Consider the following 72,089-nt stretch of genomic DNA (forward strand, 5'->3'; position numbering starts at 1 on the left):
TTCATGTGTCTGCACAAACAGTTAGAAACTGACTCCATGAGGATGGTCTGAGGGCCCGACGTCCACAGATGGGGGTTGTGCTCACAGCCCAACACCGTACAGGATGCTTGGCATTTGCCACAGAACACCAGGATTGGCAAATTCACCACTGGCGCCCTGTGCTCTTCACAGATGGAAGCAGGTTCACACTGAGCACGTGACAGACGTGACAGAGTCTGGAGACGCCGTGGAGAGCGATTTGCTGCCTGCAACACCCTTCAGCATGACCGGTTTGGCAGTGGGTCAGTAATGGTGTGGGGTGGCATTTCTTTGGAGGGCCACACGATGTTTGGCTGTGAGCACAACCCCCATGGAGACACAATTGTGCCTTTACCTGTAGATAAATTCCCAGTGGGGGCAATTTCCAAAATGCAATAACTTAAGTGGGGAATTTATCCCTGTCAGTCCCTGTTATCTTGGCTGACCCTGGTCCCCAAAGACTCCTGCCCTACAAGGGCAGTCCACAGCTGACCCTTAATGTCTAGCCAGCCCTGGACTGACCCTGGGTGCCTTACGATGCGTTTCTTCAAAGGTATAATTCATCAGGGGAATGGCACCTATCAGGAGAAAACTTGGGCAGCATGTCCTTCCATATGAAGCAAGAGGCAGTGGTAGATATCAGGGAAGAAAACTAAACCCTGTAAAATAATAAATCTCCTCATATGTTTCCCTTATTATCTCCAGTAATTGTATTATTACACAGGATTCTTATGATGTTACATCGGATCATCTTCTTCTCATTCAGGTCTCTACAATATCGGATCCTCTCAGTGAAGATCTTCTACAGAAGAGAATTTTCCTGATTTACCCATCAAGGATGGATATGGACAGAGACAAGATGGCGGAGAGGATAATACACCTCACCCTAGAGATCCTCTTCCGTCTCACTGGAGAGGTGAGAGATTCTGATGACGTCACATTACATCATTCTTATCTATGGGAATAACAGACAGTACTGGAGAGGTGAGGACTCTGGGAATGTCTGTAGTGAGATTTATTAATGTGTCTCTCCATAACCAGGATTACACAGTGGTGAAGAAGACCTCAAGTGATTGCTGTCAGGACCCTGTGTCTGAAGGATTTGGAAGAACCCTGAGCCCAATCACGGGGCCTCCACCTCACCCCCTGATCCATGAGGACATCAATGACCAGAAGATCCTAGAACTCATCTACAAGATGATTGAGCTGCTGACTGGAGAGGTGACACTGCTGGGAATGCTGGGACATTATACAGTAACACTATGAAGGGATCGGGGGATGACGGTATCACTGTATGTGTCAGGTTCCTATAAGGTGTCAGGATGTCGCTGTCTATTTCTCCATGGAGGAGTGGGAGTATTTTGAAGGACACAAAGATCAGTACAAGAACGTCATAATGGAGGTTCCCCAGCCCCTAACATCTCCAGGTAATAGGACTAAATACACACGGCCTATAATTATCTGTATGTAGAGAATGAATTCAGTCCCTGTATGTGTTTCCTCCAGATCTATCCAGTAAGAGGACAACACCAGAGAGATGTCCCTGTCCTCTTCTTCCACAGGACTGTAACCAAGAATATCCCAGTGCTCCTCAGGATCATCAGGTAGATGGAGAGAAGGTGTCAGGAGATCTCCCCTATGATGTGTGGACGGCTGTGAAAGTCTTGTGCTCAGTCTTGTTTTACCTCACCATCCTCGTAGCTCTTCTCTGAACTTGCTCTCGCTTGTCAATGTTTTTTTTTAACTTTAGTGCCCAGAACTGGACACAGTGTTCCAGAAGAGATCTGACCCACAAGGAGAAGATGAGAATAATTATTTGACGTGATGTAGACTATACTTCTCTTAATACATCACAGAACTAGTGTTGGCAGCGGATTACTCACGATTCTCTCCAAGCGTGTGACAACAGAACTTGCTTATTCAGGAACAATCAGGAACAATATATGATAAGCTTAATAGATCAGGAATAAATCATTTGCGTGTCTCTATCTGTACATCATCTACAGCAGGCTGCTTCTCTCATACACAGACTCAACAGGAAATACAGTCACATGCTCTCCCTGTGTGAGCCTCTGAGAGGTTTTTTTAAACTTTATAAACAGCATACAAAACTAGCAACTAAACACTCATACACCCCCACTCAACAACTACTTATCCTGTTTTTCCCATTGCGGTGCTGAAGTCCACAAACTTGGCTCTTGATAATGGCTTTGTCATACCATCAGCTATCATCTTGTCAGACTCGCAGTAAACAAACTGGAGTACACCACGTTCTACTAAGTCACGTAAGTGGTGATGTTTTACATCAATGTGCTTAGTCCTTGCACTAATCTTCTTACTGCTGGCAAGGTAACTGTTGGTTGAGCTAATGGCTTGCCAAAATCTTCCAAAAGTTGTTTCAACCAAATTACATAAGCATAGGCAGCAGACATATATTCTGCTTCTGTAGAAGATAATGCGGCTGGCACTTGTTTTCTGCTGGACTAAGAAATTGAATTTTCTCCTAACTTGAACATGTAACCACATGTTGATTTCTGATCACTTGAATCTCCAGCCCAATCTGCATCGACATAACCTCTGAGAGTGAGATCTCCTGATGCAGAAATCTTAACATTAACCTTTGAGTTTCTTTAAGATATTGAAGAATTCTCTTAATTGCATTCCAGTCTCTCTGGCGTGGCTTGCTTACACGTCGACAGAGAATTCCGACTGTGGCTGTGATATCCGGACAAGTTGTTGTTGTTATGTACAGAAGCGCCCCCACTGCTTGTCTGTAACTCTCAGCCTTTGGCTTCTGATATTCCAAACTAGTTTACGATTGTGGAAATTTTAGAGCTTTGGTTAAGAAGAAAACTCCCATCTTCCTCTCTGTGGATTTGGATTCCCAAATAATATGTCACATTTCCAAGGTCCTTAGTCTCAAAGTGCTGGTTGAGAATTTCACCTAGCTTTGCAAATTCTTTTTCATCTTGATGAGACATGATTACATCGTCTACATATAGGAGAAGATACATCCACTCCTTCGCTACATTTTTCTTAAACAAACATGGATCAGCTTGAGAGCTTTTAAATCTTTCATCCATCAAGACTTTGTTCATTTTCGAGTTCCAAGCTCTTGCCGACTGCTTAAGTCCATAGAGAGATTTTTGCATTTTACAAACAAGGTGCTCTTAAACATAATAACATAGTTAGTAAGGCCAAAAAAAGCCATGTGTCCATCCAGTTCAGCCTATATTCCATCAGAATAAATCTCCAGATCTACGTCCTTCTAAAGCACCTATTAACTGTAAGATACAATATTGTTATGCTCCAGGAAGACTTCCAGGCCTCTCTTGAACCCCTGGACTGAGATCGCCATCACCACCTCATTAGGCAAGGAATTCTTCACCCTTTTTAATATACTCCTTGGGTTGGCTCATGTACAACTCTTCTTCAATGTCACCATGTATTTTTTGGGGAAAAAATGGTATGTGGTCAGTTTGAGGAGCGCTATGGCAATAGAGCACACTGCAATAAGTAGATAGTGAAGAGCCTTTTATTAGACCTCTACGCGTTTCAGCAGCGGATCGCTGCCTTCCTCAGGTGGATTTGTCAATGTCACCATGTAGGAAGGCTGTTTTGATGTCAAAATGTCTCACTGTCATCTGTTGAACTGCAGCTACGGACATTAAAGTTCTGAATGTGGTTTGCTTCACAACTGGAGAAAATGTTGCATCATAATCTTCACCATACTTTTGCGAGTACCCTTTTGCGACCAATCTTGCCTTAAACCGGTGAACGTTACCTTCTGAGTCATATTTGTTTTTGAAGACCCACTTACATCCGATAGCTCTTTTTCCTTGTGGTAGCTCAGTAAGCTCCCATGTCTGGAGTTGGTGAAGGGATGCCATCTCTTCATTAGCAGCATTTATCCACTTCTGCTTCTCGTGGACAGGCAGTTTTTGCATCACTTGCCATGACTGTGGCTCTGGTTCAGGAAGTGTTCTGACCATATAAGAAAAGTGTCTAGCTGGGATACCTTTGTTTGGCCTTTCTGATCTCCTGACTGGAGGTTGACTTGGTTTTTCTGTGTCTTCCTTGGTGGCTTCAGAGCTTATCTACACTTCAGTGTTTTCCATTACGTCATCTGGGTTTGGTGATTAAGATTCTTGTTCTTGCTTCTTAGGTTCAACAACTGGTGTAACTTCATGGAATTTGAGCAATTCAGAGTTTTCATCAGTCACTACATCTCTGCTGATTGTTGCTGTGTTGGTCTCTGGGTGTAGGATTCTGTATCCCTTTTGAGTTTCCCTAGAGCCCACCAGGACTCCTTGCTTTGCGTGTGCTTCCCACTTGGAAGTTTTTCTTTGGAAACATACACAAATGTTTTGCTTCCAAATATCCTGAGGTGCTTCAGGTTAGGCTTCTCGCAGTTCCACAGCTCATATGGAGTTTTATTTGTGGCTTTGCCTGGCACTCTGTTTTAAAGATGGTAAGCTGTCATGATGGCTTTTACCCAATACATTGTAGGTAGATTCGCATCAAACAACATACTTCTTCCACTTTCACAGAGAGTTCTCTCTGCAATTATTATTATTATACATTTTTATAGCGCCATTTATTCCATGGCACTTTACATGTGAAAAGGGGCAAATATAGACAAGTACAATAAACATGAGCAAAACAAGGTGCACACAAGTACAGAAGGAGAGAGGATCCTGCCCGCAAGGGCTCACAGTTTACAGGGGATGGGTGAGGATACACTAGGAGAGGGTAGAGCTGGTCGTGCGGCGGTTCAGTAGACTGAAGATCATTGCAGGTTGTAGGCTTGTCGGAAGTGGTGAGTCTTCAGGTTCTTTTTGAAGGTTTCCATGGTAGGCGAGAGTCTGATGTGATGGAGTAGAGTTCCAGAGTATGGGGGAAGCACGGGAGAAGTCTTGTACGTGGTTGTGAGAAGAAGAGATAAGAGGGGAGTGGAGAAGGAGATCTTGAGAGGATCGAAGGTTGCATGTGGGTAAGAACCGGGAGACCATGTCACAGATGTATGGAGGAGACAGGTTGTGGATGGCTTTGTATGTCATAGTTAGGGTTTTGAACTGGAGCCTGTGGATGATAGGAAGCCAATGAAGGACTTGGCAGAGAGGAGAGGCTGGGGAATAATGGGGACACAGGTGGATTAGTCGGGAAGCAGAGTATAGGATGGATTGGAGTGGTGCCAGAGGGGAGGCCAGAGAGTTGGAGGTTGCAGTAGTCGAGGCGGGAGATGATAAGAGCATGCACAAGTGTTTTTGTGGTTTCATGGTCAAGGAATGCACGGATTTGGGAAATATTTTTGAGTTTGAGATGGCAGGAGGAGGCAAGGATATGTGGCTTGAAAGAGAGGGCAGAGTCAAGAATCACCCAGAGGCACCGAGCATGCGGGACTGTGGAAAGTGAGCAGCCATTGACATTAATGGATAGGTCTGGTGGAGGGGTAGAGTGAGATGGGGGGAAAGATTATGAATTCTGTTTTGTCCATGTTCAGTTTTAGAAAGCGAGTGGAGTAGAAAGTTGAAATAGCAGAAAGACATTGTGGGATTTTGGTCAGTAAGGAGGTGAGGTCAGGTCCAGATAGGTAGATCTGCGTGTCATCGGCATAGAGATGATACTGCAAACCATGGGATTCTATGAGCTGTCCCAGGCGGAAGGTGTAGATGGAGAAGAGTAGGGGTCCTAGAACTGAGCCTTGAGGATCACCGACAGGGGGCAAGGTGAGGGGGTGGTGTGGAGAGGGAGACACCGAATGTTCGGTCTGTTAGATATGATGAGATACAGGTTAGAGCCAAGCCTGTGATGCCAAGGAGGCAGTGAGCGATAAAAGTTTAGAGGCAGCTAGGGTGGAAGTGTCAATGGGGATGTTGAAGTCACCCATGATGATAGTGGGGATGTCAGCAGAGAGGAAATGAAGTAGCCAGGTGGTGAAGTGGTCGAGAAAGGTGGAGATGGCTAGTTCTGGGGGGGCAGTAGATGACAGCCAGTTGGAGGGGGAGTAGATGCAGATGGAGTGCACCTCAAACGAGGGAAGCGTAGCGGAGAGTGGTAGCGAAATTGGGGTAAAGGAGCAGGTATCGGAGAGGAGCAAGCCAACTCCTCCACTACGTTTGTGGCTGAGGCGAGGGGTGTGAGAGAGATGGAATCCGCCGTAAAAAAGTGCAGCTGGAGAGGCTGAGTCAGAGGGGTGAACCAGGTTTCGGTGATGCCAAGGAAGGAGAGTTTGTTGGTGAAGAAGAGGTCATGGATAAACGACAGTTTATTGCAAACCGAGCGTGCACTCAATAGTGCTCCAGGTAGAGGGATCGGGGGAGTGGGAGCTGGATGAATGGATATGAGGTTATCATCATTACGAAAATGTGTAGAGGATCATGGCAGGGTGTTAGAAGTGAGTGTGGGGAAGTGTTTAGGAGGGCCAGGATTTGGGGATACGTCACCAGCAGTGAGGAGTAACAGACAGAGCGTTAGAATATGGGAGCAGGATAGGACATGATGTTGCCGTGTATGTCTAGAGAAAAAAGGATTGTATGTGGAGCAACAGTTCTGAAGACGAGGTGAGATGGCTGGGGAGGATGAAGGGGGAAATGACTAGTTCCTTACTAGGTGGGGGGATTACAGGAGTTAGAAAAAAATAGAATAGTATGGGGGTGAAAGTGGAAAGAAACCAAAGCATTGTAGTGGTTATCTATTACATCACCTTAAAGTCAAATTCCAGTCCAATTCTATTCTAATTCAGAGTAGTGCAATTAGAAATCTGTAATTTGAAATATGGAATTTGAAATATGCCTGCTCGGACTACGTCAGACGCATGGCCCTGAATATATATGTGACTGAGAGGGATCAGTTGTGCGAGGGTATATGGGCGTGTGTGGGCAGACCACATGTTTCGTGTTAACCAAAGGTGATAAAAAGGGGGGAGGGACTGCTGTTGTGAATTCTCTTTCTGGGCTCCCTCTGGTGGTTACTGAAGGTAGTGGAACTTGTCAGATTGACAAAGGTGTTGCAAATTCTCTTTCTGGGCTCCCTCTGGTGGTTACTGGAGGTAGTGGAGCTGGTCAGATTGACAGAGTCTTGCCACCTGATAATGATGACAATTGGAGATCTGGGATTTCTGACTGGTGTATTTAATACAGCTGACTTCCTTCCATCCCTGCTGGTGATTTTCTTCCTGTGCCTTCTAAGGTCTGATGTCTGACGTCTCTTGCTCTGTTCCTGCATGGTTCAGCTAAGTGGTTCATTTGCTAATCTTTTTGCATTTGATCTGGTTTTGTCTATCTCTGCTTTGTGCAGGTCAGCTTGCTCCTGCTGGGGCTGTGCTGGATCACCGCCCATATGTTACTGCTTGTGTCAGTTTGTTCTGGCCCCTGTTGTGTTGGTCTCTTTTTGCCTTGCTTTCAGTATATACCAGAGTGCTGATATAGTGGGGGCGAAGTCGTGTGACTTCAGTGTTTTTGTGCATCAGACGTGTTGGATTTTTCAGGGTTTTTGCGTGATTGCAAACAGTGTCTTTCCTTTCCTGTCCTGTCTAGTCAGTTTGGGCCCCATCATTTGCTCAGTTTATTTTCCTGCCTGCGTTTGTGTTTTCATCTTGTCTCACCGACAATATATGTTTGGGGGCAGTCTATTCCTTTGGTGTCTGCTCCGGGGCAGTTTAGATTTTACCTTTCTTGCTTTAGGCTTAGTTAGCTCTCCGGCTGTGCCGAGGCATCTAGGGCTTCGTAGGTACGCCCCACGGCTACTGCTAGTTGTGTGGATAGGATCAGGGGTCTGCAATCCGCTTAGTTACCAACCTCTCTGGTTTTCTAGTGGCTTAGCCTGGTCCTGCTATCCTCCTCGGTGACCCATTCATAACAGACTGCCCACTCAGAGACATGCATGGAAGCCACAAGAGGAATGAAGTACATTATGGATACAAAAAGTAGGGTAAGCAGTGCATACCAGGGATAGTAAATGCAATTCACAAACACAGTCAGGAGCTGGGAAAAGTTGGGGACATTCAGTGCATACCAGGGATATGCCATTTTGTTCTGGGTTGTATGGAATGGTAGTCTGGAACACAATTCCATCCTTTTTCAAAATGGTTTGCACCTTACCACTTGTATATTCGGTTCCATTATCTGCACACAGGGCTTTTGGCATTCTTCCAAATTTGTTAAACACTACAGCAAGATATTCTTCAAGTTTCTGTGGAACTTCATCCTTACTGTGAAGCAGGTAGGCGACTGTATATCTGGAGTAGTCATCAATAAATGTGAGAAAATATCTCATTTTGCTAGGAGTTTGAACACTCATTGGACCACATACATCTGTATCAGATCCAGAGGCTGTGCAGATCTAGTGGTGCTTATTTTAGGAAAGAATTTTCTGGACATTTTCCCTGTAAGACAGCTAGTGCATGTCATCATTTGACTGCACTGGTTGATTTCAATACCATTTGCAAGATGAGCTAGCTTCCTTACTGCTTCTGGGTCTCTGTGCCTAAATCTGGAGTCACACATAGCGACTTCACCGATCTCAAGGTGTCAGGATCGCTGGTAAGTCGCTATGTGATCGCTGGTGAGCTGTCACACAGAGCGCTTCACCAGCGATCAGCACAGCGATGCCGAGCGCCCAGCATCGCTTGCCATCCCTGTAAAAAATAGAATTAAAATAAAAAATATTGTTATTCTCACCTTCCGACGTCCCGCGCAGCCTTCCTCTCTCCACGCTCCGGTCCCAGTAATCCTTTGCGAGAATGACCGCGAGAGTCACAGTCTCGCAGGAGCGCGAAGTCTCACGGTCATTCGTGCAAAGGATTACTGGGACCGGGAGCGTGGAGAGAGGCGGGAATGCTGCGCGGGACGTCGGAAGGTGAGAATAACAATTTTTTTTATTTTAATTCTATTTTTTACAGCTGATCGCTGGTCTCCCGCTGTCACACACAGCGATGCGTGCTGGCCAGCGGGAGACCAGCGACCAAAAAAATGTCCAGAGGTTTCTTACAGCGATCAGCGATACCGGCAGGGGGGCCGTTCGCTGATCGCTGTGACATACAGCGATCTCGCTGGTGAGATCGCTGTTACGTCACAAAAGTTGTGACTCAGCAGCGATCTCGCTAGCGAGATTGCTATGTGTGACTCCAGCTTAAGACGTCTGTGCCATACATGGATACAGTTCATATGCAGATCTTGTCTAGCACCGTAAACTCATTCTTTTCATTTTATCTGATAAAGTTCTTGTGGGATTTTTCCTACTGTGACCCTTCTTTTAGATGATGCAGCTGTTATCTCTAAAAGTAACTAGATTCCTGTTTTGCGTGAGCTTCTTTACTGACAGAAGATTGCTTTCAAGGCTGGGAACATAGAGAACATCCTTTTGTCATGATCCAGGTCAGGGTTTGTTTCTTGTTATTCTCTCCCTGGCCTGGTCATGTGAGGATTAACTTTCTCTGCCTCGTTTTGGGATCTGTTTGGCTATTTCGGTCTGCTGCTGCCTGCAGGCAGCGTCAGTAATAGTTCTAGTGTTTGCTCCCCGTGCTGTGACCCTTTGGTATTTGACCCGGCTTGATCTCTGACCTGTTTGACTGTCTCATGTCTCTGGCATCTCTGCTCCTGACCAGCTCTGACTTCTCTGGCTTGGATCTGATCACATGTATTGTTTCCTCTGGTACTGCATTCCCTGTCCATTACCGACCTGGCTGCTGCACTGTGGTGCTATGCTGTGAGTGCATCCTTTTTTCCCTCACCTGCACCCCCTGATGGAGGTTGCGCGCTACTGCTTTGCAGCAGCATTACACCTTTATTGGGATCTTTCTGCTTTGTGCTGAGGAAACTGGACAGTGGAGGTAGCAGTATCCTATTCCTTCTGAAGTCATATAGTAACCATTCGCTAAGATGACCTTTTCTGATTAGCTTTCATTAAGGTCAGTGAAGAAATCCTTATTATTTGTCATATTGCTACTTGCACCAGAATCTATGCACCATATAGACTTTGCAGATGGGCTTGTTCTGGCATTAAATGCAGCTTCAGGACATGCAGAATCTTCCTTTACAGCTGTTTTAACCCTTTGATGACTGTTCTGCTTTTTAAGCTGATTCATTCTTACTTTCCAAATTCTGCAGTCTACTTTAAGGTGGCCGGGCTTTTTACAGACAAAACATTCACGAGTTTCTCTTAGATTGCTTTTATATTTAGGCAAATCCTGTGTCTTTAATGCTGTTTCTGCTCTGGATTCATTACTGCTGCTTACATGCTGCGTTTTTCTCTTGAATTCATCCAAAAGTTTGCCTTTAACATACTCTAGTGTCAGCTCATCATCTGGCCGTGCATCTAGTGCAGTCACAAGTCTGTCATAACTCTCTGGAAGACCACTTATTAGAAATGCAGCAGCATGAAAATCTTTAATTTCTTCTCCAAAACCCCTGAGATGCGGGGGGCGTGGCTATGCCGTGAGAGGGAGAGGAAGCTGGTGAGGAGAGCTCCGCAGAATCCTGACTGATCCTGGTCCCTAGACCCTTTCCTAACAGCTCACCTGCTGCTGACTGGATCCTCCTTGGACGCTGGGACCCCCTGGGCACTCCATGGCAGGTCGGGAGATGGCTTCTGGGAGCGGGCGACGGAGGAGATAGGGGCGGGCGGCTGGTTCCCCCTTGAGGCGTCGGCCATCTTGGGTGCGCAGCTCAGCTGCTGAGAGCTGCAGCGCCGGCTTCCCACTGCTGCACCGCCGCCGGGCAGAGAAGAAAAACAGCGGACAATCTGGGGGAGTGCACGGTGAGTGCCCTGGAAAAACGGGCCCCGTGTGATATCTCTCTTCTCCTATCCGTTCACTGTGCCGGCTGGCACCATCATTAAGGGAGGCTCTGTGCGCCCTCCCCCACTGCAGCTGCCACTGCGGGACCCCCCCTCCCTCCCCGGGCCATAAAGGTCATCTGGACTGTGCCTGGCTACCGTCCTTGCAATCCTTCAGGCATCCCCCTGTAGCCTGATCTATACTTAACTGTTACCAGCCCGCTGTGATCCCTCTGTGTAGTGGATAATACCTGGATCGCGCGCCTCATTTATTTCATTGGAAGCACTGCAGACAATCATGAGCCGACTTAAAGGGTCGGGAGCGGCGGCGGAAAGATAAAAGGAGTTTGCAAGACCTGACCCCGCTAAAAGTGCGCGGCATAATAGGAGCACATCCTCTCAAGTTCAGTGCAAAAATCGCCATTCTGGGGGTGAGGAGGAGATGGAACAGGAAGAATTGACCCTTAAACAAGCATCTGAGCAGTTGATGCAGGCTATCTCATTGACCAGGACATCCCTGACGGAGAAAATTGAGGATATTTATACGGAGGTGGGGAGACTCCGTCAGGATATGCAGGCCATGAAAGGACGCATTACGGAGGTGGAGACGAGGATGTCCAGGGTGGAAGACACCATTACACCTATGGAGGCTAAATTAACGAAGGTGGCGGGCTCCATAAATGCCTGGAAGCAGAAGGCGGATGATTTAGAAAACAGAACGCGCCGGAATAATATCCGTATTGTTGGGCTGCCTGAGCACTCGGAAGGTCAACATCCTGAGCAATTTCTGGAGGATTGGCTTAAGACCTCCCTGGGGGATGAATTCTCCTCAATGTTCACCGTTGAAAGAGCCCACAGGGTCCCTACAAGACCCCTGCCTCCGGGGGCCCCGCCTCGATCATTCCTGGCACGCCAGCTTAACTGCAAGGACAGAGATACCATTTTGCGTCTTGCACGCCTGAAAAGTCCTATTAAATTCAACAATGCTGTTGTTTCCATCTTTCCGGATTTCTCCGTGGAGCTGCAGAGGCAGCGGGCACAGCTCTTCGAGGTCAAGAAGCAACTGAGAAACAGGAACGTTGTGTATTCGATGATGTATCCGGCCCGGCTCCGAGTTGTCCATGAGGGTTCCTCCGTGTTTTTTGCGGATCCATTGGAGGCAACTGAGTGGATACGGTCCCATGGGGGATTCCCGGCGAAGGAATCCTAATGTGACGGTTGTTACATCAGATTTTCTCAATTAATGGTCTAATTGGAGCTCTCCCGGCGAGTTCCCAAATTCCAGCTATACCGGACGTTGGATTCAGTGATGGTATCCCCTTGTTCATTTTTTGATGGGGGCGTAAGACTGTACGTCTATGTTACTAGGTTCCTGTTTTGCTTTTTCTTTTTCAAAAGTTTTAATTTTTATAGTTGTTTAGATAGAGGCCGCAGCTGACGCCAAATTCTGTTATCTGTGTGGGGTCTATGCACTGGGATCGGGCACCATTATGCATCATATACAGATAGACGGGAATAGGTTCTAAGCTGATTTGTATGACCTGGAATGTAAGAGGCATAAAAACCCCTCAAAAGAAAATTAAGGTGTTCTCACAGATCAGACATTACTGTCCTCACATTGTGGCCTTGGTAGTGACACACCTGACTAGAGAAACAGTTCGGTGGGTACAGAAACCGTGGGTGCAATGGTTCATACATGCTTTTCACACCAGCTACTCAAGGGGAGTTTCTCTGTTAATCCATAAGAATGTTCGGTGGGAGGTCAGGGAGGCCCGGAGAGACCCCGAGGGACGATTTTGTTTGTGCACGCAATGATTAACTCTCAGAAATATGTCATTCTTTGTATTTATAACCCCCCTCTGGCCAATATATCAATCCTTCTGTCCTGTGTCACATCATCAATAAACACCAGTGACCCAGTGCCACTGGCAGCCATGCATGCCCAAGCCATCACACTGCCTCCGCCGTGTTTTTTACAGATGATGTGGTATGCTTTGGATCTTGAGCTGTACCACGCCTTCGCCATACTTTTCTCTTTCCATCATTCTGGTAGAGGTTGATCTTGGTTTCATCTGTCCAAAGAATGTTCTTCCAGAACTGTGCTGGCTTTTTTAGATTTTTTTTTAGCAAAGTCCAGTCTAGCCTTTTTATTTTGGATGCTTATGAGTGGCTTGCACCGTGCAGTGACCCCTCTGTGTTTACTTTCATGCAGTCTTCTCTTTATGGTAGATTTGGATATTGATACGCCTGCCTCCTAGAGAGTGTTGTTCACTTGGTTGGCTGTTGTGAAGGGATTTCTCTTCACCATGGAGATTATTCTGCGATCATCCACCACTGTTGTCTTCCGTGGGCACCCAGGTCTTTTTGCATTGATGAGTTCACCAGTGCTTTCTTTCTTTCTCAGGATGTACCAAACTGTAGATTTTGCCACTCCTAATGTTGTAGCAATTTCTCAGATGGTTTTTTTTCTGTTTTTGCAGCTTAAGGATGGCTTGTTTCACCTGCATGGAGAGCTCCTTTGACGGCATGTTTCCTTAACAGCAAAACCTTCCAAATGCAAGCACCACACCTCAAATCAACTCCAGGCCTTTTATCTGCTTAATTGAGAATGACATAACGAAGGGATTGCCCACACCTGTCCATGAAATAGCCTTGGAGTCAATTGTCCAATTACTTTTGGTCCCTTTAAAAACAGGGTGGCACATGTTAAGGAGCTGAAACTCCTAAACCCTTCATCCAATTTTAATGTGGATACCCTCAAATGAAAGCTGAAAGTCTGAACTTCAACTGCATCTGAATTGTTTTGTTTAAAATTCATTGTGGTAATGTTTAGAACCAAAATTAGAAAAATGTTGTCTCTGTCCAAATATATATGGACCTAACTGTATGATAAGCTTAATAGATCAGGGATAAATCATTTGTGTTTCTCTATCTGTGCAGCATCTACAGCAGGCTGCTTCTCTCATACACAGACACAGCAGGAAAACAGGAAATACAGTCACATGCTCCCCCTGTGTGAGCCTCTGTGAGTTTTTTTTAAGCTTTATAAATAGTTTACAAATTTAGCAACTAAACACTCATAGACATAAATGAGTTTTTGCACCAAACATATTCCAACAACTTGTGTAATGAGAACAGTGGAGATGGCAGGATTAGAGCTGATCATAGATGGGACTTCTCCATCTGTCTGTGACTTTTACAATATTTGTTTCAGGGTGAAGATCTGACCCATATTAATACTACAGAGACATATGTGAGAGATGATGAGCGGTGTAAAGAGGAGATTCCCACATATGACTACCCAGGTGAGTAGTAACCACTGAATGCAGAGAAGTCACAGATTCCTCTCAGTCACCGGCTGTGGCTGCTTTATCGGTGGTGTAGTCCGGCCATATTACCATGATCACCATTTTGCCTCTAGACCACAACATTCTCCTCCACTCAAAACTGTTCAAATGACTTTGGGCATTGAAAGCCCTTTTCTATAGAACTTCCAACCTGGAGGATCCACCTACCCCCTGGGATTAGGAGACGCTAACCGTTACCTGCCCAGATCTGTAAACTATAAAGCCAAATGACAGCGTACGTAGAATGTGCTGACAGGTTAGAAAATCACTTGAAGAAAAATCTTATGATGGGCCTGTAAGAGAAAGTGGAGGGTAATGATGCTGTTGGCTTCCTAGAGTCCTGAGATGTAATTCAGGGCTGAAATCTAATATCCCGAGATCTTGATACAGAGATCTCCATCTGTGCATGCGCTGCCCCCCGGTGGCCATGTTTACAGAGTCCACCGCACAGGACATGTGAGGGCTCTGGCATTTCACGAAATGTTGACAGAGTCCCCCCACAGCGGCGGACACCCCGGGCAGCAGCAATGGTGGCAACCCCGGGCAGCGACAGCAGCAGCACCCCACTCCTGCCTCCTCCAGCAGCGACACTATGACCCCACTTCACCACAGCAATAAGACGCATGGATTATAAGAAGCACCACCATGTTATTAAAAAAAAAATTCCTATTTTTCTCCTCAAAATTTGGGGTGCGTCTTATAATCCGGAATGTATTATAATCCATAAAATACGGTAACATGTTTTTTATTTTAGCTCTTTTTGTACAGGTTCATTTTGTATGGCAGTTTGATGATGGTGGGATCGGCCTGCCTCACTTATGTGAGTCTGCAACTACCTGGTAGCCTTTAAAATAAGGTCTCCATTACCTCTGCCATATGCCTGAGATCTAAATTTAAGACACATCACCTCTGCACTATTATAAAAAGTTCTCTATGAATATCTAATCTTTCTTCTTGAAACTCATCTGACAGAAAATATTGGCCCTTACGATAGTTTAGATTGCCAAGAGCCACCGAGCCCCATACTCTAATTACCCAGAGAGTTTTCACCAGGATAATAGGAAACAAATGGACCTTACAAATTATTTCCCAATGTCTCTTCAATCCAACAATCCCCTATATATGGTTGTACACTACTTTCTGGGCACATGGTAGGGTTAAGAAAGGAAGGAGCGCCATTTAGCTATTCGTACACAGATCTTGATGGAATAGTTTGCAGACACGATGTATTGGGAGCACTGTTAGTGATCACCTGGCAGATGAAAAGATGGCCACCACGAGAAGGCTTGGCTCTATCTACTCTATTTTCCAGATCCCAGTGATTGCCTTGCTCATCATCCTTTAACCCCTCTACATGGATCTGGACTTACACAGAGACCCCTAGGCTTGGGCCATGGTGTTACCTGCTACTCTATGGAGTGAGATGGCAAGAAGAATAGTCAGGTAGTTGGCCATAACCAGGAGGGCAGAGAAAGTAGAAAATCAGAAGACACAAGTGTAGTCAGTAAGCGGGCTGGGATTACACCAGGAAACAAATACACCAGCTGAGCACAGAGGACTGAATCAGAGGAGAACAAGGCTGTATCTGGCAGATTCCGAGAATAGGCTTCAAGCTTTAGGAGGGTTTGGTGCTTTCTAATTGGCTTAAGCAGGTAGCAGATTGCTACCAGATTGCTGGACAGCACACAAACCCATACTGCCAGGCTGGATGAAACTACTGGTCTCAGGCACCCTAATCTTAGCGGCTGGACAGAGCCAGCGCCACCCAGAGCTTCTGGTTTCGATGTCTCTTCTATTACCAGCAACGTCTGCACAATAAATAAGGCGCTGCTTGGTGATGGAACCAAACATCGCAGGAGCAGATTCCAGTGGAGAGGGGACACACCATCTGCAGATGCCCTAATATAACAAAATTACAGGAAACTAAAGCAGTAGAAATCCCCATAAAGTGGCTCCATTATGGAAAATATAACCCTCAGTGAATTATTCTATGGGAGTAGTGACACTTTCCGGAAATTAGCTCGCACTGGATGTTGCAACATGAAAATTGCACATTTGTCATTTTATTATCCAACACATAATGCCCAGATTGTGCTCCAGGAAACACACACCGTAAATTAAGTGGGTTCATCTCACTATAGTAATGCCAAATATATGGATGCTAAATATGGTTTGGGCGCACTACAAGGCTCAGAAGAGAGTGAATATTTGACTTTGGGAGAGCGGATATTGCTGGATTGGTTTATGGAAGCCATGTTGCTTTTCAAGAGCTTTTGAGCCACAAATATTGTGGAAACCTTTTGGTTTTCCTCTGTCAGATGATGGACCTTAGTGGTGTCTTGTGTTTCCGTGAGATGAGTAGAAGTTTTATTGGTATAATTTTCACATATATAACATTGTTGGCTTTTTGTTCCATGTTTGGGAGGCAGAATGAACAAACCATTGAACACCATGATGCGCTGGTTCATGCTATGAGGCTTTCGATTAGACTGTGAACTCTCATTGTCTTGGTGAAAACTTAAATATTTTTAAAAAGCTTGTATTTTTTTATGGACAGCTTAAGTAGAAATGTCCAAAAGTATAAAATTTTAGGATATTTTATTCAAAATTATTAATTGGTTTTATTTTTAGCAGATGACTGTACCTGGAGATCAGAGGGAACGCTGACATCTTCAATTTTTAAATCTGATGATCTTGAGATCTCACAGGATACAATTGAAGTTAATGCCGTTACTCCACATATACCATCATCCCTTCATAGCAAAGATCTGTCATCTGATCCTGTGAAACAGGTCCCATCTTTTGGTTCATTACCAACTACTAAGGAAAATCAAAGTCACAATACAAGCTTTAAAAAATTAATTGATTCTAAAGGAAAGGAGCCATTTTCAGATTCAGAATATGGAAATAGTTTTCTTGAAAAGACTTTTCTTAAACATGAAAAAATTCACATAACAGAGAATAGATTTTCCTGTTCACAATGTGGGAAATGTTGTACAAAGAAATCAGATTTGCTTAAGCACCAAAGAACTCACACAGGGGAGAAACCTTTTTCCTGTTCAGAATGTGGGAAATGTTTTAACCAGAAATCAGATTTGGTTAATCACCATAGAACTCACACAGGGGAGAAGCCTTTTTCCTGTTCAGAATGTGGGAAATGTTTTAACTGGAAATCAGATTTGGTTAGGCACCAAAGAACTCACACAGGGGAGAAACCTTTTTCCTGTTCAGAATGTGGGAAATGTTTTAACCAGAAATCAGATTTGGTTAATCACCATAGAACTCACACAGGGGAGAAGCCTTTTTCCTGTTCAGAATGTGGGAAATGTTTTAACTGGAAATCAGATTTGGTTAGGCACCAAAGAACTCACACAGGGGAGAAACCTTTTTCCTGTTCAGAATGTGGGAAATGTTTTAACTGGAAATCATATTTGTTTAAGCACCAAAGAACTCACACAGGGGAGAAACCTTTTTCCTATTTAGAATGTGGGAAACATTTTGTGAGGAAATCATCTCTTCTTAGTCACCAAAAAACTCACACAGGGGAGAAACCTTTTTCATGTTCAGAATGTGGGAAATGTTTTAACAAGAAATCTAATTTTGTTGCACACCAGAAAACTCACACAGGGGAGAAGCCTTTTTCCTGTTCAGAATGTTGGAAATGTTTTAGCCAGAAATCAGATTTGGTTAAGCACCATAGAACTCACACAGGGGAGAAGCCTTTTTCCTGTTCAGAATGTGGGAAATGTTTTATCCAGAAATCAGATTTGTTTAAGCACCAAAGAACTCACACAAGGGAGAAGCCTTTTTCCTGTTCAGAATGTGGGAAATGTTTTACAAAGAAATCAGATTTGGTTAAGCACCAAATAACTCACACAGGTGAGAAGCCTTTTTCCTGTTCAGAATGTGGGAAATGTATTGCACATAAATCACATATTGTTACTCACCATAGAACTCACACAGGCGAGAAGCCTTTTTCCTGTTTAGAATGTTGGAAATGTTTTACAAAAAACTCAGATTTGGTTAAGCACCAAAGAACTCACACAGGGGAGAAGCCTTTTTCCTGTTCAGAATGCAGGAAATGCTTTACCCAGAAATCAAATTTGATTAAGCACCAAAGAACGCACACAGGAGAGAAGCCTTTTTCCTGTTCAGAATGTGAGAAATGTTTTACAAAGAAATCAGATTTGGTTAAGCACCAAAGAACCCACACAGGGGAGAAGCCTTTTTCCTGTTCAGAATGCGAGAAGTGTTTTAACTGGAAATCAGATTTGTTTAAGCATCAAAGAACTCACGCGGGGGAGAATCCTTTCTCCTCTTCAGAATGTGGGAAATGTTTTGTGAGGAAATCATCTCTTCTTAGTCACCAAAAAACTCACACAGGGGAGAAACCTTTTTCATGTTCTTAATGTGGGAAATGTTTTCTACCGAAATCAACTCTTAATAAACATCAGGGAAGTCATACGGGGAGAAGCTTTTTTCATGTTCAAAATGTTGGAAATATTTTAACTAAAAATTGTATCTTCTTAAAGGTGTTGACCACTACTAGGACAACCCCTTGTCATTCCTCATGATTGGCCATGTTACAATAAAAACATTCATTGTACGAGAATGATCAGTACTAAATATATCTCTTTGATAACTCTCTTCTCGACCCTCTCCAATCCGGTTTCCGCTCTTTACACTCTACTGAAACTGCCCTCACTAAAGTCTCTAGTGATCTACTAACAGCTAAATGAAATGGTCATTACTCCATGCTAATTCTCTTGGATCTCTCTGCAGCATTTGACACTGTGGATCATCAGCTCCTCCTCACTATGCTCCGTTCCATTGGCCTCAAGAACACCGTTCTCTCCTGGTTCTCCTCCTATCTCTCTGACTGCTCCTTTACTGTATCTTTTGCCGGTTCATCCTCCTCTCGCCTTCCCCTTACTGTTGGGGTTCCTCAAGGATCGGTTCTAGGCCCCCTCCTCTTCTCCTTATACACTGCCCCTATTGGTCAAACAATCAGTAGATTTGGTTTCCAGTACCATCTCTATGCTGATGACACCCAATTATATGCTTCTTCTCTTGACATCACGCCCGCCTTTCTAGAAAACACCGGCGATTGTCTAAACGCTGTGTCTTACATCATGTCCTCACTATATCTGAAACTGAACCTGTCAAAGACTGAACTCCTTGTGTTTCCTCCCTCTACTAATGTACCTATACCCGACATTGCCATTTCTGTGTGTGGTTCCACTATTACTCCCCAGCAACATGCTCGCTGTCTTGGTGCCATACTTGACTCCAAGCTTTCCTTTGCCCCCTACATTCGATCACTGGCTCACTCTTGTCATCTGCACCTCAAAAACATTTCTAGAATTCAACCTTTTCTTATTTTTGACTCTGCAAAAACTCTTACTGTTTCTCTTATTCATTCTCGTCTCGACTATTGTAACTCCCTTCTAATCGGTCTCCCTCTTACCAAACTCTCCTCTCTCCAATCTGTCTTGAATGCTGCAGCCAGGATCATATTCCTCACCAATCGTTACACCGATGCCTCTACCTTGTGCCAGTCATTACACTGGCTACCCATTCTCTCCAGAATTCAGTATAAACTTATTACCCTCACCCACAAAGCCCTCCATGGCTCAGCACTACCCTACATCTCCTCCCTTGTTTCAGTATACCACCCTACCCGTGCCCTCCGTTCTGCTGATGACCTGATGTTAGCATCCTCAATAATCAGAACCTCCCACTCCCGTCTCCAAGACTTTACACGTGCTGCGCCAATTCTTTGGAATGCACTTCCCAGGTCAATACGATTAGTCCCCAATCCCCACAATTTTAAGCGTGCCCTGAAAACGCATTTATTCAGACTGGCCTATTGCCTCAACACATTAACCTAATCTATCCCTGTGTGGCACAGCCAAAAGTTTTACCATAACCAGGTTCCCCGCATCATGTTCCCACATGCTTTATGCATCCATTAGCCCTCTGTGTCTGTACTGTTACACACTTAACATTATGGCTGGTCCATTCAATCAGGGCAACTGTTACCACCCACCTTTCGTGTCTACCTTTTTTCTTTTCCTCATAGATTATAAGCTTGCGAGCAGGGCCCTCATTCCTCTTGGTATTTGTAATGGTCTATTTGATTATTGTTATGCTGTAATGTCTATTGTCTGTACAAGTCCCCTCTGAAATGTAAAGTTCTGCGGAATATGTCAGCGATATAGAAATATAATTTATTATTATTATAAATACATTGAACAGCCATGTCGGACTGAGCTGCCATCTTAGAAAAACTTTCACTAACTAACTTTGCAGCTAGTGAGATGACCTTATGGGAGCTCTAGCCAGAATGGAGACATAAAATGACATCAGAGCCATTAGCAGGTATGGTTGGCATACACAAAGGTTAATAGGAGTAGCTGCAGGGCATCGTGAGAGTAAATAATGGTGTCATATGGTAGTAAGTAGGGATGAGCGACTTTGCCTTTTTTCGGGTAGAGTCAGGTTTCATGAAACCCGACTTTCTCAAAAGTCGGGTCGAACGAAATCGGCCGATTATTGCAAAAAGTCGAAGGCCGACTGAAACACGAAACCCAATGCAAGTCAATGGGGAACCAAGGTCGGCAGGGAGTGGAGGACAGGAAACACACCTACAGTGCCCATTTTAATGCCAAAAACATCAATTCTTATTACTTAAGCTTGTCAACCTTAATTTACTTTATAATAATAGTTAGGCATTGAACACTGGGGGTTATTTGGCTAAAGTTGTGTGGGGGGGGTAGGGCTGGCTCCAGATTTTCATGGGCCCAGGGCCAAAGAGTGTCAATTGGCTCCTTTAACACATGCCACAATTCATGATCCTCTAATATGGCAGAGAAATAGCGGTATAGTACAATGAAAAATACTTCACTTCTTACATCTCATGACTGATATCCATTTTAAATTCTCCAATAGCTCCAAAAACGGACAGTATATAACTCCGTACAGTATTATGTCCACCGCATAGTGCGCTGTACAGAGTAATGAGGCCCATATATTTCTCCATACAGAATCATTGGTCCCATATAATGTTTGAAACAGTATATGATGAGCTCCACATAATGCTACAGTATATGATGGGCCCCATGGATGAAGCTCCACTGTGTTATGGGCCCAAATAATGCTCCATATATAATGGGCCCCATTTCTAATGCTCCAGTGCATAATGGGCCCTGTAAATGCTGCTCCAGTGTCTGATGTCCACCTTTGGAATGCTCCAGTGTATGGTGGGCCCCATCTATCATTCTCCAGCGTATAGTGCTCCCCAAAAATAGCTGTTCCAACATTGAAAACAATTAAATAAGTCTCCTCGCTAGGGAATCCCTGTACTAGTCTGGACTCCTCGTCGTCCCCATTTTCCATCTCACTGCACTTGGACTGTTTAGGCAGAGGGCGTACAGACGTGATGTCATCGCGCTCTCTGACCAGAATGTCACTGTCAGGAAACGCGGAAGACGTCACCGCAGTGGAGCAGGGAGAGGTAAGTATTTCAACTTTGCAAGTGCTGTGATCCTGAGCAAGCAGGGGGGGCCCATTCATTGGCGACGGCACTGGCGCAGGGCCCCTCATAGTACGCCGGTGTGTCTGACGGCGGGTGTGCAACCCCACCGTCAGAGACACTTGATTCTACTATGAGGGACCTTGTGCCAGTGCCATTGCCAAAGAGTGTTCCCACCCACCTGTCCAGGGCAACGGCACTCGCACGGGTGCATGTGCCAGGTGGTGACCCCGACCGTGTGGGAGGAGGCAGCCCAGTTAGGGAGGTGGAAAAATTGGCATATGTTGATGTTGGACATTCAGCAGCTGCAAATGGAGTAATTGGAGAAGTCCGCAGAAGAGGAGGACAAAAGCAAGCCATTTTTCTGGCAGGGGAAGGTGGGTCAAAATCCTTTGAAACCCATGCATGGTTCATTTTAATGAAGGTTAGATCATCAACATTTTGGGTCGACAGACGGGTCCTTTTTTCTGTCGGGATTGATCCAGCAGCACTGAAGACTCGCTCAGATAACACACTAGCAGCAGGGCAAGCGAGCTCCTGTAAGGCATATTGTGCCAATTCAGGCCAGGTGTCAAGTTTACTGGCCCAATAGTCAAAGGGGAATGACCGGTGAGGGAGAACATCGATATGGGAGGAGAAGTAGTTTGTTACCATAGTTGACAACTGCTGTCTCCTGTCACTTTCCATCGATGCTGTATTACCAGTCGTGTGAGCAGTACTTGAAAAATCAGTCCACAACATGGTCATTAAACCCCTGTGTCCAACGCCACTTCGGCTGTGTGCACCACGAACACCTCTTCCATGTTGCCCCCTACGGCTCGTTGGAAAAACATCACCGCCGCTGTGTGCTGGGAATGCCTCAAACAAACGGTTTACCATAGTTGCTTGTTTTTTAGCCATTATTAGCTCTAGGTTCTCCTGTGGCATGATGTTTTGGAATTTGCCTTTATAGCATGGATCCAGGATGCTGGGCAACCAGTAGTCGTCATCGTTCATCATTTTGGCAATGCGGAGGTCCCTTTTTAGGATCTGCGAGGCATAATCAGACATGTGGGCCAATGTTCCAGGTGTCAATGATGCACTGCGATTGCTGGGAGGAGGAGCACTTTCTGGCAAATCAACATCCCTCCAGTCACGCACAAACCCTGTACCTGACCTTGCCACGCCAACATTTTCTCTTGTCCCCTGAAAAGCATCCTCCTGCCCAAAATAATCATCCCCATCATCCTCCTCCTCTTCCTCTTCTTCCTCCACCTTGCCCACGAGACTTCCCTGACCAGACAATGGCTGACTGTTGTAAAATATCAGTATTTCTATAATAAAAAAATATATTGACTACGTAGCGTATGCAGAGTCTAGTCCTGCTAACAAGCTCTGTTTAGCTTAGAGAGTGACTGAGCTATTCTGAGTTCTTTTGCTCATACATTTGTTCCTGCGTGTCAGACGTATAGGTCACTTGTTAGAATTGTCAATATGTGACTATTTAGAGGTTATGTATGGTTCTAAAGATTGCAGGTTTTAGGTTTAAGTTACTCTGGCTAAGGTAAATGCATTAATAACTATATGCATATTGTAAAATAACTAGGGTTCACTTAATATGGAAGAAGTTATGAACATAGAGGAAAGCCACCATATGTGGTTGTAGTTTAAAGGTCAAAATAGTATATAAGCCGACCTAACTCTTGTTCAGTCAGATCTCATATCCCTTGAGATTCTCGAACACACACACAGAACAGCTGCTCAAGACCATATGTAAGAACCAAAATGCTTCTTTTTCTTCTTTTAAAGTAACATTTATATTTTGTGTGCTATGAACTTACTTTTCTTCATTTTTGTAATAATTTTTTGAATGAACAATTAAACAAGATTTATTTTATCCACAATTCAACATTGCTTTTCATTTTTATCCTCACCGAGCTCTTACTCAAAAGTGAGAATGGGAGTTATATTTTTCTTCATTTTGGCGAGCCTTGGCCAGGCTGACCTTTTGTGCTAACTTTGGCTGGCATTCCATCATCGGTTGTACAAGGGGGAGAACTAGAACTCTGCTAAAAACACCTATTGTACAAGCCTCCTCAGGAATTCCACTATTTCACGGCACAAGGATCAGACTGAACCTAAAGTAGACGAGTGAGGATCGTACAGAGCTGCAAGCATCCCATCCAGACGGAGATCTGAGGATTGCATAAGGACACAGAGGACCATCCATTGGATCAAAGCTCCATAGGTGAGAAAATGGATTTTATACATGATTATTTTAAGAAAAGTAACATAGAGTTTAAGTTTGATCATAGTTATACAGACGCACAATTATGGTCTAGTTTGTATAATCAATGTGAAGCAGAAAATGTTAAAATTGACAAGCGTTTTTTCCCAGTAAGGAAATTACAAAGAAAGCTTCAAAATGTCATGCAGCTGGTCCACGTGTATAATAGCCTAGTCTTTGAGAAAACTGAACCCAACACTTATAAAACATGCATTGTCACACAGGAAACTGATCACACTGACACACCAGGTGACACACAAGAGTCTGACGAGGATTATTTTGATTGTCCAAATTGTTTGATATTGTCAGAACACATAGAACAATTGGAGGATCAGATTGATACCAGGACAGAGTTATTGTCCAAATTACGACAAGATATAAAAAAGATTTCAGTTAACACAAGATCAACAGGTAAACAGGAGGACAGTGCTGCTGCCTCATCATTTGTACCAGACACACAAGATCCAGATGCTTCAGTAGAGGAATTAGAGGCAGTAGAATTACAACGGAAAAAATTACATGACAGAGCAGCACGCATTAATCTGAAAATACACGATCAGCTAATGAAAATTGTAAAAGACATTCCAAATTACAACGATAAGATGGACGCCTTTTATAATGCAGACATTTTTTAATCAAACACAGACAAATTCAATCTTAATGATGAGCAAAAGAATAAGATATTCAAAGTATGGCTACCTTCACATATGGGAAAAAGATTACTGACCACACCCAGACTAAATGATGATCATGAAATGACACATAGTACAAAAGAAGACAGACTTAGACAATTGGTATTGTTTACAACTGGAGAAGACATGCCTACAGTTGATATTTTAGGGAATTTACAAACAAATATTTCCAATGATCCATTCTCTTTTTTGGTAAAATTTGAACAGGCCTACCGAATGGTAATGGATCTCGGGCCTCACGAAGAGCCGGCATCCATGATCAAATTTTTTGTAAAAAAGTTCAAGTACTTGGATCCTGCCTCAGTGCAATTGGCTAACACTCAGCCATCATTGCAAGAAGCAACAGTTTTTATAGACAGAATAAGGAGATCCATGAAACAAAACCAGGTCAAGGCTAAAATAGCTGTAGTTCATGAGAAAGAAGCCAGTCAGCTGAAACCTAGATCCACAGTATTCTCCAAGAACAGGGATCACATTGAGCATAGAGGTAAAAATACTACACAAAGGAACAATATCCATTGTTATTTTTGTGGTATACCTGGACATTTGAAGTGGCAGTGCAGGAAATTTTTCAGAACAGAATCAGAGATAGGTACACAAGGAACAGGTAAGCTTGGAAAGGAAAACGGACTCATGCCAAAATCATACACCACACCTTCCGCACCTCCATTACAATCTTCTGCACCTGCTCATACTGCCAACAGACAAACACAGTCACCATATGCACCATTAATCAGACAGATCAGAGAGATGACAGTGAAGGAAACAGAGTCAAGGGATAGAATTCCAAGGTCTTTTAAGAGGGACACTGGTCTTCTCCCATCTCCTTCATCTTTCTGACAATCACAGACTATTCCTGTACCACATCCATTGGAATTTGTGACTTGAGTTACATTGGATGACTGTGGAAGACCATTTAACAAAGGAAGTTTAGCAGGACAGAATGTTGTATTCCTCATTGACACAGGAGCTCAGTTAAGTGTTACTAATCTTGATTTGAAGCTAAACCCAGATTCACCAGTTTGTACAATCGTCGGTTTTAGTGGAAAGGGTGGAACTAAAGCAACCTTAGTTCCCAATGTGATTTTGGAAATACCTAGTTCTTTCAAAACAGAAATTGACATTTGGTATTGTCGTGATTCTGAAAATATACTTGGCACAGATTTTATGCAGAAATTCAGATGGGTAGTTGATCTAGGAAATCAAGTGATCTGGAAAGATTCCAATGGTTGTAAACCGGTAGTCATTGACCCTAATGATTATAGCCATGGTGGAAGTATTTGCTTAAATGATGTGGTGTCATCAGACCATTTGTGGCCTGAAACTGATGGTGATGAGGTATTGACAGAAATTGTACAGCTTTTTCCTTCTCTTTGGGCTCAGTTCAGGAATGAGGTGGGTACAATGAAAATGTGGTGGTAAATGTGGAAGGATGAGATCCTCCACCACAGCGTCAGTATAAATTGCCTCCAGAATCAATTGATGCAGACTGAGGTCAGATTTTTAGGAGTGTTGTTGAGTCCAGGAAAAAGGCAGCCACTGCAGGAAAGGATTGAGGCAATTGCTTCCCTACCAATTCCGACATCACACAAGGCATTGAGACATTTCTTAGGTCTTATGAACTATTCATGGGATTTCATTGAGAATTTTGCAGACAAGGCCAGACCTTTATATGATCTTTTGAAAGGTGAAAACAGTGATTACTTTGGTCCTTGGGGTGATGAACAGCAAACCTCATTTGAACAATTAAAAATTAATTTACAAAATGCACCTGCTTTGTCCACAGTAGATCCTTCGGCTCCATTTGCTTTGCAAGTGCACACATCAGAGGCATCAGTGTCTGCTGTGCTGTTACAGTTGCAGGGAGAAGAGTGGAGAATTTTGGGCTATTTTTCTAAGCTTCTCTCACCTGTTGAAAGAAGTTTTGAGACCTGTGCAAGACACCTGGTAGGTGTGTACTTTACAGTCAATTTCTATTCAGATGGGCACTATTATTCAGGATATGCCATTTTTTATCCCAAAAGAGGACAGGTTGTGAAGCACAAATTACCGAGTCATTTTTCAGCTCAAAGAGCAGAGCTAGAAGCAGTAAAAATGGTACTACAGCTGAATGAAGCAGATGATCAGTGTCCCATTGCGATCTACAGTGATAGCTCTTATGTTGTTAGATCACTGACAGATTACTTGTCAGTTTGGGAAAAAAGAGGTTATGTAGATTCATCTAATAAGACTCTTGTTCACAGTGACACACTGAAGACAATTTTCAGGATAGCATCAAAAAACCCTAATGGTTTTGCTATTGTCAAGGTTCCGGCCCATAAAACATCTGATTATGAATTATCTGTTGGAAATGCAACCGCAGATATGCTAGCCAAAGAGGCAGCCCTGACAGGAGAAGAGGTGTTTGAACCTGAACCTCTCGAGGTTTCAGCAGTTCAAAGAACAGACACGCATATCCCTTCTTTTGCGGAAGAACAAGAAAAAGACTCATCTCTTGTTGCTTCCCGGGTTGATCCAAAACCTCCCTTTGTTTGTGAAAACGGGGTTTTGTGTCATGACTTAAACGGGGAGTTGCGTCCTGTTGTCCCAAGACATCTACTGGTTGAGTTCACAAAATATAATCATGAAAGTTTGGGTCATTTGGGCCAACAGAAATTGTTGTGTTTGAAACTGTTCAACTGTAAAGCGCTGCGGAATATGTTGGCGCTATATAAATAAAGATTATTATTATTATTATTATTAGGCATTCTCAGAGAGAAATTTTACTGGGAAAAGATGGAAGAGACAGTGCAAAGTATTGTTCAATCATGTCTCATTTGTGCCCAAATTAATCCAAGACCAAAAGGACAGAAACCACCACTACTCTGAATCGCACCTGCAGATGGTCCATGGTCTACGTTACAAATCGACTACATTGGACCGTTACCATCAGGTAAAAATGGTCTCAGGTATGCATTGGTTGTAGTAGATGTTTTTTCTAAGTGGGTTGAAATTTTACCTGTCAGGAAAGATGATGCTTTGTCTACAGCTAGAGCATTAGTGAATCATGTCTTTTGCACTTGGGGGATCCCAAGAATGATCACCTCCGATCGAGGAAGTCACTTTACAGGAAAAATCATGCAAGCCGTTTGTGCTATTCTAGGGGTACGACAACAGTTTCATGTACCCTACCATCCACAGTCTGCTGGTATTGTGGAAAGGATGAATAGAACAATAAAATCCAGAATTGCCAAGATGTTATTGGACAAAGGAAATACTTGGGTTGATGCAGTACCTTTTGTACTGTTGAGTGTAAGGGTATGTTCACACGATCCGTTTTTTTTGCGTTTCCGCGGCGTTATTTCACGCGCGTTTCTGCCGCAAAATCACTAAAAATAAGCATCCCATGCAAGCCTTTGGGATTCCGCTCTGCTGTGCTAATGCTGCGTTTTTTTCCGCGGCGGAATCTTACCGCGGAAAAAACCACAGCATGCTCATTAATTTTGCGGATCAGCGGCAATTCCGGCTCCATAGGGTTGTATGGGATCGCATGTAAACCGCATTTTTTAATACATTCGGCATATTTCTCACGGTAAATACCGCATGCGGCCAGGAAATGACATGTAGCCCTTCCCATCATGCCCCATCATGCCATGCAAGGACCATCCCATACAGGAAGAAGGACATCCCAATCCTTTCCTTCTTCCTGTATCATGGCTGGTGCTACAGGCATGGAGTGGTAGACAGGATGGAGCTAGATGTCCCCTTCATGATAAGCGTGGTGAGTGTGTGTGCGTGGTGTCTGTGTGTGGTGTATATGGCGTGGATGTGGTGTATGGGGCGTCTGTGTCTACTGCTGCTATCTGGCATAGGCCGATAGGACTACTAGGCCCATCGGCCTATGTCTGTTCCCATACAGTAGTGCCAGCAGGCTCAGTGCGATGGGAGCAGTATTCCCATTGAGCTGTTCCTGCTGTGAATAAAAAAATTTTTTTTTTGCCCCATTCCCCCCGCCAATATGAGTTTTGGGCCCCCACTAAAATGTGCCTTTTTAATTCCCGCTTCCCCCCCTCTTCCACATATATCACTTTTTCCCCCAACAGCCTTTCCTTAAAATTTCCTTTTTTTTTTTTTTTCTTTTAAGTGTCCAATAATTTTTTTTCATTGGTGGCCAGTGGTTACCTGTGGAAAAAAATAATAATTACTTGTCCCCGACGTCGCCACCTAAAAAAAATTAAAATAAAAAACCCGTACTCACCTATTCTGCTAATTCCCCGAAGACCATGCTCAACCTAAATAAAAATATAAAAAAACAAACCACAAAAAATACCTACCCTCCGCAGAATCCCATAAAAATGAGTGTCCCACGAAGATCTAAAGTTTAGAGCAGCCACATAACATGTGGCCGCTCTAAACTCCCGACGCCGCTACAATGAATGGGGCCGTAAAGCTCCCCAGTTCATTGTTTACCGACTTCACCCGAAGTCAGCTCGCGCTACGCGGGTGGTCCGGTCTGCGCATGCGCGGACTAACATGTTGTCCTGAGATGAACTCAGGAGCGTGGGAAAATTTCTCACACTCCTGTGCAGATCTCAGATCAGCAATGGAGGTGGATTTTTTTTTTTTTAAACCCTTCAAATCTTGGATTGGGCGTTCAATAAAACATGGTCAAAAACAAGTTGTATTTATTTAAATAAAAACATTTCAAAATAATGTCTGTTTATTTTTTTAACCCTTTCAAGATATATGGTTAACAATGGATCGGCGGCTGATTGACGCCTATCTGTTATTAACCCGGCTTAATGTCACATTCCAATTGCAATGTGACATTAACTCCTTATTACCCCATATGCCATTGCACGATGGCTGTGGGATGAGAGAGGGTTAAGTTCCATAAAAGGCGCATCTCACAGATGTGCCATTTATGGGGTGTCTGGGGGCAGATTTTTTTAGCTGGGGAGGGGCCAAAAAAAATGGTCCCTTATTAGGCTATATAAATCTGCTGTCACTCACCTGCTTTCCCTCTCTGGTGGAAAAAATTGCGCGGGAGCCCACGCCATTTTTTTTCCAGATTATTTACAGAAATTGACACCCAAACTTCTAAATAAAAAAAATAAAAACGAATAATATATAAAACTAGCTGAAGAGCCCGGCGCTGCCTGGGCATAGTAACTAACTGTGGTTAGTTATAGCAAATTATAATTATCCTCCATCCCATAGTCCCGTGCCCATATACCCATCATACATATCCACGATCCCATAGGCCCGTGCCCATATACCCATCATACATATCCTCCATCCCATAGTCCCATGCCCATATACCCATCATACATATCCACGATCCCATAGGCCCGTGCCCATATACCCATCATACATATCCTCCATCCCATAGTCGAGTGCCCATATACCCATCACACATCTTCCATCCCATAGTCCCATGCCCATATAACCATCATACATATTCTTCATCCCATAGTCCCATGCCCATATACCCATCATACATATTCGCCATCCCATAGTCGAGTGCCCATATACCCATCACACATCCTTCATCTCATAGTCCCATGCCCATATATCCATCATACATATCCTCCATCCCATAGTCCCGTGTCCATATACCCATAATACATATCCTCCATCCCATAGTCCCGTGCCCATATACATATCCACCATCCCATAGTCCCGTGCCCATATACCCATCATACACATCCTCCATCCCATAGTCCCGTGTCCATATACCCATCACACATCCTCCATCCCATAGTCCCATGCCCATATACCCATCATACATATCCGACATCCCATAGTCCCATGCCCATATACCCGTCATACATATCCTCCATCCCATAGTCCAGTGCCCATATACCCATCACACACCCTCCATCCCATAGTCCCGTGCCCATATACCCATCATACATATCCTCCATCCCATAGTCCAGTGCCCATATAACCATCATACATATCCGCCATCCCATAGTCCAGTGCCCATATACCCATCACACATCCTCCATCCCATAGTCCCGTGTCCATATAACCATCATACATATCCTCCATCCCATAGTCCCATGACCATATACCCATCACACATCCTCCATCCCATAGTCCCATGCCCATATACCCATCATACATATCCTCCATCCCATAGTCCAGTGCCCATATACCCATCATACATATCCTCCATCCCATAGTCCCGTGCCCATATACCCATCATACATATCCGCCATCCCATAGTCCCATGCCCATATACCCATCATACATATCCTCCATCCCATAGTCCAGTGCCCATATAACCATCATACATATCCTCCATCCCATAGTCCAGTGCCCATATACCCATCACACATCCTCCATCCCATAGTCCCGTGCCCATATAACCATCATACATATCCTCCATCCCATAGTCCCATGACCATATACCCATCACACATCCTCCATCCCATAGTCCCATGCCCATATACCCATCATACATATCCTCCATCCCATAGTCCAGTGCCCATATACCCATCATACATATCCTCCATCCCATAGTCCCGTGCCCATATACCCATCATACATATCCGCCATCCCATAGTCCCATGCCCATATATCCATCATACATATCCTCCATCCCATAGTCCTGTGCCCATGTAACCATCATACATATCCGCCATCCCATAGTCCCATGCCCATATACCCATCATACATATCCTCCATCCCATAGTCCAGTGCCCATATACCCATCATACATATTCTCCATCCCATAGTCCCATGCCCATATACCCATCATACATATCCTCCATCCCATAGTCCCATGCCCATATAACCATCATACATATCCGCCATCCCATAGTCCCATGCCCATATACCCATCATACATATCCGCCATCCCATAGTCCTGTGCCCATATAACCATCATACATATCCGCCATCCCATAGTCCCATGCCCATATACCCATCATACATATCCTCCATCCCATAGTACCATCCCCATATACCCATCATACATATCCACCATCCCATAGTCCCGTGCCCATATACCCATCATACATATCCACCATCCCACAGTCCCATGCCCATATACCCATTACACATCCTCCATCCCATAGTCCCGTGCCCATATACCCATTACACATCCTCCATCCCATAGTACCATCCCCATATACCCATCATACATATCCTCCATCCCATAGTACCATCCCCATATACCCATCATACATATCCACCATCCCATAGTCCCATGCCCATATACCCATCACACATCCTCCATCCCATAGTACCATCCCCATATACCCATCATACATATCCTCCATCCCATAGTACCATCCCCATATACCCATCATACATATCCGCCATCCCATAGTCCCATGCCCATATACCCATCATACATATCCACCATCCCATAGTCCCATGCCCATATACCCATCATACATATCCTCCATCCCATAGTCCCATGCCCATATACCCATCACACATCCTCCATCCTATAGTCCCGTGCCCATATACCCATCATACATATCCGCCATCTCATAGTCCCGTGCCCATATACCCATCACACATCCTCCATCCCATAGTCCCGTGTCCATATACATATCCGCCATCCCATAGTCCTGTATTATTTTTCCTCCATGTGACCTGTGATAAACAAAACAAATGCGCCTTTATGCGCCAAATACACGCAGTAGCATGGATGGCCATGTGTACTTCTGCTTTTGAAATAGCATGCATGAACATGGCTATAGAATGGCATAAACTCATGCATCTAGAACCCAAAATGGAAGAGCGTATGCAGCATTATTATATATTCTATTGCGCATGAACCCCAGCGATACAAGGCGCTAGTGTGAAAATAGCCTTAGGCATGTGCATAGGGTTATGTATATTGTTAGGCCTATTATAATGTTGATGGTTATGTTTAGGACTAGGAATTGGGGTGGTGTTAGGGAAAGCGTAGGCCAAGGTTTACCCTTGGCGTATGCCTTGTTAGGCCAGGGGACATGAAGAGGGTGTGGGGTTTGGCATTGTGTTAGGCCTAGGTTCATGTCGAGGACGGTTGGTTATAATGTGAGGAAAAAGGGATAGCCCAAGGCTTCACGTATAGTGACATAAGATGAGAATTGAAACATGCTTCTTGCTCTGAATCCCAGCTCATTTGCGTTCAAATGGTTACACGTGGTTCGAGTGGTGACGGACATTATGTTGAAAGAGCCGTATAGGGTTGCTTTTGGTTTTTTGGGTGAAGGTCTAGCAGGATTCAAACATATCGACATTGGTTTGGTGTGTGAGTTTCAGTGTGGATATATCTCTACATGTGTTGACCAAATTATAGAGACAAAACAGACTTTTTGTTTTTAAATTCTTTTTAAATAACAGTTATTAACATGGATTATTCATTTTTTAGATAGAGAAACATCCTGAAGTGTGGGACCGTGCCAGTGCGGCATACAAGGGATCCTACAATAAAAGGGATGCTTGGCCAGCAATTGTCACCGAAATATATCCGCGGTGGCCGGACCTTCCAAGAGCGGGACAAAAACAGATTAGTAAGTTTGTGTTATGAGTTCTATTTAAAATTTGGCCTGTAATTTGTGAAAACACATTAATGTTTTTCTTTGATTTTATTGCAGTGGATGATGTGAAAAATCGATGGCGCTCAATAACGGACAGGCTGGTCAAGTCAATGAAGACACCAAGTGGAAGTTCACCTCCTAGAAAGAAGGTTCCATATGCTGATCAGCTGCAGTTCATTTTAACCAGCAGGAATGTGCAGAGGTAATTAGCGCTTTGATTACTGGGGTAGTGTCTGGCTAACGTCACGATAATTGGATGACGACTGGACATTGTTTGATATTCGGGATAGTATGCTGTTATGTTTGTGAGATGTGATGATGTTTAATAATTTTATTATTAAGCATATTGCATATCAATATTAATTCTGGATCCACATATAACGCAACATACACTTCAAGAGGTGAACATAACATGCTCCATACCAAAAATAGGCCATATATTTCAGCACAAAGTTTAAAAATGGCCCCATAAGATGGTAAAGATAATAATATGCCCCATGTAATGATCCTTGTTATGGCTCCATAACATGCTCCATAGATTATTCCCCAATATGCTAGGCCATAGACTATGTCCCCATATGCTGCAAACTATGTTAGATCACTTTTTTATAAGCCGAGAGGTGGACTTTAAGCTCAAAAAAATTTCCATAAAATCTCATGTCATACCCGAGTTCAGCTTTTTACATATTATATATATTTTATTTTTACCTAGTTATAAACTTTGACTTTTTAGTTTTGGTATAATTTTGTGTTTCTTCCTTCAACAGAATGGATGGAAATATAAGTTCCGGCCCGTCAACAGCCCCTGGACAGAAAAGCCCGGAAACTGGTCTGGCCGAGGAGGTCCAGGACTTTGACATGTCTTCCTCTCCAGCTCCTCAGGATGACAGGCCCTCTTCAGTGATATCCTCCATGGCAGCTGAAGCAGCTGGTTGTGATTCTTTATTGGACACCAGTGTGTCCTCTGACGGGACTTTGGCGTCTGCTGCTCCTGCACCTGTCACTACCAGTAGCTCAGCTGGTGGTGTGTCAAGGCGCACTTGGATGTGGGCAGGTTCTGGCCGTTCCGTGGCATCGACTAGGGCGGCAACAAAAAAAGGGACAACAACTGAGACTGAGTGCAATTGAACTCACTAGCCGAACCCTCAGTCTTATTGATAATGTAAGACATCAGGATGACATAGACACTTTTGGTTTAAACATAGCCAGCCGCCTGAGGTCCATGCCACGGGACTGACGGAATCTTATAATGTCTGCTGTAAATGTACTTATAATGTCTGTTGACACACCATCAAATCTACCACCGGCAAATGACATAATCAGTGGGATTATGAACCTTTTTAATCCCCGCTGTGTGCCTCCACCACCACCTGCATCAACTGCTTCGCAGCGGTTTGGTCAGGTGCCATCCTTACGTCCTGACCATCCTGATTCATTTGTTTTTGGCCACCAAAATTCATCACAAAGTAGTGGTCAACATGGAAACTCTCCAATGAGTCAGGTGTTGTCTCAAAACTTATATCCATCGTATAGCTATGATCCAGACTATCATCAATTTTGAGGTTTGGTTAATCACCGACCAAGTTGTCTGGTCAAAAAAACCCCGTTGCCACCAGACAACTTGCCTGTCCTGTTGACAGGATAAAATTTATTCCGACAATGTTTGTCGTTCATTTTAAGTATGTTTCATACAGTGTTTTTATATGTGCTTTCGACACTTTAGATACCAGCCAAGTTGTCTGGTCAAAAAACCTCCGTAGCCACCAGACACCTTGCCTGTCCTGTTGACAGGGTAAAATTTATTCCGACAATGTTTGTCGTTCTGTTGAAGTATGTTTCATACAGTGTTTTTATATGTGTTTTTCACAATTTAGATACTGTTTATATAAAAAAAAACAGTTTCAAGACTCAGTGTGTGTGTGAATATTTTTTGGTGCCAAAGACTAAACACACTGTAATCAATGTACAAAACAGAAACAGATAAACACTGCTCACTACACGCTGCCTCTTCACCACTATTGGAGCTCCCAGCTCAACCAACCAATGTGCTGCTGTGACACCCCAAACAACTGCCTCCTTTGTGTACTGTAGTGATATTTGGTATGTTACCTTTTGGAAAGTAGCGCACCATGGGCTATATGTTAAAAGTTTTAACAAATAATAGTAGATATGTTGTGAAAATTGAGTGTAGTGGGTAATGGTGGTGTGTAAAGAATAGATGTTCGCAGAGACCCGATTTATTGTTGACCAGCCAAAAAATTTATTAATTTTTAGCATTTTGTCCAAAAGTTTTTATCAGCACGCTACTTGCTTGCTTGGGATTACTTATCATTTCTTCTCAGCTGTTCAGGCTGCTCAACACTGACACTGGAGTATTGCCAGTGCACGGCACCTTCAGGACTCATGAAGTAGTCAGTGAATGTTTCTCGCACACGCACACCCGAGTTTGAAAGCCTTCCCTGACCCGAGGTTTCAACTGCAACTAATTCAGACAGCTGTGACTCCTCATCTACCTCTTTTCTGTATTCTCGAAAGTAGTTGTGGAGTACACAGCACGCATTAATTACAGTGTCAACAGTGTCAGTCTCTAACTGGATGGCAGTGTGAAAGATCCGCCACTGACTACACAGGATCCCAAAGGTGCATTCCACATATCTTCGTGCACGGCTCAGCCGATAATTAAAAATCCTCCGCCGGTCATCCAGTGTCCTTCGTGGGTATGGGCGCAGCAGGTTGATCTTTAAGGGAAACGCCTCATCCGATACCATCACAAAGGGCACTGGAAGTGTGGAACCCGGCAAAGGTCTTGGGGGTGGAAGCGTTCCGCCACCTTGAAGAATTTGCATTCCGATCTGAGATGATCGCAACACCCGAGAATCCCCAGTACTACCATAGGCACCAACGTCGATGACAACAAATTTGTAATGTGCATCAGCCACCGCCATCAGAACCACTGAGAAATACTTCTAATAATTAAAGAAGCGTGATCCTGATCGTGGTGGCTTCAGCACTCTCACATGTTTTCTGTCAACTGCACCTATGCAGTTTGGGAAATTGGCCACAGACTGAAAGCCAGCTGCGACCTGCAGCCAAGTCTCCTCGGTCGGCGATGGCATGACGATGGGCTGCAACTTCTGCCAGATGACGGCACATGTACACCTCACAATTTGAGAGATGGTGGATTTACCAACCCTAAATTGTAGGTGCAGTGATGTGTAGCTCTCTCCTGTGGCCAAAAACCTGTAAAAAAAGGAAAGGAAAATGTAAGTAAAGCATCGAAATACAAATAAAGGATAATATGCATGCAGGACGTTATTGGAATGGCCTTTTTGCTTTGTATCACTTCTACCTGTCCTTTACCCGTGGAAGTGAGTTTAATCGAGTAGAAACACCCGTTGTCCAGCACCTCCCTCCCCTAGCATTCCTCTAACGTCCTGCATGTCTACATATGTATTGATGAAATACATGTAAAATAAAGACACTCTATTTTTCCCCTGTAGTGTGTAGTGCTGTTTTTATTTTTTTGCCACTTTGAAACCTTCCTTGGTTTGGATGCAAGCACCTCGATGTTTTAACCGAAAAGTAGACGGCAATACTTCAGATACATTGCCATGTCTGAATTTTTTTTTTAATTTTTTGTTTTGGGAAAATCTTTTGCGTTCATCTGCTTGATGTTTGATGGGATCTTTAGAGGGGTTATGTGAAAAAAAATTACGGCAAGGTGATGAGCAGCCTTTCCTCAGCAGAGATGGGTCTTCGCATGACTGTTTCTTGATAATTTAACTCGGGTGAAAGAAGGTCGAGTAGGCGATCAAATGCTGGTATTGTCAGCCGGCAGAAGTGGACACATTTCTCAGGATACCTGAAACAAGAATAAAAAAAAAAATTAACACAGGTAAAGTATTGAACATGATTACAATAAACAACAAAACAAATTTAAACAAAATTTGTTGCTCACTGAGTCACAAAGAACATAATTTGCCCTACTATATCTTACTTCCTTAAATCCTGGTAAAGAAGATTGAAGTGGCCCTTGTCCACACGCTCTTGAAGAATTGGGTGCACCCACATTCTTTTGGAAGCTGTACTCCTCTTCCTCGTACGACATCGCTCCTATGGGATAATTAAATATGAGTCCCAAATACATCAAAATAATAAACCATTAAGAAATATGCGGACATTATGTTACGGTACTGTAACATTAGCATTATTTCTGAAGCCGCATTGTGTGACCAAAAATCCTATGTAATATAAAGCTAGTTGCGCGCGCTTGCATTTATGCGCCCTAGCAATCGAGTGGTAAAATATAGTATGTACAAATCTGTACGCAAAGATTGCATGCACACAGTAACGCAATCAAACACATGTTCATGCGAACGCTGATTTTCCATTGACCATTGTGCTTTACTTTGTAAAATTCAAACATAAAACCTTGGCCATTTTTGTTTTAAAGTCTTTTGTCAGACACAAAACTATGAGCAATGCAGGCCTAAGGCTCGGTTAACATGGCGTTAAAGCAAACATTTTGTATGCAGTACAGCAGATGTCATTATTGTCATCATTATTAACGCAGCGATTGCGCAAAAATATGGTAGCGCCCAGGTAACACGCGCTACCTAGCATTTGCACATGCAACAAGTGTGTTCACCAACGCAACCAAAAAATGGCAAGCAGCGTTCAAGGGTGCATCATTAACGCCTGCTTGATAGCACATTGCGATGTGGACATGCCTTATGATGCATTATTTTCATTGCCGGCAATGGTGGACTCATCAGAAAATTGTCCCCTAACGCAATGTGAACCCTGTCAATGCACACAAAAGACACATGTGCATAAATGCACATTAAACACAGGACAATCCAAGACCATGTGCACGCCATGCATGCGCATAGACGCGCACAATGAGATGATGCAAAAAACGATAGATGCTGTGTCCAGCATTACCTGCTCGTGGTGGTGCAGCAAAATCAATGTTGTAAGATGCAAAATAAGCATCAGTTCTGGGCTCAAACACAGGCTCTGCAATGGACGCATCTTCACTGTCTTGCCATTTGCAAAAAAAACATGGAGAATAGAGGTTGTAACAGGAAATGACTTCATAAACTTTTTTTTTTCTTTTTTCAATTAACTTTGTGTGAATGTAAAAACGCTTGCAAACCGCATAAAAACCCGCATAGAAAACCGCATGAAAAACGCACAACAAACGCTTTAAAAACCGCAAAAAAACGCATGCGGCTTCTGGGAGCGGTGACATGCGATTTTTGTCAGGAAAATTCTGCTTAAAATATGCAACGTGTGCACTTAGCCTAAGAGGAACAACCTCTGCCACAACTCAGTTTACTCCTTTTGAACTAATGACAGGAAGAAAAATGCCATTGATTTTTCCTCATGAACCATTTTTGTCCACACCACAAAAAGATGCTGTTGCAAGGTCCAAATGGTTGCAATTGTTGCAGGAAAATTTGAAAACGATTCTTCCACATGCTGCATCAAGAATGCAGAGAATGGAGCCACCATACGTATCCAAATTCAAGAAAGGGGCTCTAGTGATGATTAAAACTTTCAGGAAGAATGGACCTTGGGAAAGTAATTGGGAAGGTCCCTTTGAAATTATCGAAACCATGGGTCAAGTGATGATTCTTGTGCAACGAGCATCTAAGGTGGTTAAAAATACCCGCAGACAACAAAAATTGTGGGTACATGTTGATCAATGCAAACTGTATATTGCAAAATAATGATACTGCATTTCTTTTAGGAAGAAATGGATTCCAATAAGAACTGGAATATGAAACTCCACGTCCTTGATGGAAGGGATTCAACACCAATCCTTCAGGAGAAAAAGACATTTCCCAGGAAAAGCTACTATCTGATGGGAATCACATTTCTGCTGTTTTGTACTATTTCAACTGTGATCTACGCTGAAGATATTTCACACCATGGAACAAATACTAGTGAAGTGAATGAACCTTTCAAAGGAACTTTACATCCAAGGAAACCAAGAGGAACGAATCTACAAAACTTAATAGATGAAGACATACCGGGCGATTCAGTAGATATTACTGGAAAGATTTGCATGGGTTTTGGTGCAAAATGCTGTATTGAGCTACACTTCATACATGACACTGACATAATATTACATGCAGCCACAGGACCTAAGACGAAGTTCACACAGTTACAAGGAGATTATATACACAATAATAAGACAGGCACATGGGAATGTAGTCCTACAGATGTGTTTTTCTGGAATATAGAGATAAGAGGTGAAGAGAAAGCTGAGTGGTCAGGAGATATTACAAATGATATGATCACAAAAGGGAAAGTTGGAACATCCAAAACAGATGCTTGGTTAAAGACACAACTTTTTGGGAAAGTTTTGGATCCTTCATTTCTTTCTATTACAGAAGGGGACGAGGATTGGGTAAAAACATGGAATTTTCAGATAACCAGAGAACCAGTACAAGTACAGGTATCTGTAGTTTTTACAGCATCAAATACTATAGCTCCAGAAGTAAGGGTTACACCACAAGCAGTATATAGTCAAGAAAATATGTCTCCTTTATTATTAAAATGCAGCACGAGGTTAGAGCTACCTTCAGAATCTCTGTTATCATGGACCAAAGATAAATCATTTTTGGGAAGTTTTTCAAATGGTCCAACAAATGTTATCCACAGAGGTCAATCCAGTAATGTGAGATGGTTGGATAAGGATTTTATTTTTTCTGTAGATAATCCATCTCCTAAAGATTCTGGACTTTACCAATGTTGTAACGAAAAATAACTACAAACAATGAAAAGGTGTAAATGTAAATATATGATCAGCAGTGGATAATGTATGCACACAGACAAGATTTCAACCATCTACTCCTTTCCAAATCAATCAATTCCAATCTAAACCTCTGTTATGAGATGGAGTGTTTCTGACCATGGTATGGACCTTTAACATGTCTAACTGGAAAATCTCTTCTAGATATCCCCAGTGTCAGTCACATCTCACTAACATGGAGATGGGAATAGAACAATGGTTTGGGAAAAGAACTTCAACACAGGTTAGGAGTAAGAGGGGAATGTTAGAAGGTATTTTGGGGGGATTAGGAACAGTAGGAAGTTTAATTAACACTATGGACATTCATACACTTAAATCAGATCTGGAAAATATTGGGTATATGGGAGGAAAAGGGGTAAAGATTCAGAAAAGCTTGAATCAAGTCCTTGAAAAGATGGTTTTGAACACTGCTGCTGTATTGGGATCTTCTGTATCACATCTACAAGATGCTACTTTAGCTTTAATGGAAAGTGAACAGGAATCTCAAGTGGCCAAAACATGTCTAGAAATTCAGATTGAACATTCCACCAATCTGACAATGATTGCACAAGCCTTACAAAGTGGAATTACACCTCTAGGACTAATGAGAGATTTGCCTATAGAATATAACTTTGCGTTAAACCATACAGATTTGTGGGTAAATAAGTGGATAGAATGTGAACAGAACATTTGTGTAGGAACATCACTGATCCCAGTGTCAGGAAGAGAAGAAACCCTGGTTCCTATAGGTGTTCTGGGAATTCCTGTCAGCCCTACCCAATTGCTATATTATCAATTACACTACACAGAGTTTGCATTTGATGGTATCAACACTGAACAATTAGACATTTCGTCATGCTTAAATTTTGTTTCCAAGGTAATGTGTCTACCTGGACAGGATAAAGTCATTTATCATTCATGTTTCCATAATCATACCTCATGTCATGCCAGAGTTGAGACTGTCCACACGATACATGACCCGGTGACACCAGTAAGCGCTAACAGGATTTGTTTCCAAGTCATGTCAGGAAGAGAAGTGGTTTCTGCATTCTTCTCATCTTGTGTACATGCCGAAAATCTGACAGTAGGTTTACATTGTATTGAGGGAAATGTTAAAGCTCTCACAAAGAAGGAAGGAAGTACAGGTAGTCCTCGACTTATGACGTTGATCCGTTCTTACGCGGCGTCGTAAACCGAATTTCAACATAAGTCAGACCATACGTTCATACAGTACTGTACCATAGTAACAGTACAGTACTGCAAACACTTAGCCTATCCTAACACAGTACCTTACATAATTATCAATAAACATAGGTACAGTAAAATATTGTGCAGTACAGTACGTTTAATGAAATACTGTACTGTAAGTGCTGTAACAGTAATCAACAGTGTACAGTACTGTAATAAACAAAAATAGCATTGGGAGGAAGCTGCAGAAGGTGCTGGAGGTACAGGATCTGTTGCAGGATCTATTGCAGGCCTCTCTACCTTCTTGAAGTACTGCTGCAGGTTAGTTTGGAAGGAGACCATCTTCTTCTCCAGGATCTCCTTGTAACACCTAAGGGAATCCATGACTCCTCTGGCAACCCTAGTGTACCTTTCCATGTTGGGATCCTCAGCCTCAAACCTTGACAACCCTTCCTCTATCAGGGCAAAACCTCCTGCCAAGCCCTGCCTTGTAAATCTCTTAGGTTCTGGGGTTGGTATGTCTTCCTCTTCCTCTATCATCTGCTTCTCCAGTTGAATAAGGTTCTCAGCAGATAACTCCTCTCCATGAGATGCCAGTAGCTCTGTGACATCCTCCTCCTCCACCTCCAGATTCATTGTCTTACTCATATCAACAACGTTTTTTATGACACTAGTCACTGACTCTTGGACCTCTGTGACATCATTCAAAAACTGGGGACACAGTTTTTTTCCACACACCATTCATACTGGTGTGCTTAACCTCATCCCAGGAATCAGCAATGTTATTCACAGCATCAAGGATGTATGTTTTCCAAAAGTCCTTTAGAGTCAAGTCCTTATTCTTTTCATTTGCTGCTAAAGCATTACCAATGACCCTTCGGAAGTAGTAGGCCTTGAATGTAGCAATGACTCCTTGGTCCATAGGCTGTATTAGGGCAGTGGTATTAGGTGGAAGATAAACCACCTTGACATTAGGGTTAAAGTCATCCTGATGGGCAGGGTGTCCAGGGGCATTGTCCAGAATTAGCAACACCTTAAAGAGGATATCCTTGGAGGTACAATACCGCTCCATGCCTGGCACAAAATGGTTGGTGAACCAGTCATCAAACACTGCAAGTGTCACCCATGCCTTCCTATTAGACTTCCAGATGACTGGTAGTTGACCCTTCAAAATGCCCTTGAGTGCCCTTGGATTCTCAGCCTGATACACCAGCATGGGCTTCAGTTTGTAGTCGCCAACAGCATTGCCCCCAAGAAGCAAAGTCAGTCTCTCCTTGCCGACTTTATGACCTGGTGCTGACTTCTCCTCCTTGGTGATGTACGTACGGTTAGGCAAACGTTTCCAAAACAAGCCTGTCTCATCCACGTTGAACACTTGTTGAGCACAGTAACCACCCTCCTCAATTATCTCAGCCAATGCTTTAGGAAACTCAGTTGCTGCTTTCTCATCAGCACTAGCAGCTTCACCTTGCACTTTAATGTTATGGAAATTGGCACGATCCTTAAACCTCAAAAACCAACGCCTACTCGCCACAAATTCTTCACTTTCACTTCCTTCCCCCATTTCTCTTTTCAACGCCTCAAACAGTCGCCTAGCCTTCTCCTGAATAACCATAGCTCACAGGGATACGGCGTTGATTTTGGTCTTCCAACCAAAGCACCAATAATCTTTCCATCTCAAGAATAAGCCCACTACGCTGCTTTGTTATCACTGTCGCTTTCATAGGAGCAGATCCTTTCACATGTTCAAGGATTCAATCTTTATCCTTGATAATCGTAGCGACAGTCGAACGACTAAGTCCTAATGACCTGACAATTTCTGTTGGTGTTTCCCCCTTATCAGATCGCCTTATGATATCCACTTTCACCTCCATGGTGATGGCCTTCCTTTTCTTTGATGCACTGGCATCAGAAGAGTCTGGCTTATGTTTGGGAGCCATAATGAAGGGCGTTATGGCATGCAGGAGACTCGTCTTCCTCGTGTAACCGGGTACAGTGTGCAGTACTGGACTGTATTCTTCCGCTGCTGCACGTAGTTTGACTTACGACGCAAAACCGCGTAAGTCAGAATAAGGTGTCGTATAAAGCGTCGTAACCACGAAACGACGTAACGCGCGACCGTCGTAAACCGAGGACTAACTGTATTAATACTACATCAATAGGCTCAAGAAATCTGAAAATCCTTCCGATCCAGTTCAATTTGTCACAAGTCAATAAATTTCCTTGGGATTTGTGGACAAATGAGATAAAGAAAGACAAGGGTTTATTAAATCTGCTGACAAAACAATTAAAAGAAGCTGAAATTGTATTCAGACATGAGCAAGGTAATTTACATGATATTGACCATGAATGGACGAGTATGTCAGGGTCATCTTGGTGGAGGAATTTAGGAAAATCCATAGCGAGTTGGTCACAGTCTTCAGCGAAAATGGCAGCAGGGAATGTATTATCTAATCCGATTGTTATCATATTTATTATAGTTTTGTTGTGTATAATATATCAAATAGTTATTATGTGTAAAATTAAGAGAATTTATAAGAATATAAAGATAGAAATGAAAAAGGAAGAGGATATTTTAAGAGAGATGTTAAAATGAAAAAATATAAACTCTCTGACGTAATTTTTGTTTTATACAATAGGTTTGAGAATTCAGATGACATTCAGGGCAGATGGTGACACAAGGTTTTCAGAATAAAGAATGAATGTGATACGAATGGTGAGAGAATGAGTTTAGGATTATGATATTTCTAAAAATCATAATCAGGGGGGACTGTAAAATATCAGTATTTCTATAATAAAAAATAATATAGATTACTTCACATATGCAGAGTCTAACTAGCTAGCAGAAACTCTGGTCAGTGGATGAGTGAGCTAGTCTGAGGATTTTGGCTGATACATCTGTTCCCTGCTTGTCAAACCTATAGGTCACTTGTCAGAACTGTCAGTATGTGACTATTTAGAGATAATGAATGGTTCTCCATAGGCTTAAGTTTCTAAAGGCCCTTTTACATTTAGCGATGCACCAGCGATCCGACCAGCGATACCGACCCGGTCAGGATCGTTGGTGCATCGCTAAATGATCGTTAGTGAGCTTTCACACAGAAAGATCTCACAGCGATGCAGCAGCGATGCAGCGCACGATACTCACCTTTCACACACAGCGATCCAGACGTCCTCCCGCCCGCGTCCAGTGTCGCTCGTCTCACACAGCAGGAAGCCCAGCAGAAAGCAGACAACGAGAAATGGAGCCGCCCGATCTCGTGCGATCAGCAATGGACAGCGGGGGAGCCGGTCGGAGGTAAGTATCACACATAGCGATATCGCTAGCAATATCGCTATAACATCACAAAATCGGTGATGTTTTAGCGATATTGCTAGCGATATCGCTATGTGTAAAACCCCATTTAGGCTAAGGTAATGCATAGCTAATTATATGCATATTGCAAAAAATAACTATATGTGTATTCCATAAGCTTCTAATATGGAAGAGGCTACGAATATAGCGGCAAATCACTGTATGTGGTTATAGGACAGACACTAATGCAAGTCTATGGGTCAAAATAGTATAAAAGCCAGCCTAACTCTTGTTCAGGAGATCTCCCATAGCTGGAGACTCTCAAATACACGGACCAGCTGCTCAACTCAAGGCCATATGTAAGAATCATAGAATCGTAGAGTTGGAAGGGACCTCCTGGGCCATCTGGTCCAACCCCCTGCTCAAAGCAGGATTCGCTAAATCATCCCAGTCAGATGTCTGTCCAGCCTCTGTTTGAAGACTTCCATTGAAGGAGAACTCACCACTTCTCGTGGCAGCCTGTTCCACTCATTGATCACTCTAACTGTCAAAAAGTTTTTTCTAATATCTAATCTGTGTCTCCTCCCATTCAGTTTCATCCCATTGCTTCTAGTCTTTCCTTGTGCAAATGAGAATAAAGTTGATCCTTCTACAATGTGACAGCCCTTTAGATATTTGTAGACAGCAATTAAGTCTCCTCTCAGTCTTCTCTTTTGCAAACTAAACATTCCCAAATCCTGCAACCTTTCCTCATAAGACAGGGTTTGCAGACCGGTCACCATTCTGGTCGCTCTTTTCTGAACTTGCTCCAGTTTGTTGATGTCTTTTTTAAAATGTGGTGCCCAAAACTGGACACAATATTCCAGATGAGGTCTGACCAAAGAGGAGTAGAGGGAAATAATGACTTCACGTGATCTAGACTGTATGCTTCTGTTAATACATCCTAGAATTGCATTTGCCTTTTTTGCTGCTGCATCACACTGTTGACTCATATTCAGTCTGTGATCTATTAGTATGCCCAAGTCTTTTTCACATGTGCTGTTGCTTAGCCCTATTCCTCCCATTCTGTATATGCGTTTTTCATTTTTATTGCCCAGATGTAGTACTTTGCATTTTTCCCTGTTAAAAACCATTCTGTTAGTTGCTACCCACTTCTCCAGTTTATTTAAATCTTTTTGAATCCTCTCTCTCTCTTCTCTAGTATTAGCTATCCCTCCTAGCTTTGTGTCATCAGCAAATTTAATCAGTTTACCCTCAATTCCTTCATCTAAATCGTTGATAAAGATGTTGAACAATACAGGGCCCAGGACAGAGACCTGTGGTACCCCACTTGAGACTTTCTTCCAACTGGATGTGCAGCCATTTACGACCACTCTTTGGGTCCGATCACTAAGCCAGTTATGAATCCACCTAACAGTTGCCTTGTCCATTCCATACTTAGACATTTTTTCAATAAGGATTGTATGAGATACTTTGTCAAATGCTTTGCTGAAGTCACGATATACTATATCTACAGCATTTCCTTGATCCACCCAATCAGTGATTCCATCATAGAAGGAAATTAAGTTAGTCTGACATGACTTATTAGTTACAAACCCATGCTGACTCTGTTTAATCACTTCATTCTTATCCCGGTACTGACATACATGTTGTTTAATAATTTGTTCAAAGATCTTTCCTGGTATAGAAGTCAGACTCACCGGCCTATAGTTGCCTGGGTCCACCTTCTTCCCCTTTTTGAAGATAGGAACAACATTTGCTCTTCTCCAGTCTTCTGGGACTTCTCCTGTTCTCCAAGAATTTTCAAAGATTATGGAGAGGGGTTCAGAAATTTCTTCTGCTATCTCCTTCAGTACTCTGGGGTGTAATTCATCTGGTCCTGGTGACTTGAATTCATTTAGGTTAGCTAAGTGTTTCCTCACTATCTTTCTGTTTATAGATATCCTGGATTCTTCTATTCCCTTAATAGGACAGTGAAGAACAGTTGATGTTACATTTCCTTTCTGAGAGAAAACAGATGCAAAATAGGAATTTAAAAGTTCGGCCTTCTCAACATCCTGTCTTACCATTTCATCATTTTCATCCTGTAAAAATCCTATAGCATCTTTGACTTTTCTTTTACTTTTGACATATCCCCAAAATCCTTTATTATTGCTTTTGACATCTCTTGCAAGCCTCAATTCATTGTCAGCTTTAGCTAATCTGATTTGTTCCCTGCAGGTTCTGCAGACAGCATTATATTCTTCTCTAGATATGCCTCCCTCTTTCCATTTTATAAACATTTTTTTCTTCCTTTTTAGCATGTGCTTAAGTTCTGTGTTCATCCATCCTGGCTTCCTTAAATGCTTCCTATTCTTCCCTCTTTTTGGAATTGTTAACAATTGTGCTTTGAGAATTTCATTTTTCAAGATTTCCCATCCTTCCTGGACATTTTTGTCTTTAAGGATATCCAGCCATTGGATCCCTCCAATTCTCTTTCTGAATCCCTTAAAATCTGCCTTTCTGAAATCTAACCTTGATGTCTGAGTCTTCACAGGTCTTCCGCCTCTAGTTATCCAAAATTCTAAAATAGCATGGTCGCTACCTCCTAGGGTCCCAGCCACTTTTACCTCCTCAACCATTTCCTCCCTGTTTATAAGGATTAGATCCAAGGTAGCAGTTCCCCTTGTTTTCTCCCCTACCTTTTGGAAGATAAAGTTGTCAGCAAGAGAGGATAAGAATTTCCTTGACCTGTTAGTTTTGCCTGAGAGAGATTCCCAACAAAAGTCTGGATAGTTGAAATCTCCCATGACAACTGTGTCATATTTTTTGGAGAACTTGGCCATTTGATGCATAAAGAGTTCATCCATATCTTCAGCTTGCACAGGCGGCCTGTAGTAAATGCCTACAATGGTGTCCTTTCCATTGTTCTGTCCTTGTATTCTTACCCAAACAGTTTCCACAGTACTCCCAGTCTCTGAAGCTTCAATCTCTGTGCAGATATACGCGTTTCTAACATACAATGCGACACCTCCTCCTCGTTTATCAAGTCTGTTTCTTGAAAATAAGTTGTGTCCTTCTAGTCTTGTATTCCAATCATGTGTATTGTCCCACCAGGTTTCAGTGATTCCAATGACATCATATTTCTTTTCCTGTGTTAGTAGTTCCAATTCTCCTTGTTTGTTGCCCATGCTTTGTGCATTAGTATAGAAACATTTTAGTTTGTGATTGGTTTCTCTTTCTCCAATATTTTTATTATTTAGATTCTCTTGTCTTTGTTCTTCCTTTCCACTTCTAATAGCAGAGTTCTCAATAGCATTTGTTAGATGTATAGCTTTTTCTGGTCTTTTGCTTCCCTTCCCATGTTGTTCTAGTTTAAAGCTCTCCTTAAAAGTGTAGCAAGGCGACTTCCAAATACATGTTTTCCAGTCTTCATAAGGTGCACCCCATCTCTAGCAAGTAGTCCATCGTAAAAGTAATTCACTCCGTGATCCAGAAATCCAAATCGTTGCTGACGGCACCATCGACGTAGCCAGTTGTTCACCTGCAGAATCTTATTCCACCTCCTTGTTCCATGGCCATCCACTGGGAGGATGGAAGAGAAGACCACCTGCGCTCCCAGTTCTTTCACTTTCTTGCCTAAGTCTTCAAAGTCTCTGCAAATGGTTTCCAGGTCGCTTCTTGCGGTGTCATTTGTCCCCACATGTAGTTGCAGGAATGGGTAGTCATCTGTAGGTCTGAAGAGTCCTGATATCCTGTCAGTCACATCTTTAATTTTTGCACCTGGAAGACGGCACATTTCTCTTGAAGTTATATCCGGTCGGCAGATAGTGGCCTCTGTTCCTCTCAACAGGTAATCCCCCATGACCACCACTCTCCGTTTCTTCTTCACAACATTTTTCTTTCTCCATCCAGGAGGACTCTGAAGGCGTACAAGGTTGCTGTTTGTGGGCAAAGTCTTATCCTGATGTATTTCTTCATCACTCTCCTGTGTAAGAGCCTGGTACTGGTTACTGAGCAGTATGGGTGCTGACTGCCTCCCGATCCTCCTGCTTCTCTGGGTCACATGTCTCCATTCCTCTGTTTCTTCAGGTGTACTTCGAATTTCTTCTCTTCCTGTAACATGAAGAGATAATTCTGCTCTGTCTAAGAACTCTTCACCTTCCTTAATGGTCTTCAACGTAGCTAACCTCTCTTCGAGATTTTGCAACTTTTCCTCCAACAGGGAAACAAGCTTGCATTTGTGGCATGTGAAGTTTGGCTTTTCCACTGGTAAGTCTGTGAACATGTAGCAAGAAATGCAGCTCACCAAATGGCTCCTGGCCTCTTCCATATTGAGATTTCTTAAAAACGATGAAAGATGAGCCAAAATTCGCGCGCCTAGCGGCGCGCGGTTTTCCGATGTCCTCTTTTCAGCTGCAACGGCCAAAACCCAGTGATCAAGGAGCTCGCGGAGACTCTTCACTTACCCCAGAAGGCACTGGGAATATGCAAATGATCTCCTCAAGACTCTTCCCCTGGTTTTTAAGAATAATTGAATGCTTGTTTATCCTTCAATATTTATTGCATGTCATGAACTTACTTTTCTTCATTTTTGTAATCACTTTTTGAATGAACAATTAAACAAGATTTATTTTATCCACAATTCAACATTGCTTTTCCTTTTTATCCTCACCGTGCTCTTACTTAAAAAAAGTAAGAAAGAGATATTTTTTTCTTCACTACCCCAGCTGTGGCATGCACACAGAGAGGAGGTAATGACAAGCGTAGGAAGATGACAGTCCATACAACACCAGTTGATCCGAGGATCACAACCTGGCTTTGTCAAGGGTTAATACTAAAATCAGAGCTTAAGTTTCACTTCTCCATTTCTTTGTAAGGTTTTGTTTCTTAGTTTTGTTGTTGTAAGATAAATTTTTGTAATTGGCATGGGCTGTCATGAAACCAGATTGTTCTCATCAGGTGCAAAGATAAGGGAGGTGGGAATGTTAAACTCTGAAGAATATGCCATTATACTACTTTCTACGCTATCTAGGTACGGACATATATGTAGTTTCCGGTTTTCTTGCAATATTATTGGCTTATAAAGTGAAATGATGCTATTGGTACTTGAGAACCTTGCATAATTAAGCAAAAGATTATAAAAGATGTGACTAAAATAAAGGGGCTTAGTGATCTGCCTCGATCCTCCCGTACAGAGACCCCAGTCTCCGTGTGGTCATTTGAGTTGCTAGCAACACTGGAATAATTTGGAAATCACTGGCTCAACCATGAAGGGTTAATTTAGCCCTCCCATAATAGCTACCTCGACAGTGGCGCGCAACGTGGGGCCCCCGAACAGGGACGCCTCTGCCCCCGGAGGACAACAAGACAAAGGACCCTCGGAGCAGACACAGGTGCTGGAAAATTGGGACTGATCACCCCCCCACGACCACGGTAAGTTGGCAGTTATACTGTTCAGACTGACTGTTGGTGTGGTTTTCCTGTGCTTGTTGCTGCAAAGAGGATCTGAGGTTTGTCCCCTGGTGGGGTGATTCATGGGTGGAATCACATAGAGGTGTAGTCCCGTTGGGGGCCCAGTGCTCGAACCGTACCTCATAAGGGACGGACACCCCGGATTGACCAGTGATTGGGACTCTCTTTATAGTCAAAATATCCTGAACTTCCCGATCATTATTAGTATTGGGCGTGGTCATGTGATCGAAGACTGGTTAGGATACGTAACTCAGGTATATATAGAAAGATATATATAACCAGAGGTGTCCGGAGGGATAGTCTGAGACGCCCTCCTCCTTTCACTGAGTACCGTGAATTTTGGGCTTCCCAGAGGGGGTTGACCCTGTGGAACAAACGGAGACGGCTGCTCCAGTATTGTGCACAACTGAAGGATATTTAGCTCTAAAGGAGAGAATTATGTTTCTGTGGAAGAAAAAGAAAAGTTTGGAATTGTGTGAAGGATCAGATACTGTTAGTCTTATGATTCAAAGACGAGGAAAGAAATGTGTCAGGAATGCAGGAAAAATATTTTCGATTCTGGGATTTCCTAAGGGCAGGAGGCTACAGCCTACGCTATGGGATGAAGGAGTTAAAAGGTTGACTGATGATGGATTACTTAAAGGCGCTGAGGAATTCCGAGGCTTGGCACATGAATTGTATAATGAAGGTTATGTGGACATTGAACAGCAAGTGAGTCCTGATTGTTTCTGTTACTGCTATGTTGAAGAAGGAAAAATTGTCTATTATTATGGCAAAGACGGGATGTTTTATGGTTCAAGAAAGTGACTGTGCTGTGAGAATGTGATTGGTTACGAAGGATCTAAGATTGATATTAATGTGTCAGGGAAATAGTTAAAAGTAATGATTTGAAACAAGAGGTCTCCCTGCTAGATGACAATTGTACAAGAAGACCGAGAATTGCAGCCCCCACCTTTGCTGAAGGCACCTATTATCATCCGCTGCTAGCCTTAGTCCCCGTTATTGCTAGTGGTTATGAGTAGCCACCCCTTGCATTTACCAGCTCCAGAGAAAAAAAAAAAAGTTTTCAGACTTTAACCTGCTCTGTTCAGGAGAGAGAGAGAGAGAGAGAGAGAGAGAAAGAGAGAGAAAAAAAAGAGCAAACAGCAGCCTCTAGCCCCCACCGCAGCTGCGAGCACACAGTGTGCCCTTCAGCCCACACAGCAAACTCTGCCCCCCCAGACTTCAGCTAGTGGGAATCTTGCTCCTCAGCCCCTCCCTGCTAATTCTCGTTACTGCTCAGTTTGTAATCTCTCTCATATGTCCTGTAAGTTTACTAGGGGCAGATTCATTATCACAGTTCCGCTCCGGAATACAATTCCAAGATGATGGTCAGATGTTTTTTTTTTTTTTGTTATATAATCCCTATGTAGATGAAGACAGTGAGGAAATCTGTATTTTGCATGCCCTTCCTACAGTTATGATGGCCCTGATAGGCTCAGATCCATCCCCAATATTGCCTGAGGATCAACGCCTCACCCCATACCTCTCAGAGATACTATCTAAACTCCTGTAAAAAGGGTCAAATGATATAGGGAAAATGCCCGTAGAACCAGTAAAAGTGTTTCTCAAACCTGGTGCCCCTTTTCCCAAAGTCCATCAATATCCTTTGAAACATGATCAGGAGCGGGGCCTCCAGGAACAAATACAAACGTTACTTGATAACGGTGCTCTGGTACCCTGTGTTTCTCCGTGTAATACGCCCTTGTTTCCCGTTAAGAAAAAGACCCCACCTGGCCAGCCCCCTGTGTACCGGCTGGTACAAGACCTACGGGCAGTTAATGCAGCCACTATTCTGGAAACTCCAGTGGTACCTAATCCTCATACTCTTTTGTCCCGAATACCCCAGGATGCTGCTTGGTTTACAGTTATTGATCTTACCAATGCCTTCTTTAGCATTCCGTTACACCGAGATTGCCAGTTTCTATTTGTATTCACTTAGCAGGGACGACAGTTAACATGGACAGTTATGCCACAAGGGGCCCAAAACAGTCCCAACCAGTTTGCAAAAAAGATATGAGCAGGTGTCTTTTGCCATTGCTGCCATTGTTAGCCTCCTTAAAGCATCTGGCAGCACTGAACTGTCGGGTTTCGGCCTCGGGACTTCAGTTCTGCCATGGTCAAGTGATATTCTTGGGACACTGTCTCCTTCAGGGTGCCAGACACCTCGCAGAAGAAAGAAAAATAGCTGTCAGCTCCCTTCCTTTCCCAAAAGATGAATCTGAACTCCAGCGTTTTCTTATGTACTTATTGTTGTCAGTGGATACCGGATGCATCCCGCATAATGCAACCCCTTTACAATGCCTTGAAAGACGGCATAATGAGCTATAAGGGAAGATGGCAGTGATGAGGATTACCTCCAATATGATTGTTCCCGACTTCTGACTGAAGAAACAGCTACTCCACCAAATGCCAGTGAGAATCCACTCCCAAATCCTGATCTGGTGTTATACACGGATGGTTCAAGATATGCTGACGAGTTTGGTAGATTCACACGGGATACGCTGCTGCCACAGAGGACACTGTAGTGCACGCAGCTGCGCTCCTGCCCTCACAGTCAGCACAAGAAGCAGAACTCCAGGCTCTGTCTACTGCATGTACTTTGGCCAAGAACAGACGGGCTAATATATACACGGACTCACGGTATGCATTTGGTATTGCTCACGATTTTGGAGCTCTATGGGCCAATCGAGGGTTTATTACTACTGCCGGAACCCCAGTGAAAAATGCTGAAGCTGTTAAAACCCTCATGGGCTCGATCACATTACCTACTCAGGTGGCCATTATCAAAGTTAAGGCGCACGGTCCTAGGAACAGTCCACAGACTGTTGGCAACACATTTGCGGATATGCAAGCAAAAGCCGCCGCTCTCTTACCCGTTGAACCAACCATACCAACTGTGGTGACCACACGCTCTCAGTGTAAACAGTTACAAGAAGCACTGACCCTACAAGAACCTGATGATCGACAACAGACTGAAGTTTGCTGTCGGACCCCGCGAGACTGCTTAATGACGATGCAGAGAATGTCTCCAAAGGAAGCGGTGAAGCAATGGAAGACTGATGGGGCACGTATGGATAATGGTCTCTGGAAAAAGGACAAACTTGTGTGTCTCCCTAAGCGGATGTACCCTGCTATTGCCACATGGGCACATGGGCCTACACATCGAGGAAAAAAATCAGGCCCTCGCACTGGTGCAAAAATTCTACTGGGCCCCGGTTCTCCAGTTGGAAGCATTCCCTGTTACCAACATGACTGCAAAGACCACAGCGAAGAAACTGGTGATGGAAGTCATATGCAGATATGGGGTTCCAGAAGTTGTTGAAAGTGATCAAGGTCCGGCCTTTTCTTCTCATGTGTACTAAGAAGTTCTGACAATGCTTGGATCCACTGTAGCCCTCCATAATCCGTACCACCCACAATCCAGTGGTGAAGTTGAGAGGCTGAGGGGACACTGAAGGGATAATTGACCAAAATGATGCAGGAGACTACGGCTCCATGGCCAGAGCTCCTACCCATTGTACTCTACCACATCCGTACTACCCCTATTGCAAAATATGGCCTGTTCCCATATGAGATATTGTTTGGTACTAGGCCCCCAGCTGCAAATTTCCAGCCTCAGCTGTTATCAGAAGAGACTGACCGTGTTGTTCAATATGTTATTCTGCTTAGTAAAAATCTTGCTAACACCCATGTTCTAGTTTTCTCTTCTTTTCCAGATTCAGCAGAAACCGACACCTTCTATAACCTGAAGCCTGGTGATTTGGTAGTCGTGGAGAGGCATGTCAGGAAGCACGGACTAGAACCATTGTATGACGGTCCCTATCAAGTTCTTCTCATCACCCAACAAGCCAATAGCAAATGAAGGGACATAATGTTCTGGTTTTTCGCATTTTCCATATTATTATTGGTAGAAGTTAAAAGTTAAAGTTAGAAGATATTCAAAGACTCAGAGATTAATACGATAAAGACAATGATTGTAATAAGGACAGTTGGGGTCAGACACCTTCTCCTTTCTCAATCCAGCCAATTGGCTTAAGGGCATTGGGGGCTGGATAGCTGGGATCTTACAGAGCTTGTTGCACATTGCTGCCTGTATCCTTGTTGTATATGTGATACTAAAACTTGTTCTTTGGCGTATTTCTGTATGTATTAGGAAATTCTGCACTAAGCCAGCTAATGAGGATACCAAAGGTGTCGTTGCCCCTGCTCTTCTCTGCACCGATCTCAAAAGGCTACTTGATGAAGATGTTGAAGCCAAGCACATGGCTACCTACAAAAGATCCCCACCACCATCATCAAAAATTGTTATTCGTGAACTGCAGTATACAGGGGGGATGGGTGCGCCGCGACAGCCATGACTGGTAACACGGCATCAGTCATGTGAAGACCAGTACCCCTCAAGCTGTTAGCTTGGGATAGCACCTCTGATGCTGCATATGTGTTAAAAAAATTTATCTAGGGGGGAATGTCAAGGGTTAATACTAAAATCAGAGCTTAAGTTTCACTTCTCCATTTCTTTGTAAGGTTTCGTTTCTTAGTTTTGTTGTTGTAAGATAAATTTTTGTAATTGGCATGGGCTGTCATGAAACCAGATTGTTCTCATCTGGTGCAAAGATAAGGGAGGTGGGAATGTTAAACTCTGAAGAATATGCCATTATACTACTTTCTACGCTTATTAGGTACGGACATATATGTAGTTTCCGGTTTTCTTGCAATATTATTGGCTTATAAAGTGAAATGATGCTATTGGTACTTGAGAACCTTGCATAATTAAGCAAAAGATTATAAAAGATGTGACTAAAATAAAGGGGCTTAGTGATCTGCCTCGATCCTCCCGTACAGAGACCCCAGTCTCCGTGTGGTCATTTGAGTTGCTAGCAACACTGGAATAATTTGGAAATCACTAGCTCAACCGTGAAGGGTTAATTTAGCCCTCCCAAAATAGCTACCTCGACAGCTTCATCTTCTAGGGTCGACTACTCCACCTGTGGCACGCACACAGAGATGAGGTAGCAATAGGTGTAGGAAGATGACAATCCATTGAGTCCATGCAAGGTACAAGGCCAGTGGATCTGAGCATCACAACCTGGCTTCTCCAAACGTATCCACGGTTCAGTGATGAACAGATCTGTATTCTTCCTACCAAGGCTGAAAATCCCTAGATTGCTTCCAGAATGATACATCCGTGTATCTTGTGATGATGCTGTGGCTTCTGTCCTGTCTCTTGTCCTTTGGATGTATAGATGTCCTGGCAGAATCTCTCTGGCTGTTTCTCTCTCTCAGTCTCTATACAGAGACATACAAAACCTACAAAAGGCAAAATGAAAAAACCCTGCTTTAATTAAATAAGTAAAAAGCAAAAGTGCATTTAAATCATACAGAGTTCTTAGTAATACTGTATTTGATCAAACCAGGGGAAGAGTCTTGAGGAGATCATTTGCATATTCCCAGTGCCTTCTGGGATAAGTGAAGAGCCTCCGCGAGCTCAACGATCACTGGGTTTTGGCCGTTGCAGCTGAAAAGAGGAAATCGGAAAACCAGGGGAAGAGTCTTGAGGAGATCATTTGCATATTCCCAGTGCCTTCTGGGATAAGTGAAGAGCCTCCGCGAGCTCAACGATCACTGGGTTTTGGCCGTTGCAGCTGAAAAGAGGAAATCGGAAAACCAGGGGAAGAGTCTTGAGGAGATCATTTGCATATTCCCAGTGCCTTCTGGGATAAGTGAAGAGCCTCCGCGAGCTCAACGATCACTGGGTTTTGGCCGTTGCAGCTGAAAAGAGGAAATCGGAAAACCAGGGGAAGAGTCTTGAGGAGATCATTTGCATATTCCCAGTGCCTTCTGGGATAAGTGAAGAGTCTCCGCGAGCTCAACGATCACTGGGTTTTGGCCGTTGCAGCTGAAAAGAGGAAATCGGAAAAACCGCGCGCCGAATTTTGGCTCATCTTTCATCGTTTTTAAGAAATCTCAAGATGGAAGAGGCCAGGAGCCATTTGGTGAGCTGCATTTCTTGCTACATGTTCACAGACTTACCAGTGGAAAAGCCAAACTTCACATGCCACAAATGCAAGCTTGTGTCCCTGTTGGAGGAAAAGTTGCAAAATCTCGAAGAGAGGTTGGCTACGTTGAAGATCATTAAGGAAGGTGAAGAGTTCTTGGACAGAGCAGAATTATCTCTTCATGTTACAGAAAGAGAAGAAATTCGAAGTGCACCTGAAGAAACAGAGGAATGGAGACATGTGACCCAGAGAAGCAGGTGGATCAGGAGGCAGTCAGCACCCATACTGCTCAGAAACCAGTACCAGGCTCTCACGCAGGAAAATGATGAAGAAATACATCAGGATAAGACTTTGCCAACAAACAGCAACCTTGTACGCCTTCAGAGTCCTCCTGGATGGAGAAAGAAAAATGTTGTGAAGAAGAAACGGAGAGTGGTGGTCATGGGGGATTCCCTGTTGAGAGGAACAGAGGCCGCTATCTGCAGACCGGATATAACGTCAAGAGAAATGTGCTGTCTTCCAGGTGCAAAAATTAAAGATGTGTCTGACAGGATATCAGGACTCTTCAGACCTACAGATGACTACCCATTCCTGCTACTACATGTGGGGACAAATGACACCGCAAGAAACGACCTGGAAACCATCTGCAGAGACTTTGAAGACTTAGGCAAGAAAGTGAAAGAACTGGGAGCGCAGGTGGTCTTCTCTTCCATCCTTCCAGTGGATGGCCATGGAACAAGGAGGTGGAATAAGATTCTGCAGGTGAACAACTGGCTACGTCGATGGTGCCGTCAGCAACGATTTGGATTTCTGGATCACGGAGTGAACTACTTATACGATGGACTACTTGCTAGAGATGGGGTGCACCTTACGAAGACTGGAAAGCATGTATTTGGAAGTCGCCTTGCTACACTTGTAAGGAGAGCTTTAAACTAGAACAACATGGGAAGGGAAGCAAAAGACCAGAAAAAGCCATACACCTGACAAATGCTATTGAGAACTCTGCTAATAGAAGTGGAAAGGAAGAACAAAGACGAAAGAATCTAATTAATAACAATATTGGAGAAAGAGAAACCAATCACAAACTAAAATGTTTCTATACTAATGCACAAAGCATGGGCAACAAACAAGGAGAATTGGAACTACTAACACAGGAAAAGAAATATGATGTCATTGGAATCACTGAAACTTGGTGGGACGATACACATGATTGGAATACAAGACTAGAAGGATACAACTTATTTGCAAGAAACAGACTTGATAAACGAGGAGGGGGTGTTGCATTGTATATTAGAAACGCATATATCTTCACAGAGATTGAAGCTTCAGAGACTGGGAGTTCTGTGGAAACTGTTTGGGTAAGAATACAAGGACAGAACAATGGAAAGGACACCATTGTAGGCATTTACTACAGGCCGCCTGTGCAAGCTGAAGATATGGATGAACTCTTTATGCATCAAATGACCAAGTTCTCCAAAAAATATGACATAGTTGTCATGGGAGATTTCAACTATCCAGACATTTGTTGGGAATCTCTCTCAGGCAAAACTAACAGGTCAAGGAAATTCTTATCCTCTCTTGCTGACAACTTTATCTTCCAAAAGGTAGGGGAGAAAACAAGGGGAACTGCTACCTTGGATCTAATCCTTATAAACAGGGAGGAAATGGTTGAGGAGGTAAAAGTGGCTGGAACCCTAGGAGGTAGCGACCATGCTATTTTAGAATTTTGGATAACTAGAGGCGGAAGACCTGTGAAGACTCAGACGTCAAGGTTAGATTTCAGAAAGGCAGATTTTAAGGGATTCAGAAAGATAATTGGAGGGATCCAATGGCTGGATATCCTTAAAGACAAAAATGTCCAGGAAGGATGGGAAATCTTGAAAAATGAAATTCTCAAAGCACAGTTGTTAACAATTCCGAAAAGAGGGAAGAATAGGAAGCATTTAAGGAAACCAGGATGGGTGAACACAGAACTTAAGCACATGCTAAAAAGGAAGAAAAAAATGTTTATAAAATGGAAAGAGGGAGGCATATCTAAAGAAGAATATAATGCTGTCTGCAGAATCTGCAGGGCACAAATCAGATTAGCTAAAGCTGAAAATGAATTGAGGCTTGCAAGAGATGTCAAAAGCAATAATAAAGGATTTTGGGGATATGTCAAAAGTAAAAGAAAAGTCAAAGATGCTATAGGATTTTTACAGGATGAAAATGATGAAATGGTAAGACAGGATGTTGAGAAGGCTGAACTTTTAAATTCCTATTTTGCATCTGTTTTCTCTCAGAAAGGAAATGTAACACCAACTGTTATTCACTGTCCTATTAAGGGAATAGAAGAATCCAGGATATCTATAAACAGAAAGATAGTGAGGAAACACTTAGCTAACCTAAATGAATTCAAGTCTCCAGGTCCAGATGAATTACACCCCAGAGTACTGAAGGAGATAGCAGAAGAAATTTCTGAACCACTCTCCATAATCTTTGAAAATTCTTGGAGAACAGGAGAAGTGCCAGAAGACTGGAGAAGAGCAAATGTTGTTCCTATCTTCAAAAAGGGGAAGAAGGTGGACCCAGGCAACTATAGGCCGGTGAGTCTGACTTCTATACCAGGAAAGATCTTTGAACAAATTATTAAACAACATGTAAGTCAATACCTGGATAAGAATGAAGTGATCAAACAGAGTCAGCATGGGTTTGTAACTAATAAGTCATGTCAGACTAACTTAATTTCCTTCTATGACGGTATCACTGATTGGGTGGATCAAGGAAATGCTGTAGATATAGTATATCTTGACTTCAGCAAAGCATTTGACAAAGTCTCTCATACAATCCTTATTGAAAAAATGACTAAGTATGGAATGGACAAGGCAACTGTTAGGTGGATTCATAGCTGGCTTAGTGATCGGACCCAAAGAGTGGTCGTAAATGGCTGCACATCCAGTTGGAAGAATGTCTCAAGTGGGGTACCACAGGGCTCTGTCCTGGGCCCTGTATTGTTCAACATCTTTATCAACGATTTAGATGAAGGAATTGAGGGTAAACTGATTAAATTTGCTGATGACACAAAGCTAGGAGGGATAGCTAATACTAGAGAAGAGAGAGAGAGGATTCAAAAAGATTTAAATAAACTGGAGAAGTGGGCAGTAACTAACAGAATGGTTTTTAACAGGGAGAAATGCAAAGTACTACATCTGGGCAATAAAAATGAAAAAAGCATATATAGAATGGGAGGAATAGGGCTAAGTGACAGCACATGTGAAAAAGACTTGGGTATACTAATAGATCACAGACTGAATATGAGTCAACAGTGTGATGCAGCAGCAAAAAAGGCAAATGCAGTTCTAGGATGTATTAACAGAAGCATACAGTCTAGATCACGTGAAGTCATTATTTCCCTCTACTCCTCTTTGGTCAGACCTCATCTGGAATATTGTGTCCAGTTTTGGGCACCACATTTTAAAAAAGACATCAACAAACTGGAGCAAGTTCAGAAAAGAGCGACCAGAATGGTGACCGGTCTGCAAACCCTGTCTTATGAGGAAAGGTTGCAGGATTTGGGAATGTTTAGTTTGCAAAAGAGAAGACTGAGAGGAGACTTAATTGCTGTCTACAAATATCTAAAGGGCTGTCACATTGTAGAAGGATCAACTTTATTCTCATTTGCACAAGGAAAGACTAGAAGCAATGGGATGAAACTGAATGGGAGGAGACACAGATTAGATATTAGAAAAAACTTTTTGACAGTTAGAGTGATCAATGAGTGGAACAGGCTGCCACGAGAAGTGGTGAGTTCTCCTTCAATGGAAGTCTTCAAACAGAGGCTGGACAGACATCTGACTGGGATGATTTAGCGAATCCTGCTTTGAGCAGGGGGTTGGACCAGATGGCCCAGGAGGTCCCTTCCAACTCTACGATTCTATGATTCTATGATAGCATAAAAGCCGTCCCACCATCGACAAGGTGACTCTGTGGTCGGGGCGGTCCTACACTGTCTAATATTAAAAACCTTATCATGTGTCAAAGTTGACGTCTGTGTGAATAAGGGCAGACAAGGACCGGGTCCCAACCACCGGACACCAGTCAGGGGAAGCCTTTAAATACAATTTCCAGCTCAGGAGAGGAAGGCCACTCCCCAGCTTGCACAGAATGCAAAAATACAAAGAAAAAAAAGCGGCTTTTATGCTATGTTTGATCAAATACAGTATTACTAAGAACTCTGTATGATTTAAATGCACTTTTGCTTTTTAATTTTTTAATTACAGCAGGGTTTTTTCATTTTGTCTTTTGTAGGTTTTGTCTGCTTTTTGGCCATGTGAACATGCATCTATACGCTGTATGTGTACCAACTCAAACCAAGCTCAATTTTTGTGTTTTTTCTTTGTATTTTTGCATTCTGTGCAACCTGGGGTGTGGCCTCCCTCTTCTGAGCTGGAAATTGTATTTAGAAGCTTCCCCTGACTGGTGTCCAGTGGTTGGGACCCGTTCCTTGTCTGCCCTTATTCACACAGACGTCAACTTTGACACATGATAAGGTTTTTAATATTAGACAGTGTAGGACCGCCCCGACCGCAGAGTCACCTTGTCGATGGTGGGACGGCTTTTATGCTATGTTTGATCAAATACAGTATTACTAAGAACTCTGTATGATTTAAATGCACTTTTGCTTTTTACTTATTTAATTACAGCAGGGTTTTTTTCATTTTGTCTTTTGTAGGTTTTGTATGCTTTTTGGCCATGTGAACATGCATTTATACGCTGTATGTGTACCAACTCAAACCAAGCTCAATTTTTGTGCTTTTTCTATACAGAGGCATGTAATCTATTTTTACACTTAACAAGTGTCCCTCATTCAGTATTTACATAAAGGGTAAGAATGGAGAAGAGATTATTATAGCATTACTTGATTATTTCAACTATTTGCATAGTTTTTCCCTCTCTGCTTTAGAAGTCAACAAATACAATGCATAATTAGTATATCAGCAAACATCAGTAGTGATCAAAATTTTCTAACCAAATATTACAATTCATTATTTCTAAAAGAGCAGCTAATCTTAAAAAAACAAGTAATATAATCAATGCACTCTTTGATCAATTAAACACCTTCAATGACCTAGAGGGGCTGGAGAGCCTCACCGCTAATATTATGTATAAACTTAAGCAAAAGGAAAAAAAGACATAATAAATAAAAAATGCGTAAATTCGCAAGGGATAATATCTCTATATATGAGACCTACAAACAAGATCACTCCAATAGTAATGAAGATTCTAATCATAGCCCAAATAATAATAATAATTTTATAACTCTGGATGAATATAATAGATCTCTGACGCAAAATCCATCAGAGACATCTATGGTGTTTTCTACATGTAGTAATTCAACACAATACACACCTGTTTCAACTCGTATTCAATTAAGAAATACACAAAACCTCTCGCCGGGGGCGGATGGTACCTCCAACCACCCCCACTACCAGGAGGATCTCTCCACTATTTCAGATTCTCCTTTCTTGGATGTTGACAACATTCCTACCACCAACAGATATTCGGAACTAGCTGCATTGGAAGAGGAACCAGATAATGCCAGTAATTGGGAGGAATCTACGCCCTCAGGAAGCAATACATTATGGGTACATGAACCTAGCAGACCTATAAGTACATTATCAAATTCGGCCAAAGGAACAAAACCTATTAATTCAATATATAGAAAAACCCTGTCTATTAATAGACCTCAAAATGGGAAAAATCCAGCCCGAAGGCAATCAGTTTCAAATTATGGTCCAAATTATTAACCTATTTATAGATCAAAAATGACTATTAACCATTCGACAAAGCCCAAAAGGCAAGTAGGCCTCCATACTCATCCATCTATTAAGGATTTTTTTCAGATACAAAACAAAAAGAGGTAAGATGGGTAGGTCACTCTCCCAAAAGAAAATAAACAAACTTGATCATATAGAATCAATGAATGCACAAAAGTTTTTTAATTTAAGTTCTTACCAACTCTCAACAAATGAGAGATTATTACTTCAAAAGGGTCTAAAATTCGCACCAACTGCTACATCCAAACCATTTAATCTATATATTAGCATGAAGAAATACCTTCATAATCTTGCCCTAAAGAAATATTTTTTTAAAAAAGGGGACAATTATAAAAACCAACCTACACTAGTGCCAGCCCCACATCTACAAATTTTATTCACACTGGTTTGTCCTTACCCTCCACTTTTAACCCTCTGAATGAATATTCAAATTCATTCAGAACATTTGAGACCTTGGTAACAGCAGAAATAAGAAAAATTAATAACCGATCAACTAAAACGGTTACACACAATTTAAGTTTAGGAGAAAGGAAGGCCATCATTAAACTTCAGGAAAACAACCAAATTGTAATCCGCCCGGCGGACAAAGGTGGGGGCATTGTAGTAATGGATAATTCATTTTATCATGAAGAATCCCTGAGACTCCTAGGGGATGCAATCACATATAAGGGTACCGTTACACCTAGCGATGCACCAGCGATCCCGACTAGCGATATGACGCAGTCAGGATCGCTGGTGCATCGCTGGGTGGTCGCTAGTGAGCTGCCAAACAGGCAGATCTCACCAGCGACATCGCTGGGGACGGGGGTCGCTACTTACCTGTCAGACGCGGCGATCCTGCGTCCTCCCGCCCGGCTCCACGCGTCGCTCGTTGTCACAGCAGGAAGCGCCGCAGGCAGCAGACGACGAGGAATGGTCCAGCAGCTTCTCGCGCGATCAGCGATAACCAGCGGGGGAGCCGGTCGGAGGTAAGTATCACATGCAGCGATATCGCTAGCAATATCGCTGCAACGTCACAAAATCGGTGACTTTGCAGCGATATTGCTGGCGATATCGCAGTGCGTAACGGGGGCTTAAGCAAATTCCTTCTGACCCCACCATCCAGTTCATGAAGGAATTGAACATGTTGGCAACAAAAGGCAAAACTATAGGGATCTTAAATAAAAAAGAATTCCAATACATTAATAATAAAACTCCCTCTATAGCAGTATTTTACCATATCCTAAAGATTCACAAGAATATAACCCCCCCCGGCAGGCCAATTATATCTGGTATAAACTGCCTTACTGCCATCCTATCAAGATATGTTGATACGCACTTACAAAAATGTATGTCACTGCTGCCATCTTACCTAAAAGACACTACACACACCCTACAAATTTTAGATTCACTAGAGTGGAATAGCAACTCCATTCTGGGAACATTAGATATAAAGTCCCTTTATACAGTTATTGACCCTTTGAAAGGCTGCCAGGCAGCCGAGTTTTTTCTCGATACCTTGGGAATGTACCATAATTCCCAAATAGCGTTTATTGTTGAGTGTATCGAGTTCATCCTCAAGCATAACTATTTTTCAAACGATAACCAATATTATTTACAGACACATGGCACTGCTATGGGTACGCGTTTCGGGCCCAGTTTTGCAAATGTATATGTAGGCATATGGGAGCACAATTTCATTTTCCAAAATAATAGTCTCCATAAGGGCTTGAGATTGTGGAAGCGATTTGTTGATGACATACTTTTTGTTTGGGATGGCACATCTATAGACCTTCAAACATTTATTACCAGTTTAAACACAAATCCATATGGCTTGGAATTCACACCTACATGTAGTAAGATTAGTGTGAATTTCCTCGACTTAACTATTTGTGTGGAAAACAATAAATTAATCTCTAAGGGGTACCACAAGGAGGTGGATTCGAACAGCTATATCCACATCAATAGCTGTCACCTACCGGTGTGGTTAAAAAACATACCCAAGAGCCAATACATGAGGGTAAAAAGAAATTGTACAAACGCCCAGGATTTCCATAAGGAAAGAACGCCTGACAGGTCAGTTTATGGAAAAGGGCTATGATCCCCAAATATTGAAGAAAACCAAGAAAGAGGTGGAAAATATGTCTAGAACCTCTTTAATATTCAAACCTCGTAATAAGGATACTCCATCCACCATTCAAGATCAAATCAAACAACTACCCATTATTACACAATTTCATGCGGGCCATAAAAGATTCAATAACATCAATCGAAAATATTGCCCTATATTACAAGGAGACAAACATATAGGGGACTTGTTACCGAAACACCCTGGATTTGTGTATACTAGAGCCCAGAATCTAGGGCTTCTAGTGGCACCCACTACAAAAACCATTAAACACGTAACTAGGCCATCCTTACGCCAAACACTTATTATCAATTCAGATGCACAATCCTCCGGTTTTTTGGCATGCGGCAAATGTTCATGCTGTATTAGGACACTGACACGATGGAAGTTACAAACGTCATTCACAGATATGACAAATAATGAGTTCATAATTAGGGATGAAATAACCTGTGCAACGAAGGGAGTGAAATATATTCTCAGGTGCCCCTGCAATAAACTCTATGTAGGTAGAACCAAGAGACGCTTAATGGATAGGATGAAGGAGCACCTGGATAACATTAAAAAAGGATAGGTCACCCCTTATCACGTCACTTTTTGGATAAACACAATAAGTCCTACAAGGGGGTATCCTATTGTGGAATCCAGGTGGTCCCCCAAAAATCCAAGGAAGGGCAATTATTTAAAAGCCATGTCAAGAGTGGAGTCTAAGTGGATTTACACTCTTGACAGTCTGGCCCCAAAAGGCCTCAACTATGAGATAGAGCTATATGCTTTTTAATTAGAGGTTTTTAAATAACTTTTATCCTACCTCTATGTTATATTTTTTGCATTGTCATTTTTATCCGCAATTTATGGCACATAAAAACTAAGGATATATCACCTTTTCACGCCAGTTCCCCTTCCCTCCTAATTTTTTCCTTTATTAAAGAACCACTGCGACAGGTTCATTATGGTTTAGAAAGAAATATATTTTTATATTTTTCTCTATTTTATTATCCTACATTTTTTTCTTCTTTTTTTTCTTTTTTAGTTTTGTGCCTAATTTTGAAAAAATTGATACACTGCAAATATGAGCAGCATGTAGCTTTTAGTGCACAGTCTTTTAATACATAATAGTTTATATGCCTCATTAACATACAGGGAGTTCATATGTTTTTATAATCCTTTTATATTCATACCTATATTCAGTCTCGGGCAAGCAGTGCCAAATTATCTTAAAATTGTTTTAAAATAAAAGTTATGTTTTAACAGATTATATACTTGGCTAGGTAAATCTCCAATTTTTTCAGACAAAGCAGGTTGTCCAATGTGATAAACTAACAACATAACATCTAATCACATTAGAATTACTACTAATCGGATTATAACTAGGCAACAGATAAAGAACAGCCATTATTGTCTTAGATTAGTAAGGGGAGTGTTTTCAGTTGGGCGAGCTACTATATAAGGACGGGCTGACAGGCACACAGCATAGCCCTGACGAAGAGGGAAACCCCCTCGAAACGCGTTGGTTGTTTTGTGCCTCTCGTGCACCCGTCCTTTACACTGCCTGTGACGTCACAGTAGCCCCGCCCCCTGATCTCGCCGCGTCCTCGACGATACTTCCTGCCGGAGTACGTGAGGTGCAGGCGTTTCACCCACTCCCCGGCAACACGCTACTTCTCCTGTCATCCTACCAGTAGCTGCCGCCTCAGCCAGATTGCGACACTCAGCAATCACCACAAGTCTATATGAGCCCTAACAGGACTAACTGGTAGCTGCGACACCAGTACACTTAGTGAATCAGCGTATTTACTTTCATTTAGTGGTTGCCATATTTATTCTATCAGTGGACATCACCCCTGCAACGGCTATAATAAAGCCAGCAGAGATCAGCATAAAGAATCGCATCGGGATCCACTGCCCGTTCAGCAGCCTGCATCACCCACACATTACAACCGGAGTCTAACCACGGTGTTCATATCACCGGACATTGCTCACCTCCTGGGTAAAAACCAGCACCAGTAAGTGCGCACGTACCACTGACACTGGGACTGAATATCAAGTTTGTGGCCACTATTAGTGACCAAACCTAACCCCGTTCTTTTTATACAGCACTCTGTTATTGGTCAGCCAGAAAGGGACCACTCCATCACCTCCAATGGAATAGAAATCTTAGCTATAACCAGTGAGTATAGTGGATTTGTAAAGAATAGCATTAACCCCTTTTTTCAGTCATATATGGATATTTTCATTCTATTATTATTACCTTACTAGCATCTCCGACCACCAAACAAGAGAAACTGCGAGTTATTCACAACACAGATATTCCAATCTACACTGAACACTCTACACCAACCTCACTATAAGTACTAACCAACTAACAATCTGGTTAAAGATCTAGTATCCTCCCCCCTTTTGTCTTTATAAACCTACTCAGTATAGCGCGGAGAATGACATAAATATACAGTCTATTTAGGTTTTATAACAGGAGCCGACACAGTCCTGTCTTTTTCATCATAGAATCATAGAATCATAGAGTTGGAAGGGACCTCCTGGGCCATCTGGTCCAACCCCCTGCTCAAAGCAGGATTCGCTAAATCATCCCAGTCAGATGTCTGTCCAGCCTCTGTTTGAAGACTTCCATTGAAGGAGAACTCACCACTTCTCTTGGCAGCCTGTTCCACTCATTGATCACTCTAACTGTCAAAAAGTTTTTTCTAATATCTAATCATTGCCTCCTCCCATTCAGTTTCATCCCATTGCTTCTAGTCTTTCCTTGTACAAATGAGAATAAAGTTGATCCTTCTACAATGTGACAGCCCTTTAGATATTTGTAGACAGCTATTAAGTCTCCTCTCAGTCTTCTCTTTTGCAAACTAAACATTCCCAAATCCTGCAACCTTTCCTCATAAGACAGGGTTTGCAGACCGGTCACCATTCTGGTCGCTCTTTTCTGAACTTGCTCCAGTTTGTTGATGTCTTTTTTAAAATGTGGTGCCCAAAACTGGACACAATATTCCAGATGAGGTCTGACCAAAGAGGAGTAGAGGGAAATAATGACTTCACGTGATCTAGACTGTATGCTTCTGTTAATACATCCTAGAATTGCATTTGCCTTTTTTGCTGCTGCATCACACTGTTGACTCATATTCAGTCTGTGATCTATTAGTATACCCAAGTCTTTTTCACATGTGCTGTTGCTTAGCCCTATTCCTCCCATTCTGTATATGCTTTTTTCATTTTTATTGCCCAGATGTAGTACTTTGCATTTTTCCCTGTTAAAAATCATTCTGTTAGTTGCTGCCCACTGCTCCAGTTTATTTATATCTTTTTGAATCCTCTCTCTCTCTTCTCTAGTATTAGCTATCCCACCTAGCTTTGTGTCATCAGCAAATTTAATCAGTTTACCCTCAATTCCTTCATCTAAATCGTTGATAAAGATGTTGAATAATACAGGGCCCAGGACAGAGCCCTGTGGTACCCCACTTGAGACATTCTTCCAACTGGATGTGCAGCCATTTATGACCACTCTTTGGGTCCGATCACTAAGCCAGTTATGAATCCACCTAACAGTTGCCTTGTCCATTCCATACTTAGACATTTTTTCAATAAGGATTGTATGAGATACTTTGTCAAATGCTTTGCTGAAGTCCATCATAGAAGGAAATTAAGTTAGTCTGACATGACTTATTAGTTACAAACCCATGCTGACTCTGTTTAATCACTTCATTCTTATCTAGGTACTGACATACATGTTGTTTAATAATTTGTTCAAAGATCTTTCCTGGTATAGAAGTCAGGCTCACCGGCCTATAGTTGCCTGGGTCCACCTTCTTCCCCTTTTTGAAGATAGGAACAACATTTGCTCTTCTCCAGTCTTCTGGGACTTCTCCTGTGCTCCAAGAATTTTCAAAGATTATGGAGAGGGGTTCTAAAATTTCTTCTGCTATCTCCTTCAGTACTCTGGGGTGTAATTCATCTGGACCTGGAGACTTGAATTCATTTAGGTTAGCTAAGTGTTTCCTCACTATCTTTCTGTTTATAGATATCCCGGATTCTTCTATTCCCTTAATAGGACAGTGAAGAACAGTTGAGGTTACATTTCCTTTCTGAGAGAAAACAGATGCAAAATAGGAATTTAAAAGTTCGGCCTTCTCAACATCCTGTCTTACCATTTCATCATTTTCATCCTGTAAAAATCCTATAGCATCTTTGACTTTTCTTTTACTTTTGACATATCCCCAAAATCCTTTATGATTGCTTTTGACATCTCTTGCAAGCCTCAATTCATTGTCAGCTTTAGATAATCTGATTTGTGCCCTGCAGGTTCTGCAGACAGCATTATATTCTTCTTTAGATATGCCTCCCTCTTTCCATTTTATAAACATTTCTTTCTTCCTTTTTGCATCTGAGGTTTTCTTCAGATAGGTAGCGCCCGTGTATACTCTATTTTTCAAGCGCAAAATAAAAGTCAATATTACCGGCTGACACAAGCAAAAGTCTGTTTTCTTGACCAACCAGAAATCAACACTTAAATTTAAAGCCAACATACAGATAACATTCTATTATTCTTCATCTGCTAAAAATAGTCATCTGGTTAATTAAGGAACAATGCTGCATGTCTTCACAATGCCAAAAGTAAAAAAAAATGTTTCTAAAAATATTTAAAAAATATCAAAGTGCAATTCTTTTATACTTTACCTAATAAAGAGGAGCTATTTTTACTGATACAGTGGGTACGGAAAGTATTCAGACCCCTTTAAATGTTTCACTCTTTGTTTCATTGCAGCCATTTGCTAAATTCAAATTCATACTATCTATTCCTGACACTGGAGTGGATTATAAACTGCTGAAGTATATAGTTTGAGGTAGAATCATACAATGGTAGAGTTGGAAGGGACCTCCTCGGCCATCTGGTCCAACCCCCTGCTCAAGGGAGGATTCGCTAAATCATCCCACTCAGATGTCTGTCCAGCCTCTGTTTGAAGACTTCCATTGAAGGAGAACTCACCACTTCTCGTGGCAGCCTGTTTCACTCATTGATCACTCTAACTGTAAAAAAGTTTTTTCTAATATCTAATCTGTGTCTCCTCCCATTCAGTTTCATCCCATTGCTTCTAGTCTTTCCTTGTGCAAATGAGAATAAAGTTGATCCTTCTACAATGTGACAGCCCTTTAGATATTTGTAGACAGCTATTAAGTCTCCTCTCAGTCTTCTCTTTTGCAAACTAAACATTCCCAAATCCTGCAACCTTTCCTCATAAGACAGGGTTTGCAGACCGGTCACCATTCTGGTCGCTCTTTTCTGAACTTGCTCCAGTTTGTTGATGTCTTTTTTAAAATGTGGCGCCCAAAACTGGACACAATATTCCAGATGAGGTCTGACCAAAGAGGAGTAGAGGGAAATAATGACTTCACGTGATCTAGACTGTATGCTTCTGTTAATACATCCTAGAATTGCATTTGCCTTTTTGGCTGCTGCAGGTCTGAGATCTGCCAATATGGGGCTAGTTTTCTGACTGTTTCAAATAACATGATTCATGATTTTAGTTTTTTTTTTTTTCGATTAGTCTCGCTTGAAAATAGGTCAATATTAAATAGTTTCTTGATGAGTCGCCTTTGGTGAGGATGATGAAACCCATAGAAATGAGAGGCTTGGAGAGTGAGTGTGTATACGTCACCTCACCCTATATACTGAGATGTGGGGTATATGTTTTTTCTATTAGTCACCTACTGACTAACCTTCAGGGGGTGAATTATGGGTATAGCTTTACATTTGGAATTAATAAAGTTTAGTTTTATCCTTTTGTCAGCAAACATGAAGAATGACAAGAGACAACCCATTTAAGAAGATTTAATTTTGGGTAAAACTATTCCAACATTATTAACATAAAAAAGGCTTCTCCCCTATGTGACATCTCTGATGTTTATTAACAGTTGATTTCCAAGTAAAATATTTCCCACATTAAGAAAGTGAAAATGGCTTCTCCCCTGTGTGACTGCTCTGATGTCTAACAAGATTCCCTTTCTGGTTAAAACATTTCCCACATTCTGAACATGAAAAATGTTTCTCCCCTGTGTGAGTTCTATGGTGCCTAATAAGATCATGTTTCTGTTTAAAACATTTCCCACATTCTGAACAGGAAAAAGGCTTCTCCCCTGTGTGAGTTCTCTGATGTCTAACAAGAATCGCTTTCTGGCTAAAACATTTCCCACATTCTGGACAGGAAAAAGGCTTCTCCCCTGTGTGAGTTCTATAGTGAGTAACAAAACGTGATTTCTCGTTAAAACATTTCCCACATTCTGAACATGAAAAAGGCGTCTCCTCTGTGTGAGTTCTTTGGTGCCTAACCAATTCTGATTTATCGATAAAACATTTCCCGCATTCAGAACATGAAAAAGGCTTCTCCCCTGTGTGAGTTCTATAGTGAGTAACAAAACGGGATTTCCATGTAAAATATTTCCCACATTCTGAACATGAAAATGGCTTCTTTGCTTTAGGAGCAGTTTGTTTTTTATTGCCTCTTCTGTGACTTTGATTTTCCTTATTAGTCAGTAATGAATCAGAAGATGGGACCTGCTCTATAGGATCAGATGACAGATCTCTGCTGTGAATGGATGATAATATATCTGGAGAAACAGCAATCGCTTCAGTTGTATCTTGTAGGATCTCAAGATCATCAGATTTAAAAATTGAAGATGTCAGCTGTCCCTCTGATCTCCTGTTATAGTCATCTGCTAAGATAAAAAAACATTTTTTTTAAATAAAATATCCTTGAGTTTTATATTTTTGAACATTTCTACTTAAACTGTACATAAAAATGGCAAGCTATGTAAAAAACTTTAATTATTTACCAAGACAATGACAGTTCACAGTCTAATTGAAAACCTTGTTGGATGAACCAGTAGTGTGCGGTGTTCAACTGTTTGTTCATTCTGCCTCCCAAATATCAAATGTAAAGAAACCAATCAATGTTATGTAGGCGAAAATAATACCAATTCTCATCTCACAAAAACAAGACCCCACTCAGGTCCATCATTTGTCAATAGAAAAACAGATAAGGCAGGTTAGGGTTAGTGCTATAGTTAGGGTTAGTGTTGGGGCTAAAGTTAGGGTTTATTCTAAAGTTAGGGGTAGGGTAAAAAATTAGGCTTTTCTCAATTGTCTCCCCAATAATTTGGTCACGTCAGAGTTTTCTATTTCCGGAAAAAATAAAATAAAAATGAATAAAATGGCCGGTCAGTATTATAGTGCGGAGGAGGCTTATGCACTTTTATGTTCTGACAGTGAAGAAAGTGCAGTGTCAGATGGCGATGTGGATTTCGAGGGCTTTAGTAGCAGCGACAGTGATAGCTCAGAAATGAGCATTGATTCTGGTCCATCCTCACACACAAGGACCAGTACAACAAGAAGGTCAAATAGCGCTTCAGGAGAAATGTCTCCAACTCAGGGAACAATGCTCAGTACTAGTGCTGTCCCTAGTGCTCATGAATTGGCGCACACCAATGTCCAAGGGGCTTTGCCTCTTGATGTAGCATTTCCCAGATAGGAGGCTTCGGATTCGGCTACTCCATTCATCCCTAATTTTAATGCCATTCCTGGTATAAATGTGGAGGTGGAAAAATTTGGACCAGAGTTGCCCTCATTTATGGTGGACCATTGGAGCTACTATGGATCCTGAGCAGAAGATTAGAGAAAATAATATTGCTCTCCATTTCAGGAGAGATTGTGCAGTAATCTGAATTCCTTAGGATCAGAAACAATGTAATTGGTTGTAAGTTCTATAGAAAAGGGATTTCACTGCCCAAAGTCATTTGAACAGTTTTGGGTGGAGGAGAATGTTGTGGTCTAGAGGCAAAATGGTGATCATGGTAATACGGCCGGACTACACCACCGATAAAGCAGCCACAGCCGGTGACTGAGAGGAATCTGTGACTTCTCTGCATTCAGTGGTTAGTACTCACCTGGGTAATCATATGTGGGAATCTCCTCGTTACACCGCTCATCACCCCTCAGATATGTCTCTGTAGTATTAATATGGGTCAGATCTTCACCCTGAAACAAATATTGTAAAAGTCACCGACAGATGGAGAAGTCCCATCTATGATCAGCTCTAATCCTGCCATCTCCACCGTTCTCATTACACAAGTATAAAACATATAATACTGGTGGATAAAACAAGACTGAGCACAAGACCTTCACAGCCGTCTACACATCATAGGGGAGATCTCCTGACACCTTCTCTCCA

At 42.5% G+C, this 72,089-nt stretch overlaps 3 protein-coding genes across 3 annotated transcripts in view; 2 read left to right on the forward strand and 1 right to left on the reverse strand.

Annotated features, from left to right (window-relative positions):
• The first annotated feature begins 620 nt into the window (after window positions 1–620).
• On the forward strand, window positions 621–2,081 carry LOC141077993 (uncharacterized). Its single transcript, XM_073564784.1, has 6 exons — window positions 621–650; window positions 743–934; window positions 1,060–1,239; window positions 1,322–1,445; window positions 1,525–1,622; window positions 1,769–2,081. Exons 1-6 carry the CDS (start codon window positions 621–623, stop codon window positions 1,841–1,843), a joined length of 699 nt encoding a protein of 232 aa, XP_073420885.1. The 3' UTR covers window positions 1,844–2,081.
• Window positions 2,082–11,975: 9,894 nt separating this feature from the next.
• Window positions 11,976–35,069, forward strand: LOC141077994 (uncharacterized). The gene is made up of 7 exons (XM_073564785.1): window positions 11,976–12,005; window positions 14,009–14,099; window positions 16,776–23,902; window positions 27,377–27,565; window positions 32,990–33,131; window positions 33,216–33,360; window positions 33,926–35,069. Exons 1-3 carry the CDS (start codon window positions 11,976–11,978, stop codon window positions 18,548–18,550), a joined length of 1,896 nt encoding a protein of 631 aa, XP_073420886.1. The 3' UTR covers window positions 18,551–23,902; window positions 27,377–27,565; window positions 32,990–33,131; window positions 33,216–33,360; window positions 33,926–35,069.
• Window positions 35,070–69,678: 34,609 nt separating this feature from the next.
• The window catches only part of LOC141077995 (oocyte zinc finger protein XlCOF8.4-like), a 12,233-nt gene continuing 9,822 nt past the window's right edge, over window positions 69,679–72,089 (reverse strand). Inside the window, exons 6-7 of the mRNA XM_073564786.1 lie at window positions 71,806–71,896; window positions 69,679–70,575 (exon numbers count right to left, since the gene is read on the reverse strand). Coding sequence (XP_073420887.1) covers window positions 69,806–70,575; window positions 71,806–71,896 — 861 coding nt within the window. The 3' untranslated portion in view covers window positions 69,679–69,805. The remainder of the gene's footprint in view (window positions 70,576–71,805; window positions 71,897–72,089) is intronic.

Source organism: Dendrobates tinctorius, unplaced genomic scaffold (genome assembly GCF_039654945.1).
Source record: "Dendrobates tinctorius isolate UK_male_01 unplaced genomic scaffold, ASM3965494v1 ptg000489l, whole genome shotgun sequence".
Lineage (NCBI taxonomy): Eukaryota > Metazoa > Chordata > Amphibia > Anura > Dendrobatidae > Dendrobates > Dendrobates tinctorius.

Excerpts from the sequence above, each read along its gene's own strand:
- LOC141077993 (XM_073564784.1), top strand. The coding sequence starts at position 621 with ATGTCCTTCCATATGAAGCAAGAGGCAGTG. Across the intron at positions 651-742 it reads ATATGAAGCAAGAGGCAGTG|GATTCTTATGATGTTACATC; the intron begins GTAGATATCAGG and ends ATTATTACACAG. Across the intron at positions 1,446-1,524 it reads CCAGCCCCTAACATCTCCAG|ATCTATCCAGTAAGAGGACA; the intron begins GTAATAGGACTA and ends TGTTTCCTCCAG.
- LOC141077994 (XM_073564785.1), top strand. The coding sequence starts at position 11,976 with ATGGGGGATTCCCGGCGAAGGAATCCTAAT. Across the intron at positions 12,006-14,008 it reads CCCGGCGAAGGAATCCTAAT|GGTGAAGATCTGACCCATAT; the intron begins GTGACGGTTGTT and ends TATTTGTTTCAG. Across the intron at positions 14,100-16,775 it reads TCCCACATATGACTACCCAG|ATGACTGTACCTGGAGATCA; the intron begins GTGAGTAGTAAC and ends TATTTTTAGCAG.